This window comes from Hevea brasiliensis, chromosome 5, assembly GCF_030052815.1.
Source record: "Hevea brasiliensis isolate MT/VB/25A 57/8 chromosome 5, ASM3005281v1, whole genome shotgun sequence".
In the NCBI taxonomy this organism is placed as follows: domain Eukaryota; kingdom Viridiplantae; phylum Streptophyta; class Magnoliopsida; order Malpighiales; family Euphorbiaceae; genus Hevea; species Hevea brasiliensis.
Window position 1 is genome coordinate 13,126,800 of NC_079497.1, and position 72,089 is coordinate 13,198,888.

The 72,089-nt window shown below is 31.6% G+C and overlaps 3 protein-coding genes and 1 non-coding gene across 5 annotated transcripts; 1 reads left to right on the top strand and 3 right to left on the bottom strand.

The window, feature by feature from the left end:
- Nucleotides 1-18,552: 18,552 nt before the first annotated feature.
- On the bottom strand, nt 18,553-19,400 carry LOC110661945 (30S ribosomal protein S31, chloroplastic). The gene is made up of 3 exons (XM_021820785.2): nt 19,129-19,400; nt 18,965-19,029; nt 18,553-18,837 (listed from the first exon to the last, which is right to left on the bottom strand). The coding sequence occupies exons 1-3, from the start codon at nt 19,289-19,291 to the stop codon at nt 18,709-18,711; spliced, it is 357 nt and encodes a 118-aa protein (XP_021676477.1). The 5' UTR covers nt 19,292-19,400; the 3' UTR covers nt 18,553-18,708.
- Nucleotides 19,401-23,965: 4,565 nt separating this feature from the next.
- Nucleotides 23,966-28,370, bottom strand: LOC110661944 (auxin transporter-like protein 2). 2 transcript variants are annotated; one of them, XM_021820783.2, is made up of 9 exons: nt 27,519-28,370; nt 27,021-27,235; nt 26,736-26,921; nt 26,509-26,621; nt 26,226-26,409; nt 26,035-26,132; nt 25,434-25,641; nt 25,089-25,346; nt 23,966-24,467 (listed from the first exon to the last, which is right to left on the bottom strand). In XM_021820783.2, the coding sequence occupies exons 2-9, from the start codon at nt 27,189-27,191 to the stop codon at nt 24,225-24,227; spliced, it is 1,461 nt and encodes a 486-aa protein (XP_021676475.2). In that variant the 5' UTR covers nt 27,192-27,235; nt 27,519-28,370; the 3' UTR covers nt 23,966-24,224. The 2 variants fall into 2 exon arrangements, with proteins under 2 accessions (XP_021676475.2, XP_021676476.2); XM_021820784.2 differs by having other exon boundaries at nt 27,476-28,370.
- Nucleotides 28,371-38,523: 10,153 nt separating this feature from the next.
- On the bottom strand, nt 38,524-38,630 carry LOC131180548 (small nucleolar RNA R71). Its single transcript, XR_009149315.1, has one exon. It is a non-coding gene; the product is annotated as a small nucleolar RNA R71 (small nucleolar RNA).
- Nucleotides 38,631-39,369: 739 nt separating this feature from the next.
- On the top strand, nt 39,370-40,389 carry LOC110636458 (uncharacterized). The gene has a single exon (XM_058147682.1). The coding sequence runs from the start codon at nt 39,370-39,372 to the stop codon at nt 40,387-40,389; it is 1,020 nt and encodes a 339-aa protein (XP_058003665.1).
- Nucleotides 40,390-72,089: the final 31,700 nt, after the last annotated feature.

The following is a 72,089-nucleotide window of genomic DNA, read 5'->3' on the forward strand; positions in this document are numbered from 1 at the left end:
AGCATGCCATGTGTTAACATCATTCATAGACTTATCAGAAGATGTAAATAAGGAAAAACTAATATTATTATTAGAATTACTTATAATATCCAAAACAATAAAATCATCTAGAAAATATCTAGAAACATAAAAACTTGATCCTAAAAACAAGTGTACTCAATTCATAAATATTAAGGGTGAAACCCAGTTTAAATAAAAATAAAATAGAAACTAAATTTTGAGAAATTTCTAGAGCAAATAGGACATCATGCAGGAGTAGGAATGTATCATAATTTGTTGTGATAGAATTATAGGTTGCACATTCATTTAGTTGAGCTTGAATGCTCATTTTCAATGTAATTTCACCTTGGTATGCCAAGGGTACAAATTATAATTGGCATGGTGAGCTTGCAAGATGAAATGGAGCTTGACATTTTGATGGAGATCAATGGGAGGACCATCCTTCAAGAGTTGAAGAGTTGGGATCAAGTAAGACATGAGATGAATGTTGACCTAGGATGACTTAGAATTCAATTCTTGTGGCTAGGATTGAATTCTCTTTAGAATAGTTCATAATCATACCTTTTATATTTTCATTGTATGAACATATATATGTGATATATATTTTTATGATGTGTATGTGATAAGCATGAAAATGGATAATTTGCAAAGTGAGACCAAATAGTAATTAGGCAGGCCATGAAATCTTTCAACACAATGATTAAGTTGGTAATGGTGAATTTTGGTAATTGCACCATGGCCCTTAATTGAGGCAATTACTTTAAGGATTTTTAAACACTTGTATTGTTAGCAATGAAAACATGGGAATAATGCATTTGGTTTAAGAGATTTTTTTAAGAGTAATTGTTAAGCATGAGATGTTGTAAGTATGTGAATGCTTGGTGACCAATAATGGATGTGCCTGAGGTCACTAAAGTTAATTTGCATGCTCTACCTTCACACATGACTAACTTGTATATGCCAATCCCTTTCACCTCCACTTTGGAGTTGTGTCCAACATATATCCATCTTATCCCATGAGGTAGACGTCAAAATTCTATCAAGGCTTCTCTATCCTTCACTACATGGTTTGTGGCTCCTAAGTCTACAGTCCACAAAGGATAAGATTCGGTTAGTAAAACAGAACTAGAAACATTTATTACACTCATAAGTGCTAAAAGGCCATTTAACTTTTTAGGCTTAGTGTAATATGTCCATTATTGTCACAATTGAAACACTTCACTTTTGAAATGTTCTTCTTTTTCTTTTTAGGAGGAGCTTTCTCCTTCCCAGTTTTCTATTTCTTATTTGTTTCACCTTTCCTCTTACCTTGCTGGTTCCCACCTTGGTTTTTGTGTTTGCGTCATTTTCTCCCTTGGGAACTTGAACCAGCCATGTATACATTTGTACTTAGCTTGCTACAAAGGAGGCGTTATGCCTCCAATTCAAGGTGACGCATAACATCGTCCAAAGTCTTGATATGGGTGTTGTGGGTTAAGTGCATCTTCATATTCTCCCAGCTGTTTGGTAGAGAGCGTATGATAGCCTGGATTTGCTGTTCATCAGTCAAAATATGACCTACATCTTTGAGTTCATTGACCATGTTATTCATGACCCTTAGATGTTTCTTCATGTCATGATCAGGATGTTTCTTATAAATGTCAAGTTTGATGGTTAGAGCTATAAGTTTAGCGACTAAAATACCTCCAAACTTTTCCTTGAGAGCAGACCACATGTCTTTAGCCCTGTCATATTTCCTAAATTCTCACATCACATCATCATCCATACTACTTAGCAATGTAATGCGAGCAATAGAGTTTTTCTTTTTCAGGCTTCATACGCCTCACGTTCTCGCCTATGTTAGGCCACGTTGCCCTCTTCAGGTACTTCTATAGGTTGAGGACCTCTAAAGCTTTTTGTTCCTTAAGCACACACTAGATTTTCAAACTCCAGATTTCGTAATTGTTGTCGTTAAGCTTCTCACCCTTGTTTAGCTAGGCTATAATGTTCTTAACAACTAGTGACATTTTTCTATTTAGGATATTTTATGCACATTTATTAGCTCTTAATAATATAAATACATCTACCTTTACACTAACTAATTATGCTAATATTTATCTTATATTAGGTTTAGAATTGAAAGTTCACTATGTTACCAATCATCCTTTAAGATCCTAATATATGATAAAAATAATATAATTAATTATATAAGGTAATATTCTTAAATTACTTTTAATCTAAGAATTTAATAAATTTATACTATAATAAATTTATTAATCTTTTATTCTTAAATTACTCTTAATACAAGAATATAATAAATTTATAATATAATAAATTTATTATTTTTCTTTATCTAATATTTAAATCCCACAGGAAATGAATAAATAAATAAAAGAGTGAACAATGATATAATAAAATAAATGATAAATATTTAATTCAGATTTTCTTGGCTAGTGATTTTCTTTTTTCATCTTATATAGACAGACCAAATGAGAGACATGTTGTCTTCCTAACTATCCAGTTTTGGTATTCTTTAATAAATTCCTTCACTAGATGCCTATAATACCCAACAGTGTTTTTTATCTACCTTTTCCTAAGTGGAATCTAAAATTCTTCTTAGGTTAGGTTGGGTAAAACTACTCTTAGTGCCTTATATCTTTCACTCTCTCGTAAGAGACCTCCTGCCCATATAATTGGTTGCATCTTCGAATTCAACCTTACAATGTGATTAACAAGACGCTCTAAATTATTAGAAGTATCTTTAGGATCCATCTCTAGAGTGATTAGCTCTCTAATCATTCTATCTACTCTAGCCTTTTGTTGAGCAGTAAAGATCCTGATAGGGATTCTAACAAGATGAACCATATTTCTGTACACATTCAGAAAGAATTTAAGGTCCAAAAAAAATATTTATTTTCTCAAATATGAATAATATTAATAAAAATATTGATAAAAATATTCCAAATGAGTGAAAATAATTTAAAATAATATCTAAATAATTTTAGACATTTTAAAATGATTTTTAGATAATTAATTAAAGAAACAAACTTAAAATAATTATCAAAATATCCAAAAAAAATAAAATAAAAAATGTTCCAAAAATTAAAATTTTCATCACCAATATTTTCAAAATATTTTTAGAACCTTGTAGAAATTTTTTCACTGAAAAAACCCTTGGAAAACTATTTTTCCAAACAAATATCTATTTTATATTTTTCTATTTTTTTATTAAATAAGTAATAAAAAAATATGATATTTCCGACTTGTTTAGGTCGGGTATTTTTCAAAATAAATAAGGACTCTATTCTAAAGGTTTTGGGTACACATGCTATTACTGCGACTGAAAACTCACTAGACATTACAAGAAATTAAAAAAATAGCTACGAAAATTACTGACAAAAATATTTTAATGGTAATTACCTACTATTTACCGATAATTTACTGACAGAAAGTGATGCCAAAAGAATTAAAATCGATTACCGACGAAATTACCGACAAATTACCGATGAAAAATTTGCCGATGACCAAATTTCATAGGTAAATGTGGAGCCAAATTATGGTGGCAAAGTTAGTGACCAAACATAAGCATACCGATAGTAGTATTCGTTTCTAATTACCAACGAACAACAATTTCATAGCTAAAATTTAAGAGGAAACAACAAAAATAAAGTTTTAAAATGGCAAAAAATTACCAACCATAAGAAGTAGTCGGTAATCACCGACACAATATAATTTCGTAGCTAATTTGAAAGACTAAATCAAAATAAAGAAATTTTTAAGATGACAAAAACAATTACTGACGACAATATTCATTGGTAATTACCAACCAAATGTGATTTCATAGCTAAATTCAAAGAAAAAATAAAAAAATTAAATTTTAAAATGGCAAAAAAATTACCTATCAAAAAATGTAGTTAGTAATTACTGATGAAATGAACAATGATTTCGTAGCTAAATTTAAAGAGAAAATTAAAAAAAAAAAATTTAACGTAGGAAAAAAATTACCTACCAAAAAGTGTAGTAGGTAATTATTAACTCAATGTGATTTCGTAACTAAATTTTAAAAAGGAAATTAAAAAATAAAATTTTAAATTGGAAAATTTTACCTACAATAATGTGTTGTTGGCAATTACCAATGAAATGGATATCGTAGCTACATTTAAAAAGAAATAAAAAAATAAAATTTTAAAATAAAAAATTCTTGACAAAATTGACTTGTTGGTAATTACCAACCAACTGTAATTTCGTAGCTAAATTCAAAGAGAAAAATGAAAAATAAAATTTTAAAATGGTAAAAAAATTACCTACCAAAAATTATAGTTGGTAATCACTGACGAATAATGATTGTGTGGCTAAATTTAAAGAGGAAATAAAAAAAATAAAATTTTAACATGGGAAAAAAATTACCTACCAAAAAGTGTAGTACGTAATTACTGACACTATGATTTCATAGCTAAATTTTAGAAAGGAAATTAAAAAATAAAATTTTAAATTGGAAAAATTGACCTACGACAGTGTTGTTGGCAATTACCGACGAAATGGATTTCGTAGCTAAATTTAAAAAGAAAATAAAAAATAAAATTTTAAAATAAAAAAGTTACCGACAAAATTGACTTGTTGGTAATTACTGACCAACTGTGATTTCATAGCTAAATTCAAAGAGAAAATGAAAAATAAAATTTTAAAATGATAAAAAAATAACCTATCAAAAGATGTAGTTGGTAATTACCGATGAATAATGATTTCGTAGCTAAATTTAAAGAGAAAAAAAAATTTTTAACATAGCAAAGAAATTACCTACCAAAATGAGTAGTAGGTAATTACCGACACAATACGATTTCATAGATAAATTTTAAAAAATGATATTAAAAAATAAAATTTTAGAATAAAAAAATTTACTTACATTATGTTGTTGGTAATTACCGACTAATTGAATTTGATAGCTAAATTTTACATTTCCAATCTCGTTCCCTGTAAAAAAAAATTGAAATTCCCTCCTCCCCTCCCCCAATTTCATTCTGCTTCATTTTCACACTCCGCGATTATTTCTCTCTCTCTCCGACTAAAGGGGTGTTTAGCTCACCTGTTGAGTGTAGCTAATAGCTGATAGACACCCAAACAGGTGAACTAGATAGTTTAGTAAGTTTAAAAAAATAAAGTTGATAGCTGATGAGCAACTGATATGGTACCCATCAACTGCAGTTTGTATCAGCTCTATTTTTAAAGCTGTTTCTCATCAGCTGATAGCTGATTTAGTTTTATTTTTTATTTTCACCATATTATCCTTTTTTATTTAACTTGAAAATTAATATTATTAATACTTTTATCTTTTTTATTTATAATTTTAATATTTTAATTAACGTATTTCAACTTTGTTAAAATATTTTTTTATTAATAACATAAAATATAAAATATTTATTTATATCTAAATACTTAAAATTAATTATAAATTTTTTTATTAACAATAAAAATTACTTTATTATTTTATCTATATTTTTAAAGTTATTTAATTTTTTTAAATAATTATTTTTTAATTTTAATAATAAAATAAATAATATTATACGATAGATTAATAATTATATATTTATTTTAATAATATAATAAATGATACAATATATTAATTTAATAATTATATATTTAATTTAATAATAAAATAAATAATATAATATAATAAATTTATAATTTTATATTTATTTAAATAATAAAATAAATTATACGATATATACCCTTATTAGTCATTTCACATATCAACAGCAACAACTAAATATAGTTTTACCAAACACTTAACATAAATCAGCTATTATCAGCTATCAGCTACCAGCTATCAGCTAACAGTAACAGCTATCAACAGTTAAACCAAACAGACCCTAATTAAATTTGGTAGCTAAATTTTACATTTTCAATTTCGTTCCCCATAAAAAAAATTGAAATTCCCTCCTCTCCTCCCCCAATTTCATTCTGCTCCATTTTCACACTCCGCAATTATCTCTCTCTCTCTCTCTCTCTCTCTCTCTCTCTCCCCAATTTCGTTCATCATTCATCCCCAATTTTACTCTTTCTCTCTCTCTCTCACCCCAAATTCCTTTCCTGCTTTAACAACGTTCTTCCCAATTTCACAAAGATAGTAGATTTCTGTGATTTTCTTTCTCCTACACCAGAGGAATAAGGTAATTGATGTCTCTATCTACATTCTAATTTTATAGATATGTAAGCAAAAAGGTTTTGAGTTTAATTTAAGATTTTGATATTATGTTACAGGTAGAAGTTTTTGATTTGTACAAGACAGGACTTTCGAAATCACCTAACTATCTAATTCATGAAAGGCTGATTGAGGTTAGCAAGGAAGTGGAGCGAGCTTTAGCACAATTAGGCACTAGCAAACTTACTGGAAGGTAGGCTGTAACACCCTAGGCAAATCCCACATCGACAAAACACGGGAGAGATGCTGGGTTTATAAGTTGGTGGTTTGTAACCCCTAGTGACGCGTTTTAAAACCGTGAGGGCTTCGGCCCAGAGCGGATAATATCACTAGTGAGCCAGGCCATTACATTTGTGGTATCAGAGCTGCTCCGCGTGAAACCTTGAGCGATGATGGGGCAAACCTCAGCGAGAACGCTGAGTCCCATAAGGGGGGTGGATTGTAACACCCTAGGCAAATCCCACATCGGCAAAACACGGGAGAGATGCTGGGTTTATAAGTTGGTGGTTCGTAACCCCTAGTGACGCATTTTAAAATCGTGAGGGCTTCGGCCCAAAGCGGACAATATCACTAGTGGGCCGGGCCATTACATTTGTTATATTGTTAGTGGGCCGGGCCATTACATTTGTTACATTGTTAGTGGGCCGGGCCATCACATTTGTTACATTGTTACAAATGTAATGGCCCGGCCCACTAGTGATATTGTCCACTCTGGGCCGAAGCCCTCACGATTTTAAAATGCGTCACTAGGGGTTATGAACCACCAACTTATAAACCCAGCATCTCTCCCGTGTTTTGCCGATGTGGGATTTGCCTAGAGTGTTACAATCCACCCCCCTTATGGGACTCAACGTCCTCGCTGAGGTTTGCCCCACCATCGCTCAAGGTTACACGCGGAGCGGCTCTGATACCACAAATGTAATGGCCCAGCCCACTAGTGATATTGTCCACTCTGGGCCGAAGCCCTCACGGTTTTAAAACGCGTCACTAGGGGTTACGAACCACCAACTTATAAACCCAGCATCTCTCCCGTGTTTTGCCGATGTGGGATTTGCCTAGGGTGTTACATAGGCAGCGTCTTTCCTCTGCTCGTTAATATGATTTTGAAATGGCATTTTGTGCCTTTAATATACTTTATACACTGGTAAACTAGCATAATTTTGTTATCTTCGACTATCTGATGTAACTTGCATTTTTTTTTTCATGTTCAATCATTAGACATTTGGAGCATCTTAAGTTTTTTCAGCAACAGAATCTGATTGGGTGTTGATCTTCAGTCTGTATTATGGATGTCTTGACATCTTACCCCCTCATATTATTGCATACTGAGGACTAACATATTTTTCTGCAGTTCATTGTAGTTGAATTTCTTTATTTGACATTGTTTCTTTTGTATTTGGTGTGCTTCCGGTTGCATATTTGGAACATTTCATCCACTCACCTTTTAACCTGAACTTTATAAGCATTCTTTGCTTCCATAGCCTTGGACAGTTCATCCTCAGGCACCAAAAATTTTTGAGGGATCTGGTTTACTGTTGATTACTAGATGAATTAGCACAAGCACAAAAAAAAAAGAGGTTCAAATCCCTTGTGCTCAAACAAATGTTAGTAAATTTCCTCTATGTAAACTTCACTCACTCTAATTAACCCTATGAACTTACCAGCAACAGAAAGCCAGCACTTCATACAAAAATAGACATGCAGGCAACAGTTTTCTAACCTACATTAGTAAAGAATGGTGAATGATCTTTCAAAGAGAAATGCCTTCTCAATTAAAGGAAATTGAGCCTCAAGCTACAGAACATGAGCCACTAGGCCATGGCCTCTAGCAGCAGTTGCCATTATTTCTCCATGCAAATCATGAAATACCTCAGCAGCAAACTTGTAACAACCACAAGAAAAAGCAATTAAAATCCAATTCTAAATCCCTAATAATGAATAGAAGAGGATCAATTTCCGGGACATTGTGAACATGTGTTGAGCCATGGAGGAGAAAAAAAAAATCAATTTCATAAAATGCCAAGTGTAGTGTGAATGAGACTCTTCAATAGATGGCTCAATATTAGACAAACCTAGTTTATTGTATAACTAATAAAATCTAACCAAAACAAATGCTTGAATTTTTTTTCTTTAATTTGCATCAATCTAATACCATGATATTATACAAAACTTGAAATGAGTTTCAAATGCAACAAGATTCGAATAAGAAGCAACAAATATCAACTATCATTTCAAGAAGCATAGAAGAAGTGACACACACATAAAATTTCCATACTACAAATTGAAACATAAAATCCAATTTGCAGAAACAACAAACTTTTGATCTGAAAACTAGATTCATACCATGCTCCCCTGATTAAGAAGAACTAGATAAAAATTTCACCTCGAAATTTCAGTAAGCAAACCAACCTGCAGCAACCCACCACAAACACCATTTTTTTAACTTAATATTGTCTCTGTAACACAATTGACCAACTCAAACTTCAATTATCTAAAAGCTTTTCTAAATTTTGATAAATGAGTTTAGGAGATTAAGAAGCTATCTGAGCATAAATGTGCAAATTCAAATTCCAAAGAGAGAGAGAGAGAGAGAGGCCAAATTGAGAGCAGAAGAAGAGCCAAATTGAAACTCATAAAGCAGCAGTATTAGAATCCAAAACATATTCCTAAAGCAGTGCACACTTCATCATCTATCATTATTTTGGCAACAAATAAATTTAAAAACAAAATAGAAAAACAAATTTTAAGAAGCATACAATCCACACTTAAAGAAAATACAAACATACAATCCAAACTAGCACTCCAAACAAAATTAAAAAAACTCAAAGCGCAGTCCTATTGAACTAGGATTTCACGAAACAACCAAAATTCATACTCAAACCAAGCCAAATCTATAAAATAGAGAGGAAATGAAGAGATAGGGAAAGACTAACTCTGCAAGGTTACCGAGCTGGAAGAGGTACAAGAAGCAATTCCTTCTGCAGAACTGTTCTTCATTTTCTTAAACTTGAGTAATAGCTCAAATTTTTCATCTGTTAGCTCCTGGAAATCACTTTCTAGCTCCTGCAGTTTAACTTTCAATGATTTAATCTATCTTATCAGAATTCCCTCACCTCTTTCTATGGAGTCCATTTCTACTGAATGATGCCTTTGTTTCAAAGATTAAGACGACTTTACTTTCCAACTGATTATTTTTTTTTTTCATGAGCTTGCATTTATAATTATTATACTGGCATGTTACTTTGATTCTGGAACAAAATTGAAGAAAGAGAAAAGAAATGATGGTTGAATATTCATCTCCAAGAAGTAAATTAACAAGAAATTAACCACCTATTACCCATAAAGTTTATGGTTCAATGTGCCTCAATAATCTTCATATCTTTAATTATAGGATTTTTTTTTTGTCTAAACATAATTTAATGTGAAATCAAGGCACTACCAAAATTGAGGTCTCTTGTAGGCTATAGATTTGAAATAGTCAAAGAAAGCTCATTCGTACTGTTTCTTTGTTGTTTTCGTTTTGATGAAGTTGCATGTTCTGAAATTTTATTTTTCATTTTTTTTAATATTATTAATTTTGTAATTATTAGCCACATTCTAACTATATCATATATAACTCTTATTACTAAATTAGATAGCTATATATGTTTTGTTTTTTAGTTGTTATCTTTAAATTCCTTTGACATTACATACTTTTTTTTTAATTCATGTAAATTAATTTTGAGTCAACTTAAAAATTTTATTTTTTTTTAATTATGTACTAACAGTACCCTGTACTCTTGAATATTATGAAAATGGCATATACTTTCTCTTAAAATTATACTAAATATAACAAGTACTAATACGGAGTTCATTGCGTACTATCAAAGGAATATTTCAAATTGCATTGCTTCTCATTTCCTTTTATTTCAAATGAAAATTATTTTTTTTATAATAATTAATTTTTAATTTTGTAATAAATGGACAAATTACTAAGTTTTTTTTTTTTTTTGTCAATTACTTATTGTGAAGTTCTCCTAATGTTTCTTTTAAGAGTGTCAGATTTAAAAAAAAAAAAAACAAGTTGAAGGGGTTTATAAGAGTTAAGAGCCAACTAACTAATTGATTAGTTCTAATATTATTTAGTTTCCTAATGTTGTCGGTAGTGATGACTAGAATACCTGGGATGTTTCCTTTCATATTATGTGTTCTTTCTTTTGCAGTTTGAGCATGGCATGAATTTGTTGCTTTGATTGCATGGAATAAACTTATAATAAATGTTTGCATAACAACTTTTTTAAATATTTTTTTAGAACATGGATATCCCTAGGAGTTGGATGTATGCTAGGAAGCTTCCAAATGGACTATTGAACCCAGAGTTTCTTCGTGGGTTGGAAGCATTTATCAATTTTGCTTGTAGTAAGCCGGAATTCATGGACGAGAGTAAAATAAGATGTCCGTATACGAAGTACATAAATCGAAAGTACCTACCTGTGGATGATGTCAAATTTCATCTTGTTAGTAAAGGGTTTAGACCTAATTATGTAAAATGGACTGCACATAGTGAATCATTGAGTTCTTCAACGTATGCCATTCAGGACAATGTTCCAAGGCAAGAATGTTTCCAGGGTGACACTAACCCGTACCGTAATATGGTGTTTGGTGTTGCTGGTCCCCATTTTTAAAACATTGCAGCGGATGTTCCTTCACTAGATAATGAAGATGATAATATGGAAGAACCACCGAATCCAGAATCACAAAAATTTTATGATATGCTAAAAGCAACTGAAAAGGAACTTTGGCCTAGTTGTGAGAGGCATTCACAATTATCTGTCGTAGCTCAAATGTTGCATATTAAGTCGAAAAATCATTTGTCTGAGAAATGCTATGAACAAATTGTGAATTTCGTGAGGGAAGTATTACCAGATGAAAATAAGTTTGTTGATAGTTTTTACAAGACGAAGAAGCTTGTATGGGGATTAGGTCTACCTGTGGAGAAAATTGACTATTGCAAGCTTGGTTGCATGATATATTAGGGAGACGATAATATTTTAACTGAATGCAAATTTTGTGGACAGCCAAGATACAAGCCTCAAAGGGGATCAAGTAAGGCACATGTAGCATGCAAGAGGATGTATTATTTTCCTTTGACACCAAGGCTTCAGAGACTCATGTGTCATCCGTCTGATTCTGAGGCATGGAAGCACTTTAACCACACCCACCCAATGTTTGCAGCTGAAACTCAAAATGTCAGGCTGGGATTGTATACTGATGGATTTCAACCATTTGGACAATCAGGACAGTAATACTCTTGTTGGCCAGTAATAATTACCCCATACAACTTACCGCCTGGTATGTGTATGAAGGAGCTATATTTTTTTTTATAGATAATAGTACCTGGGCCACAAAATCCCAAGCACCGATTAGATGTCTATTTGCAACCACTAATTGGTGAATTAACTCAGTTATGGCATGTGGGGGTGCAGACGTATGATGTATCTAAGAAGTAGAATTTCCAAATGTATGCTGCTCTTATGTGGACAATTAGTGATTTTCCTGCTCATTCAATGTTGTCTGGGTGGAGCACTACTGGGAGATTAGCGTGTCCATACTGTATGGATTATTTAGATGCATTCTCATTGAGTTATGGAGGAAAAATTAGTTGGTTTGACAATCACCGTAAGTTTCTTCCACAAAACCATCCATTTAGATAAAACAGAGTAAATTCCCTTAAAGGAAAATCATGCACAAATGAGTCTCCTCCAATTCTAAGAAGCGAAGACACTTTTTTACAGATAGAAGATTTACGACTTAGGAGGATAACGGATATTGATGGTGAAGTGGTCAATGCTATCATAGTCAGAAACACTGGTTGGCGAAAAAGGAGCATATTTTGGGATTTACCATATTGGTCTTCCAATCTCATTTGAAATAACTTAGATGTCATGCACATCGAGAAAAATATATTTGAGAATACTTTTAACACAGTGATGAATATTGAAGGGAAGACAAAGGATAATGCAAAAGCAAGAGAAAATATTACACATTTATGTCATAGAAAAGAGTTAGAGAATGATGTGCGAACTGGCAAATACCCTAAGGCTTGCTATACTCTTAATAAACAGCAAAAGCACAAATTATGTGAATGGGTGAAAAGCCTTAAGTTTCCAAATGGCTATGTGTCCAACATGGGAAGGTGTGTTGACATGCAGAAGTATAAGCTTTTCGATATGAAGAGCCATGATTGTCATGTGTTTATGCAGAGATTATTACCAATTGCATTTCGTGAGTTCCTTCCAAATACAGTTTGGCAAGCATTGACTGAGTTGAGCTTGTTTTTCAAAAATCTTACTGCTACAAATATTAAGGTGCAAGATATGGAGCGTCTGGAAGCAGAAATTCCAATTATTATTTGTAAGTTAGAGCGTATATTTCCTCCTACCTTCTTTGACTCAATGGAACATATTCCCATCCATCTACCATATGAGGCAAAAATTGCAGGACCGGTACAATATCGATGGATGTATCCTTTTGGGAGGTAATAGAGAATCGTTATTTTCCTTTTATGTTGTAAAAGTCATCATAAGCTTTCCCTAACTCATTTGAATATGGTGTTTTGTATTTTCAGATTTCTAAGACACCTGAAGAAAAATGTAAAAAACAAAGCAAATGTAGAAGGTTCAATATGTAATGCGTACTTAGTTGAAGAAGCATCTAATTTTTGTGCACATTATTTTGAGCCTCATGTCATAACGCGGGATCGACAAGTTCCCCGTAATGATGATGGTGAGGACAATAATGAAATCAAAGGAAATTTATTAATATTCAAGTATCCTGGTCGACCGTATGGCAGAGCTAAAACAAGATGGTTAGGAGATGATGAATATAAGGCTGCCCATATATACGTCCTTCTAAATTGCCCTAAAATTAACATATATTTGAAGTAAGTTTATAAAAACCCTAAATATAAGTTAAATCTCTCGAAAGTCATTTGTGAATTTGCCTTTTCCACTAACAATCGCCCAATTTATTTATGTGTAGGATGTTTCAGACTGAACTGCAACAGACATCACGTAATATCAGTGATGCAGAAGTTAATGAATTAATAGAAAAAAGATTTTCAAATTGGTTCAAATCTTATGTAAATCTAGATTTATATAAACCATTCCATTATCTAAATATAATTAGTAACATTATTTGTGATAATAAGGATTTAATTCTCTTTAACTTATCAGGCAAGGAGTGCAAACATTGACAATAAATTCATTAAAGATTTAGCACAGGGACCATTCAAAAGGGTGATATCATATCCTATATATTTCATAAATGGATATAGATTTCACACAATCAATCATGGTGTTAATCAATCCATGATGAATAGTGGAGTTTGCATTAGGGGATCAACATATGGTGATGCCACTGAGGATTACTACGGTGCATTGAAAGAGGTAATTCAACTAGAGTACCCTGCATTACCAATAAAGAGAGTTGTTCTCTTCAAGTGTGAATGGTTTGATATAACTCCAAATGTGGGTATTAAGGTCCACAAACACTATAACTTAGTGGACATCAATCACAGAAAAAGATTGAATAAATATGAACCATTCATACTTGCTTTACAAGCTGAACAAGTGGTTTACATCCCTTATCTATGCTTGAGGCAAGACAAGGCCGACTGGTATGCAGTGTGTAAAGTGAAGCCTAGGGCCATTATTGTCATGCCTCAGATAAATGTAATAGAGCCAATACCTAACTAAGCATTCCAAAATGAGGCAGTACAAGTGTTACAAATTGATACAGAAATTGCAAATGAACATATTGGACCCCTAGATGATCCAAGCGGTGAACCACTAGAGCTTGCATCTATTGAAGAAGAGGAACAACCAAACGAAGAAGTTTTACTTTCATCATCAAAAAGTGAAGAAGAAGATGAAAATGAAATTCATGTTTATGACGATGATAGTGATAGTGAATAAATTGTATTGTACTATATAGATAAATTGTTGATGTAGTTAATATTTTGTCATACTATTTGGGTAATGCACTTTGATTTACTAATTTGTGTATTGTAGTATTCTTAATTATGTTATTGTTTTATTTCTTATGAACAGTGAATTTGTCATAAAGGAGATGCATATAATAATTGTGCAGGCCAATATGCCAATGTTTTTATTGCAGGTTGTGTTGTTGAAATTTGGAGAAATTCAAATTTGAAGGGAGACTCTACCTAATTTTTGGTGGAAAAGAGTTTTTTTTTTTTATTCTTTCAAATTAACATTATTCTCATGTTTATGCGTTGTATAGATATGGTGTGGGGCAGACATACTATTAGTGTTTCCCAAACACCATTTACTAATGAGGAAGCTGAACCTTTGACACCTCATTCACAATCGTCAGTCCAAGCTAACACACCTGGGGTTGGCCAAGAGGATACACCTACAAATAACCAAGAGCCTTTACCTGATAGTTCACAGGGTTCTCACCCTAAACCAGAATTAGAAATTGATTTAGCAGGGCAAATCCGCCTTCGAATTCAAGAAGGAAACAAGTGAGTTAAACAACTAAATTCTACTTGGTTTATAAATGAAATTGATACACGTGTTAACTCTCCATATCTTATTTTCATGTGTAGGTTTTTTGTCGGATCTGCAGCAACTCGAGTGATCTTGAATTCCTTTAAGCAACGGATACATCCTGCAGGTGTCATGTGGAAGACTGTTCCAAAAGAAACTAAGGGCTTTTACTGGGACGAATTTAAGGTAACATCTATTTCATTTTTTTTAATTATTATTTTTGATATTCTAAAATATAGAAATCACTAAAAATATGTACTATTACATATTGCAGAAAAATATTACTGGACTACTACTGAGGAACCAGGGGTAAAGGTTTGATGGCAAGTAAAGTTGCTGAATAGTACGACATGATATCTGATTTCAAGGAGAAGAGAAAAAGGCCCCAATATGTTAGTGAAGAAGCATGGGCTCAATTTGAGCAGCATTGGGAAGACCCTCTATCATTTGAAGATCTAAGACTAATTCGAGAAACCATTGTGGTGCCCTAGATAGTCTAGGGTCGTCCACCGACACAGGTGGATCTATATCATTTCAAGAATGGTCGGATAGAATGGTGAGTTTTTCATAAATAGATGTTAGATATTTAATTTTCATCTAAATTTAAATTTATTTTCCTATATACATATTTTGTTCATTAATTATTATATAATAAGCAAATATGATTATTGTTGATGGAATTGTCACTGAATAATTGTTTGGATTAATCTGAGATTGAGTTATTATATATTTGTTGATTTTTGACAAGACAAAATGTCAAAAATATAGGTAAAACTCTATCCCTTTTTTTTAGGGAAATAGATTCCTTAAATTTATTATAGTTTATTCCTGATAACTATTTATTTATATATTGCAGGAGAAAGATTTGGGTCGAAGGCCCAATTGGTATGAGTTGTTTATTCAAACTCATACTCGCAATCATGACAAAGAAAGATCTGTGGACGAAAAGTCTAGGCGAATAAATGTAGGTACTTAACTATTTATTTCAAATAAATTATTTTCTTTATTGTATCATATCATGGATTAATACAAATTTTTCTATTTCTTACATATAGGAAGCGATAGTAGCTAGAAGGGAAGAGCTCCAACAAACTACACCTAATGCCATTGATGAGAATCAAATTTATTTGGATGTTGTTGAGGCTGGCCATAAGAGATGAATGGTGTATAAGCTTGGATCAGAATCATTTGTCATTTATCCTTCATGTCGAGTATCTTTTTCTAGGGGGTCCTCATCACATGATCCTCAATCTGCTATCTTACAATAAGAAGTACAAATTTGAAGAAGCAATTTGAAGAAGAGAGGCAACCGAGACAAGCAAAGAAACAAGCTATTACAGAACAACTTGAAGAAGAGAGGCAACAAAGGCAAGCAAAGAAGCAAGCTATCACGGAGCAATTTGAGACGCGTTTGGAAGACATGAGACAATCAATGTTGGAGAAGATGATGAGATTAGTAAGAGGCTTACTAATACCTCTACCTCCAACTTCGCCTCCACTTCCACTTGATCAGGATTGATGGTTTTGTATCTTAACTTTAACTTATTAAACTTTAATATTTTTATAATCCTAGTTTATATTTATTTTATAACATGTATGGAGTATTATTATTAATAATATTATTGGATTTTATTATTATTATTATTTGCATTTGTTATGCATTATTGATTTTTAAGCCATTAATAATTAAAATTTAACTCGTAAAATTATTTAAAAAAATTTAAAAAATTTTACTGACGAAACAAAATGGTAGTTAAAAATTATTAAAATTATTAATAAAAAATTACCAATCAAAACTATTTGATAGGTAAATATTTTTTAAAAAATATTAAAAACTTAACTACCAAAAAAAGTAGTAGGTAAATATTTTTAAAAATCATTAAAAAATTTACCTACGAAATAAAGTGATAGGTAAAATTTTTTAAAAATTATTAAAAATTATTACCGACCAAAAAATTGGTTGGTAATTATTAGTCGCTAAATCTATTTTACCTATCATATCTTTTTTGTCGGTAATTAGCGACAAAAATTTTAATCGTTAAATGATCGGTGATTCATTTTTAGCCTACGACCCTCCCATGAAATTACCTACGAAAAAATATTAATTTCACTATGAAATTATTCGTCAGTAAAATTACCTACGAACGCTATTTCGTCGGTGAAAATCACCTACGCATGAATTTGTGAACAAAAAAATTTAGTCTGTAATTCGTTGGTAATCTTAATTACTTACGAAATATAAGCAAATTTAATCGGTAATTTTCGTCGCTATATTTTTAATTTCTTTTAGTGAGAAAGGGTATCTTTCAACCTTTAGGGCAACTTTTTGATAATTTTGAACAAATCTAACTCTCTCATTTTTTATCTAAAAAAAAAAATACAAATAATATTCCTATGAAAAGTTTATCATGTCTATTTTACAATGGTATAAAATCATGCATAATAGACAAAAACAGATATAATTGCTCAAAGTAAGCATATTGAATAGCATACTGAATATGTTTCAATAAGTTCAAATTTGCAAAATTAAATTCTAGATTTAATTCTAATCACCCTAGAAAACTATTTTTCCAAAAAAATATCTATTTTATATTTTTCTATTTTTTTATTAAATAAGTAATAAAAAATATGATATTTCCGACTTGTTTAAGTTGGGTATTTTTTAAAATAAATAAGGACTCTATTTTAAGGTTTTGGGTACACATGTCATCACTGTGACTGAAAACTCACTAGAAAATGTCTCCTTCAACCTTTAGAACAACTTTTTGATAACTTTGAACAAACCTAACTCTCTCATCTTTTATCAAAGAAAAAAAAATACAAATAATATTCCTATGAAAAGTTTATCATGTCTATTTTACAATGGTATAAAAATTATGCATAATGGATAAAAACAAATATAATTGCTCAAAGTAAGCATATTGGATATGTTTCAATAAATTTAAATTTGCAAAATTAAATTCTAGATTTAATTCTAATCACCCTAGCATATGTTTAACATATCACTTAGCATATTTAGACTAGGAAAACAAGAAAATAGCACTAATACCAATGTTAGAAAAATTAATATGGCCCTAACCATATTAAATCAAGCATATTAACCTATAACCAACCTTCTATCACTAGTTCATATGGAATCACGTATTATCCACGAATTAAACATAAAATTCACAGTTTAAATGTATATGAATTGCAGATAATTCTCAAAGAAATTATAAAGAATAAAGCACCTGAGGAAAGCACATTGATAAAACCAAAATCACACTAAGAAAAAATACCAATATAGAACCACTAAAAAGACTATTTATCTCTCCTTTGTGTTACCGAAATATTGCCAAAGAATGCAGATTTATTTTTTTTCTACTATTTTTCTTTGGTTTATACATGGTTCTATTCTCCTATTTAGCATCAACTTGTATTAGTATATTGTAATACTTTACGCAATAAAAATAGAGAAAATTATTTCATATAATTTTCATTCAAATAGAAAATTTACTCATAATAAACATCTACCTATAATGAGCTCCTGTAACAATAAAATTTTAAGTCTTATATTTTAACCTTGCTTAAATAGAGCCCATCATTGATGTTCATGCCTTCGTTATGTTTATCGAAGATGGAAGTGTCATGGGTCTCAGACCAGTGTATGGTTGGCCAACACATACAACTCATTCTTAATCTCCAACGAGATTGGATTCGCCCTGTGTATCCTGTTTTGGCCATTCAATTCCACCAGACATCTCAGGTCCAAAACTTGTAAAGCTGGCCAACACAGTAACCAGTTGAAATTTCTATTTTGGTATTCACTCTCAAGAGAGAAGCTTTGGATGAAAAGCATTCAAATGCAAAACACATAAGATTTATGATACAGTCCATAAACATACAAGGCAATTAATGGAAATTCCTAGAATAAGAAATAGAACAACTTAACACATACCATTAATACATAATCATAAAAGGAAAATCAAATTCAGAAATTTAACTCAGAGACTCGTCGATTTCAATCTTGACAACCGCATCATCTTCAAAGCTATATTTTTGCGGTGGAGAAGAAGGAACTGGTATCCTGGGTGGTCCTCTACCTTTCTTCTTGTTCCGTGGCCTCGCCTATTGGAAAATAACATTCGCCAACACAATCATGAGCTTCGAAGACATTAATTCTATGCTTAATTGGAGGATTAACAAGAATTTGCAAAAGCGTAATCATCTTAGCCCCAAAAAACAATATACCCACATTGCCAAATGAGTGATTGAATCGCTTCCCTTTCGCGGTCTTCTTGTCGCCTCTGCCACAATACACTGTACAGCAGCACCCAGAACATGAAATGAGAACTAAATAAACAACTTTATTGAATGAAATTTAAAGCGAGATCGAGAGAGAGATTGAGCGTTAGTCACCAAATGGGATTGGTGGAGAGGAAGTGGAGGCAGAAAGTGAAAGGGAAGTAGTTGAATAAGAGAGAGAAATGCCCAGGGCTTCAGATTGAGAAGACGAGAAGCTAGAATTAAGTTTGAGGGATTGGGGTGTCATTGGCAGTGCCCCTGCTATCAGCGACGCCATGGCTGAGCTTCAGCTTCTTCTTGGGGATAAGCCGATAAGGTCCTTGGAGATCGTTTGGTTGGGACTCTAATCCCCGACGGCACATGAAGCTACAACATGAAATTTTTGATCCAGTGGATCGTGGGCGAATGAACAAAAGCCCAATTTACAATGAATCAAACCCAGAGAAAACCCTTTTGTTGGTTTATATAGGATCCAATTAACAATTTACTATTAGCAATTTCTCATGTTAATTAAATTCATTAATCAAATTATTATATATACATATTTTCCAATAAAGAATATTGAATATTAACTAATGATCTTTAACTTACCAATATTAAAATTGTCTCTAAAACTATGAAATCTCAAATTTAATTGATTTATTTTATTTGTGCACTGGGTCATATACTTATATGGATGGATTTACATTAGGTTGAGTGGGTAAATTTATAAAAAAAAAAATTAATATATATATTAATAAATTTATTTCATTAAAGTTAAAAAAAATAGAGTTAGTTTTATATTTTGAATTAATAAATTTAAAGAGTTCAAACTTAGATATTTTGCAATTATAAGTTCATATGTAAAAATTTATTTTTAATCATTTAAATAATATATAATGGTTTGAGATATACATAAAAATATTTTATATTTAAATTCTATCAGATAGCATAGATAAAAAAAAGAGAACTCCTCTTAATATGCAATCATCATTTTAATAGTTTTGATTTACTAAAAAATCGTAAATTTTCTTTATTATTAAAATTTATTTATTTTTATATATAATTAAGTAATATATTTAAAATTTTAATTGTGGTTAAAAATTTAATATACGTATTATGTTTTTATAATTATTTTCATAGATATAATATTACAAAAGTTAAGCATTAATAGAAAGTCCATCATCCATTTTTTTTGAACACAAGCTAAAATTATTTACAATGATGTTAATAGGTGACGATAACACTAATGGTCATATAAATAATGGTGTTAAATTGTAAGGTGAATTATAATATTATGATGAGAATTTGTTAATTTTTTTGAAATTTTTTACTATAATATTTTTATATTGAGGATAATTGTAAATTTAAAATTATAATATTAATTTATTATTTTATGAAATTATTTTCTCTTCTACATTATTATTTTATTATATATTAAAAATTTACGTGTATTATTTTTTCCTTTCAATAGATAGTTTATTATTTTATAATATTTTTCTTATTAATTGAGCAAGATAAAATTTTTTCACCCCACATATGCCTGTGCTAATTCAAACAAGTTATTATGAGTTTAAACCTATATCTACTTGAAATATTTAAAAAATGTAAATAAAATAAAATGATACTATAAAAAATTGAAAAAAAAAAAAGAATCTGACTTGAGGTATAGTTTTAATAGTGTTTGAAGAACACAACTAATAGGATACTAAAGCCATGATAATATTAGCAATTTTAATAACTGTTAGTTATTTTATTAGTTGTAAGTAGTTAATTGCTTATACAGCTATTAAAACTACTCGGTAAAAATAGTTATTAACTATTAATTATAAAAATAGTGATATATAAAAATAGTGATATAATCTTATTGATTTTAGTTAAAACGCTCCCTTAACCTCTAAAAATTAGAAAGGTAGTTTTTCATGAACTACTCTCTCAATCTCTAAATATTAATATAAATATTGTGTCTTCAAACAGTATAAATAAAAAAAAAATAATAAAAAAATTAAATATTATTTTAAAACTATTATCAAAAAGGGCTTAAATATTCAAGAGTCTAATTGGTAGAGTAGAGGATAATAAAAATTAAGTGTTCAAAATATATTGCGTTGAGTGTGGGCCTATTGGGGAATCAAAAAGGGTCCCTCCTACTTGAAGTTGTTCAATTTGATCTTCTTCTATTTCTTAGTTGGGCCCAACATGCGTAATACTGCAATATGCTCTCCACTAAACACTTTAATCAGCTATAATGGGCTTGGAATAGGAAGTTCTCATTTGGTTTTGAATTCAATGTGGCTTCTTCATCATGGGCATCTACATTAGACCTAGAAAGGGGCCAGTTTTGGTCCGGTTCAGAAATCTGAATTAAGTTTTTTCAGTTTAAGGTCTTGGGAAATTAGAAATAGTTATTAAGATTCCTTTTAATTTTAGTTTAGTTTTGATTCTACTTCGATTTTGGCTTTAATTAAATTAAATAGTTGAAGGTTTTTTAATTATTTATTTTTTTAAATAGTTTATTTTGACTCAAAATCAAATCAACAAATTAGTTCGATTGAATATTAATTTTAATTAATTTAATTTCATTTAATTTTAATTTTAAATTAGATTGATTTAGTTCTAATCCCAAATCGGCCCGCAATCATATGTAATCTATATACACAAATACAATTTGATTTATTTGATGAAATTTTTAATCAAGTTGATTTTTTTATTATTTCTAAATAAAAAAAAAACACACAAATATCAAAAAATTTTCCTTATAATATTCAAATTTTAATTAATTTAAATAAAAAGATTGTAGTCCATTAGGGCTACAAGCCATTGAAACAACTGAAGTTCCAAGAATTAGATCATAAACATAATTACAAGTAACATGAGAGTATTTATGATTTCAAGATGCATATTTGCACATGCTTTTGCTTATGGTTATGGTTATGCATGTTCTTGTAAGAAAACAATTAAGTGTTTTTGGGTATCTACGAATCAAGTTGGTGTCTATTGTAGTTGGATATTGAGATTCGATGCAGATGCAACTTCCTATAACGGTAATTGTAAGAATCTTTGGGAACAATCAAATCTCCCTTTTTTATATCAATTCATTCAAGCCATCTTATCGAGGAAGATAGCTTCTCATCAACTCTCGAGTCCTAATAAAAATAAAAATAAAAAATTATGATTTTTTTTTTATTTCATCAAAATTTTTTGAAGAGATCAGAAGTTATCATCGTTTTTAATTTCTTATATTAAAATAATAAATTTTATGATAATAATTTATATTTGGATAACTTGGATTTATCATGGGAATTATCATTAAGTTTTATTTAATAATAAATTTGGAATAGAAATCATTCATATCTAATGTAAACCAAACAGATCCTTTAATGCTTTCAGATATAAAGTGACGGCTCCAATCAAGTCAAATGCAATTTTTTTTTTTTTAATGGAGGCGTCGACATAGTTAAATGGGCTATATAATAAAAAATAGCTCTATCCTTTCTCCACTAAAAAGATAAATAATTTTAAAAGAGATAAATAGAGATATTCGAACTTGAGACATCCTCGCTCCTTATATTTTAAATTAATATTTAGATATAATATAATTAAAATTATAATAAAATCGTAATTACATATTTGATTACGATATTTGGTAACACAAAAAAATTGATGTAACGAAATAATAATTACATTATGTAATCAATTATATTTAAAGTAACGTAATAATTTTTACATATAAAAAAAATATATAATCAATATTACTTGTTTTAATATTTTTTTATTTATTTTTAAAATTATCGTGGCCACCACTATTATTATTATTACTATTATCATAACCATAGTCACTATTTGACCATCCTTGTGGTATCATTTAGCCATTATCATTTCTATCATTATCATCACTACCTTACCTTGTTATTATAACTTAATCACTATTGTTGCTACCACCACCACCTAAATACCATTACCACTATCACTACCATCTCTATCATTATATTATAACTTAATCCATAGATGTGTAATTTGATCTAATTCACGATAAAAAAAAAATTGCATTTAATTTATTATAAATTTAAAATGTAAATATATGAATTTATAGATTCAAGACAAACCAAACAATTTAATATCGCATTTTCATCTTTATATGGCCTATAAGCAATGTGAAAGCTTGACAACCAACTAGCTATGAAAAGCATTGGTGTTCACCATGCGATTGTATCTATATTCCCTTTTTTTTTTCAAGTTATTTTTTGAATTTTGAAATGAAAGCAAAACCTTTAATTTAATAATAAGTAAATTTATATTTATTAATAAATTAAGACATTGTTATTTAATTATATCATAATTGTTCTTTTTTTTTATAAAAAATAGAAAATAAGGCAAGCTCTAATAAAGCTTTGATTACCCAATGAGTGGGCAACCATCAAATGGGACATTTACCCACTTTCTGCATAAAAATTAGAGGATTTAAAGGACACCCAATATAGGCTGCATGTGCAAGAGAGGAAAAAAAAAAAAAAAGAAACTGAAAGTGGGTCAAAGATCTTGTAAAGTAATGGAAATTCGATTACAGAATTGATTAATTAAGAAGACTAATTGAACAAATGTGAACAAGGTTCATGAATTAATTTGAGTTCCCATGTGAGTCGAGGAGAAGATCAGAGAATGTTTAGGGGCGAAGAGAGGCACGTGACAAACAGATGAGCCAACGGGCAGCCCGTGTGAATGTAGACACAGGCCCACAGCACGCTAGGGCGAAAACAGAATCTAAGGTCAAAAGGCCACTAAGCCACGTCCACACATGGCCTTTATAAGACCAACCCACGTTAATATGACTTTACCTTTAAATAAATATGGGGTAGAGAGGGAGACACCCCTATTCCCATACCCATTATTTTAAGGTCTTATGTGCTTTGGAAACATGCCTGCAATAACGCCACTGCAAGCTATCATTACTTAAGAGCAGCAAAGAGAGAAGAAGATTAAATATTTATATATTATATTATACTTCTGATTTAATTAGCCTATGCTTTGATAGCAAAGGAATCATCACAAATCAACACACTATTTTATCAACTAATTTAAGGAAGATGGGGAGAAAAAATAAATGGAAAAGAAAAAGAAAGAAGGAAAATCCAGCACACTTGACATGGAAGGGAGAGTATTGCTACTACTTCCCCATGTATGATACAAAATATGAAAGAAAGAGATTAATTTCAATTTGAAGCTTGTCGATCTCATGGATGATGGGTAGTATTAGAAGTTGGCGGTGCTGCTACTGCTGGTGGAGGTACTGGGGGCTTGCATTGGTAGCATTTGGCGAAGAGCCCAAATGTGTCAACTTGCTTGACAAAGTTGGTCATGCTGGCCCATCCACCGAACCCAAAACCAACAACCAAAACCCACACCACCACAAAGGTGTTTACAACATACATGGCAGTCCAGCTTGGTAAAAAGGACGGAGGCTTTTCTGCTGCGTTCTGCAAGAAAACAATAAAAAAAAAATAATTGAGCCAACTGAATCTGAACTAGGTTGAAGAATTTCTCGACAGGATCTATATATGTGGTGACTAATTAGTAGCTATCTAACTCTTGTTTTGGATGATTTTGGAAAGAGAAGAAGGAAGATAGCCAGCTCATTCAAAGACAGGGTACAACTCTCCCAACTGTAGCATATAACAAATTGAAAACGACAAGCCAACTCCCTCAATATTTCCAAATCCAAGCCTTAAATGCCCCATCTTGTACACTTGCCACCTCCCACTCAGCCCTTAAATGCCCCATCTTGAATACTTGCTACTTCCCACTCGGGCTCAGGCTCTCTGTTAGTGTTAGGATTTAGGACACACTGCCACTAGAATGTGGGGTTTCCCATCAAACGCGGAGCGTGCCCACTAACTCTGTTATCACCAACATACCCTTAACATATCAAGATAATTACAACACAACCTTTTTCATTATTTTCACTCGATGAATAAAGAAGTTAAAGTTAGTGGCCCTAGTGGGTCGACTATGGGAGTGAGCAAGAGCGAGCGACTATGTTCTTTTTTATATTCCTCAGAAGAAGAAGCAACATTTCTTTCTTTTTAATAAGTTTTTACCTGTCTAGCAGAGGCTTTTCTGTAGGTAAGCATGTGGGCCAAAGATGGGACGATGTAAACGGTGAAGCTGACCAGCAGTGCACCAACTGCAGAGTTAATAGGTCCAAAAAATGGGAAAATAATGGCCAAAAACCATATGGGTATCACCACCGGCAGCCTTGCAAGTGCCCTCAGGCATATGCTCTTGGTGTCATGCATTCCTATCACCTTCTCCCACACAAAGTACAGAGGTGTACATGCGAATCCAAATGTTATGAACTGCATCATCATTCCAATTTATTACTTGTGTCAGATTTCCACTTCAAAATTAATACAATCAAGAGTTTAATTATCTAGTAATCAGACCTGGTGAATAAGCATTAAGATAACAGCAGCATCACGGAATCCAGTTTTGGGGAGAAGAGAGAAGGCGTTAGAATGATTGAGTAGTTCATCGCCGAAAGCCCAGTAGACGGCGGTGGCAGACGGAATTGTTAGTGTAAAAACGTAGAGTGTAGCTAGTAAATATATGTACTTGAATTTTTGAGGCTTCCACATAGCGTGCATGATTTCCCTGTAACAAAATTTACACCAATTATTCAGACTAACGGGTAAAAGTTGCATTGATTAAATGACTAAATTGACCTTTATGCCATTGGATTCTCCCTAGTTAAGCTAACTACTACATCATCGCTATTGAGTCCATGATTAGGAATCAATAATAATCATGCAACAGTGCAAAGACAAAGGAGAATAGATTATAGTTTAGGAGCAAGCTGGAACACAGGGAAGAAGGCAGGGTCATTCACTGTTCAATTATCCTAGACCTAAATAAATAATCTTCCATGATTTTGTCTGTGGGTCTCGAACCCGAGGAGATGGCAAAAGCTGCAAACAGAAGCCGTGTAGAAACAAGTGAAAAGAAGAGAGAAAATAATACTAAGTGGATTAAAAAGTAAAAGCTTACACTGTAACAGCGTGTCCACCAAACGTATACAGGATGTTGGTTGCTCCGGTGAAGTAAAGCACTAGCTTTTTGGGACCAGTGTGCGTTACTCCTTCGACCTGCAGATAAAAAATCGACACAAGTGTAACTAGTAAATACCACAATTAAACATGGAGGTAACCGGGTAAAAGTGTTAATTTGGGGATTATTACCTGGCCATGAACAAGTGCTGCTATGGCTAGGTACCAGGCAGTGTACGTGGTCATACCAAGGCCAAGAAAAGCCCAAATCCGGTAGTTGTGAAAAGAGGGTATGAAAACTGTAGTAGCACAGCAAGCTCCAAAAATGTATGTCCATGTCCTCTTGTCCAAATGGTCGTTGATGTAGTATATGTTACTGTGTTATCGTCAATGAAACAACAGTTTAAAATCAATGGAACAAAACCTAGATCAGATTTTTACTAATTAAAGAATAGAAAATGAAAAATGGTCTTACCTTGCACAAGCAATAAGTTGAATGACAGATCCAAAGAGAAGGAAAGTACAATTGAACGCAAGTCCTACTGCCTTCCAGTACGGACCCAGTAACCCATCAAGCACTTCAAACCACTGTAATCCATAAATAGTGTGCTTTTTTAGTATAGTGGAGAATTAGGTAGTTTATAGCCTGGAAGATTGGTGGGACTTGAGACTTGAGAGTAGTTTTTAGAAGCAAGAACGAACCTGTATAACATGGTTCTTGAAGCTCACGTTCTCTTTCTCCTTTCGGCTTCTGTACTCTATGTACAGCACACTGATAAGATAAGCAGTCCAGCTTCCTACAAGCCCATAGAATATTTGAAACAAAATCCCTGACAGCATACCCAGTTGAGAGAAGGAGTAAGGCAGTGTCAATAGTACTTGCGCTACCTGCAACACAAATCACCAGAATTGGTCCCTCTTTCTAAAGAAAACAAGAAAAGGAATTTTTTCCCCCTTTTGTTAAAAATGGGTAATTGTTGTATGTACTTGATTGGAAGCACAACTGAACCAAGCATCCCAGGCAGAGCCACCGTGCCAGAGAAAATTCTTAACGCTAAACATGGAGTTTTCTTCTTCTTTCTCTTCCTCTTTGCCCTCATGCTCTGTCTCGCTGAAGTTGGAGACTATTGCTTCTTCTGCTTGCTTCTGAGGCAACATTGTCTTCGTTTTGCTCTAAAGGCAACTACTAAATCCTGGTAGATCTGAAACATATACAAGACAGTAAATGAGACAAAAACTATAATCTAAACGAAGCCCCAGAAAACGAAAGCCAATATATATGTAAGAGCCCCCACACAAAGATCCAAGCAAATCACCGGAATCCCCTTGTAAACTTTATAAATAGTAGTTAACTTCCACAAAATTCAAAGAAAAGCCAAAAAGAAAAACAGAAAATAATGTTGAAAACAAAAAGAGCAGAGTTTCAATATGTTTTCACGAACCAGACTAAAGAAGAGAAACCCAATACACCACTATAAAACCAACCTCGTTCTGAGAGGTCTCTTTCGCGTAAAAAGATTGATCAAGAAACCGATCGCAGATCCTTCTCTATGACCCAAAATGACGAAGTTTTCAAAGCCTGACTTTTGCTTGACTTAATTTATTTCCTTTTCTTCAGAACGGAAAACAGGTAAGCTGGCTATCAATTAGATATAGTTAGGAGGGAAAGCAGAGGCGATATATATAGAGAGAGAGAGTGTGTGTTTAAGAATTCTCAATTCCAAGATTCTGCAGAGATATAGCCATAAATGTCTTCAAACAGCAGCGAACAAAAAATGAAAAATAATAATAATAAAAAGAAGAAGAAGAGAAGAAATCTTTGAGCTACGGATCTCTTTAGTAAAAGCTTCTCTTTAATGCGCCACCAATCTCTATAGACAAAAGGCAGTTCCTAAGCCCAAAGACGGCGAGACCTCAAAAGCAGGAAAAGAGAGAAGCTAAAAATCTGGGCGTTTCAATGGACTGAATAGATGTTTGAAGGAAAAGAAAAAGACCCTTTTTTCACTGCTATTCAGCTACTTAACAAGTAATACTACTACTTAAAAACAAACCATATAGAAAGAGAGAGACCACTACTGCTGCTGCTATTAATATGCAATAGTGTTTGCGTATAATACTATATTTGCTTTGGTTTGTATTATCTTTGGCTTTGAAATTCCTCGCTTTCACTATCGTCTTTTTAAAGTGGGAGTTGAAAGGGAAAGACCAAACCCAAGCTCTCTGTATTCCACTTCCGATTCGATTCCCTTTGGGTCTTTCGTTTTTGCTCTGTTACTTGCAACTTCGAAAAAGAGAACTTAGAGATCTAAGAGACAGAGACTTCGTTCTCATCACTAGAACTCATCAAACTAACCATGGACCTTCCTTTTTATAGCCCAAGAAAACTCCCGCAACGGCTTCTATTTTAATTCAATTTTACCTTTTCTTTTCCGTTGATAATGTTTAGGTGGGGAGAGCTTTTGGTTAGTCTCACTCAAAAATTTTGGCGTGTAATTTTGAAAGTATGAATTTTATAGTATTTCACTTCTAATATTTTAATTTTAATTTTTTATTAAAAATTTTTAAATTTTAACTTTATTTTATAAAATTTTTTTCTAAATTTACCTAATATTTAAATTAATTTTTATTAATTAATATATTTAATAAAATATTCGTATTCTTCAAGAGAAAGGGGCTGCAAGAAGCTCAGATCCAAATCCCAGTCAATAATTCCATGAATTTAAGTTCCCAATTAATTCCCTCTCTCAATTTTTAATTTTTTTAATACTATTGATGAAAAATTGTCCATTTCTCTCACTAAAAATTTTAATTCATCGAGGCTCCATCAAACTGTCCCCCAATCAATACGTAGATTCTATTTCCACGCATGTCTAATCTCACGTGCTTCACACTCTCCTCAAAGTAGCCCATTTTCAATCCACCATTTACATGAGCGAGTGGCCGTGACCATCACTGTTTTAAAGATGCGATAGGATTTCTCAATCACGGGCCGCCCGACCCAACAGACATGTGAAAATGGAGGCCCATTATTATTATTTATCATTTTCATTTTCACTATTGTGAGATCAGCGCAGACGGACACGTTTCCTTTTTTTTTAATAGATTTGGCTCGAGCCGAGCCATGATGGCCCCAGCTGAAAGATTTCTCGCACGCTTGAAAAAGAAACACGCGCGTAATCAAATCCCCACTTGCCGCCGGCTCGTAGGAACATATACCCTTTTTATGGCTCAGTGTGGCCCATTATCGGCGGTCCTAATCCCAAATCCAATTCACCACTAGATAAAAGAGGCTTCACCTGGAGACAAATCCAAGTGGTGGTGGTGATGGTAAACATAATGCTTGCAAAACGCAGTGGCTGTCGAGTTGAAACGGGTGGGTGATGGCTCCCAGCAAGAGAAGGCAGAGTTGCAGTTTGACCAAACAGTGAGGTGGTAAGATAGGAGGCAATGAAAGATTAAAAAGATTAAACAATGTGGGGTTAGTGGAAGATGTAATGATTAGTGAATAGATTTTGACGCCACTCTCTGCTATTTTCCACGAGATTAAAATTTGGCATGTGGTACGTCCATGTCCCTCACATGGGCCCCGCGATTTCCGTGGCCCACTTTCACTGTACCTCAAATCTAATTATGAATTGATTTTTATTTTTTATATTAAATTAAAAGTATTTTTTATTTTTATTAATTAAAAATTAATAAGCTAATAAAGAAGAAAATTAATTTTATAATCATTAAAATTTTTTAAAATAATTTAAACTAAATAAATACATTTTAGATGGGATAAATTATTTAAACATAACTTTTAAATAATTTATAAATTTAATTAAAAGGTGTTTAAAAGTTAAAATTATGAAAAGATATATATAATTAAGTATTATAATTATTAAAATAAAATAATAATAATAATTTTTAAAAATTATTATTATATAATATTTTACTTAATTAAAGAATAATTTTAAAATAAATAAATTTTTTATTTATAACTTTTTATTTATTTTAAATAATTTTTTAATTAATAAATTAAATCAAATATTAACTTATCTATTACTTTTTATTTATAAATAAATTTAATTGACTTATAAATTAAATTAAATATTTTTTTATATTTATAACAATATATATTATTGGTAATATGATATGTATAAGCATCAAAATAATTTTATAAGTATCCATATAATTTCAACTGTTATTATAAAAGTAATTAATATTTTTGACACCAAATAATTAAGAAAAATGTTTTGATAAACTTTGAAATAAATAGGTAGAAGGATGTAATCAGATTGATAACAAGCAGGCAATCATTCTATTTTAATCGGAATTTTATTTTAATTAATATATTTAAATTTATTTTAAATTTAAAATTAATTTTAAATTATTCACATTTGTCTTTAGTCTGATTGTCATTATCTAAGAATTCATTTAATTTATATATACAATTAATAATTATATTAAAATATATTTTTTTTTGTTAAAACCTGTATTTTAAAATTTAATAATCTTATAAAATTATTTAAATTTTCTTTTTAAAATATAATATTCTAACATGTTTAACTAATATTTTATATAAATAGATTCATATAATGAATATTTCACCCTTTTGATAATTTTATGGAAGAGGAAGGAAAACAACATAAAGAAAATTTTTATTTATTTTGTTTTCTTTATTTTTCTCCTTGTGTTTGGATAAGTGGAAAAAAAAAGTAAAAGCAAAATAAATTTATTTTTCTTTAATTGAAAAGAGGAGGCATAGAAAAGAAAAATAATTAAAATTACGATTTTACCTTAATAAGAACACAATAAAAAAATTAAAATTAAAATTATATATATATAATATAATTATTATATGTACAAAGACTATATTATAATTATTAATTATGATAAATTTCATATGGATCTCATCATACACACAATAATTATATTTAGGAAATTCTTTCACTTTTTAAGAGATTAAAGTATAAAATATTTATAAAAAAAATAAATATTTATACATCAATAATTAGATTGAGCTGTTGAAAAAAAAAATCTAACTCCAAAATATCTAAGCATAGTTTTATTATAATTAAAAAAAAAATCCAACAATATAATGAAATTTGATTATTAATTTTGATATTGATTTTTCAATTTTTAGTTTGGTGACTTAAAAAATTATACTGACTGAATTAATCAGTTAACATTGTTCCCAAAAGCAATTATTGAATATAAAATGATTGATCCTCAAAGACATTTCCACATGGCTATTAATGCAAATTAATAATATAATAATAAAGAATAGTGAATAAATTTGATAAAAAAAAAGGTTTTATACTGTGAAATTGACATTGTGTTTGGAGCCACATGCACTCGTTCTGGGTTTTGATGGGGACATTGCTTCGCGTCGTATTAACCAATTACTTAATTCATAATTGATAATGTAAATCTTTGTTTTTTTTCACAATATAATATTTTTGATTAAAAAATAATATTATTAAAAAATATTGATATTATAATCGATTATAAAAAAATAAAATCACTGTCAATGTTAGGTTCAGAGTCCTAATTATAATAAAAAAAAATGTTGGACTAATCCTACCAAAACGCAATTGAAATCATGAGATACTTTGGAGAATAGCAGTGTTGGGAGGCAAGCTTTTATGGATGAAACGCATTAGCAAAACACTGGAATCTTTAAATTAGGCAGATAAAATAGAAGGGTTGGGTGTGGATGGGGCCATTAATTCCATAAAATCCAAAGGCGAAAAATACCTTTTGATTGTGAGATTTTGATGCACTTGGGAGGGTACTCGATGCCTCCACTTTCACTTAACCTTTCACTTTTCTGGATGGCCAGGGCCAGCCATTTGTGTCTCTCCAGAGAGTTGGTGCTGCTCAGCCTGGTGAAGGTAAACGTAAACGTAAACGTAAACGTAATCTGGGATTCTGGGTTATTAACAGCATTAAATTTTAATATATCATATTACTGCAGTGTCAATGTTCCAAAATAATTACAAAATTATTGGTGAATGGATGGAGTTATGTAGACATCAAAGCTAGACAATGCAGTAATGAATTTTGCAGGACCATTTGCTGATCCACATGGGGTTAACCCCCCCTATGAGTTAACACTGGAATAGCCTATAGAAAGGTGGCTGCTAGTGGTCTGTGGTCCAGCAAATGGCAACACCTGATGTGGTGGGTGGTCAAATGGATCAGAATAATAATCGTGTCAATTAGGCTACCCCAAGCTTTGCAACTGCAATTCATGGTGGGAGAGTGATGGTCCTTCTACCTCTGCATCCCAATCAAAGTCCATGTATAGCGGTTATGCAATACATACATATATAATTATACATATTGAGATTAAAATTTCTTTCTTCAATATAATATAAAAGGAAAATTATGTGTGGAGGATTATGGGATGTTTGGGAAATGATTAGAACAAGTATTTATTGCCCCAAATAAATATTTATAAGTATTGGTTGTGAATGAAGAATAATAAGACAGGACATTCATAGTTGATGTTGTAGCATTACCCATATGTAGCTTATCAATCCCTTTCAATATCTCCAATAATTCCCATATCTCTGTCTCCTTGCTAATACATTCCATGCAAATTAAGGTCACTATACTATTGTTGTTTACCTCAAATATCAGCCAAATTAAGTTTGGTACCATAAACCTTTCATATACACTTTTCTTTCTACTACTTTTAATTTCTAATATATTAGTATTTCAACAATTAAATATCGGATTCATTACTTCAAAATTCTAACAAGACACTCATTCTTGATTAATTTTATTTCATTTTTTCATTTTTTTTAATTAAAAAAGTTTAGAAGTAAAAAGAATATTTATATAAACAGTTGTGTATTATAAGTTATTGAAATTAAATCATGTGAGTAATATATCATCTAGATAGAACTCACCTTTAAAAATTAACTTGTAATGAAAAGATACTTTGAAATTTATTAAGTTCTTACTAAATTTATCCCTTAACCACGTGTGAGTAACAAATAATTTATCTCAGGACTAGAGAGAGCTTACAAATTACTAGAGATTTACTGTAGAATTTATGCATCGCTTACTTAGAAAGAATTTTAATAGTAATTAGTGGAATTTAAATTCAAAATAAACTGTTGAATTTATTTTTCGTGGGAGATTAATAAGGTAAAACACCAATTAAGCATAATATATAGTTGATATTGGATAAAAAGTGGTAGCTTATTAAATTTTAATAATTGGTGAAAAATGACGAGACTTGCAAAGGGAATTGGGATAAGAGAGGAAACAATTGACTAATGGAGGGTATGGACCCCAAAAAAAAGAAAAAGGAGTGATGAGGCCCACGGATATTATTTCTAGCAAAGTGTCAACAGTTGGTCCTTATCCTTGGGAGAGTGAGAGACTCACAACATCAATGCCTTAAATGGCTACTGACCAAAGATATCTGCGCTAAATTTCGGACCAATCATGGACTGTCCATTTTTTAATTTTTAATTTTTACTTTCTCCATTTATTTTTATATTTATTTTTTAAAATTATTTTATTTAAAATTATTTAATATTTTAAAAAATTAATATATATTAATTATTTTTTTTCAATTTACTCTTTATATTTATAAAGCATAATAATTATTTATATAATTTTTTTTTTATAATTCATTTTATCACCTCTCCCCTGTATCTCTCTCTATATTAATTAAGTGAGATAAATAATAATTTTATTATCATTTAAATAATTTAATTTTTTTAATAACTATATAAAAATCTTAAATAATAAATAAAAATTTATTATTTGTTTCCTCAAGTTTCACCCTCTCTTTTTCTCCTTTTTAATGTTCAAAACTTCAAATTGCTGCGTCTTCATGATTTTGGCTTCAAACTATACAGACTTATTGCATTTGTCTTTTTAATTCTTTTCCCTTTAATCTTCTTTTCTTGAATTGATTTTTTTTTTGTTATTTTTCTGTGAATTTAATTAATCAAATACACAATTTTTAAATTTTTTTATGTATAAAAAATAATGGACAAATTTTAGATTTCAACTTTTTTTATATATATAGTAAATGTGATCCTATTAAGCTTTTGACAAGAAGAGATAAATGCTTGGAATGAAAGACCTTATAACAATTGAAATCTACATTTTTCCTTTGGTAATAGCAGAAACAACAACTGAATTATCAACCTCTACAGTTATAACTTGAAAAATCAAGATTCTAAGTATACTACTTCAAGTCATGTATTAAAGACATTACAAGAACCTTATAAATTCCCTAATCAATGTGTTATAACAAGTACGCAAATATAAGGTACACACACACATCGCACAATCACATAGTATTGAAAAGAGAAGAATAATAACACATGATTTAACGTGGTTCAATTGTAAGGTCTACGTCCACGGGCAAGAGAAGAGAAAAAATGTTCCACTATGATAAAAAGAGTGAGATACAATTAATCAGAACTCTCAAACCCTAACCCCAGTACATTTCTCCAATATCTCACAACTTTTTACCGCAAAGGGTAGAATATTATAATATTTATACTGGTCGATACCGCGGGGGCGTTGCCCTCTACTACCACCACAGATCTCACTTTTTATTCCAATCGGATCGCAGCGTGAAAACTTTTGGGTTGGGTCACAATTCGGATCCATGAAAAAATATATCCAAAATTCTAGCCACAAAATATAACAATTCTTCCCCTTGGCTTGAATTCCTTTTATCATCAACAAAATAACCACAAAGTACTCTGTCTTGCCATATGCCCTCGCAAGAGCATTACTGAGCACTACAAACACCAACCAAGTCTAGGCAATGTCTAAACTTGCTGACTGGGACTCTCTTAGTCATCATATCTGCTGGATTATCATGTGTAGAGACTTTCTATACAACTATAGTCCCCTGAGATACAATGTCCCAAATGAAGTGATATCTGACATCAATGTGCTTAGTTCGCTCATGGTACATTTGATTCTTTGTAAGATGTATTGCACTCTGGCTGTCACAAAACACTGTTGCCTTGTTCTGTATCAACCCAAGATCACCCACCAAATCTTGTAACCATAAAACTTCATTTACTGCCTCTGCTAAGGCCATATATTCAGCCTTTATGGTAGACAAAACAACTATAGCTTGCAATGTTGCCTTCCAATTGATAGCACTTCCAGAAAGAGTAAACAAATAACCTGTCAAAGATCTCCTCTTGTCTAAATCCCCTGCAAAATCTGAATCCACATAGCCAACAACTGAATCACTCATCTTGGCCCAGTCAAATGTCAAACAAACATCTGTAGTACCCTTCAAATACCTCAAAATCCATTTCACTGCCTGCCAATGCACTTTCCCAGGACACGCCATGTATCTACTCACAACACTAACTGCATGTAAATTGTCAGGTCGGGTGCATACCATAGTATACATAATGCCACCAGCAGCACTCGAATAGGGAACACTGGATATGTGCTCCATCTCCTCATCTGTTTTGGGTGACATGTCTGCAGATAACTTGAAATGGGCAGCAAACGGAACAGTCACAGGCTTAGCATTATTCATGTTGAAACGCTTAAGCACTTTCTCAATATAGACCTGTTGAGACAAGAAAAGCTTCCCAACACTTCTTTGCAGCACCCAAATCTTTCATCTCAAACTCATCACTCAACTGCTTTTTTAGAATGTTAATTTGTGACATGCTTTTAGTAGCAACAAATATGTCATCCACATACAACAGTAAATAAATAAAGGAATCATCTGAAAGCTTCTTATGATACACACAACTATCATATGAACTACAATTAAAGCTATTACGAACCATAAATGTATCAAATCTTTTGTACCACTGCCTAGGAGACTGTTTCAGACCATATAAAGATTTCTTAAGTAAGCAAACACGGTTTTCCATACCTCGAATCAGAAATCCCTCAGGCTGACTTATATAAATTTGCTCCTCCAACTCACTATGCAAAAATGTTGTCTTCACATCTAGTTGCTCAAGCTCTAGATCATGAAGAGCAACTATAGCAAGTAAGACTCTGATAGAACTGTGCTTTACAACTGGAGAAAACACTTTATTAAAGTCAATCCCCTCCCTCTAAGTAAAGCCTTTTGCTACCAACTGTGCCTTATATCGAGGTTGTTACACTCATTTCATATAGGCATTTTAGGATAGTTTTGCATCCATTTTGCCCTTATATTTTAGTATATTTTATATTTTTAGTTTTATTTTAGCTTATTTGTTAACTTTAGGTACTTTATATTTGATTTTTGTAATTTTGTTGTTTTTGATAGGATTTTGTGGCAAATCAAAGATCAATGAGTGCATTAGGAACTGATTTGAAGAAATTTGAAATTCTTTAAGCATGGAGGAAAGTTGAAAAAATCAAGCTTTGAAAGAGCAAGTTAGCCAAAATTTGCTTAAGACTTTACTTATGATGTTGCTTAGGGTATATCATATAAGCTTAACCTTAAGCTTGTTCAAGCTGAAAGTCAAGCACGGCTTAAATCCTACATATTCAAGCTTTTACTCCACAACCTGCTGAGAATTGCTTAAGATCTTGCTTAGGGTAAAGCGGCAGTGCTTAAGGTGTAGCACAAGTCAAGCATGAGCAGAAAAGTCCATTTTACTCCAAGTCTTCTGAGATTTGCTGAGGGTCTGCTTAACCTTAAGCAGACAGTGCAACCAGAGGCTGAAATTTGCTAAGAAGCTGCTTAGGGTTAAGCAAAGACCCTAAGCATCGCGAACGTGAATAATGCTGCTGACTTGGATAATTTTATACCTCATTTCCTATCCACTCCTTGGCCCCTATTCACTTGTAGGGCAACTTTTTGGGACCATATAAATTCATCATTTCCTAGTTTTTGCCATAAGAAGAAACAGGAGAAAACACCAAAGGAAAGAAATATAAATAGAGAGAGGAGGAGAACGCCATTTTTGGGGAAAGGAGCTGCTGCAACCATCTTTTGGAGCTCCAGAAACTAGAGTTTTGGGTTCTTCTACCTGGGTTTTTCTATTTTAGTCCTCTTATCATGTTTTTCTTTGCTTTTCCATCAATCTTTCTTGTAAATACCATTATGAGTGAGTAAACTCTTTAGATTTCAAAGTTGGGAAATATGTTTTAGATTAATTTATGGATTTGGACTGGGTATTTCCTTATTTTACATAAATATTAGTTTTGATTCCTTCCTTGCGTGCTTGATTTACTTGCCTAATGTTGGTACCCATAGGGTATTGTGTTAATCTTTGATTGAAGGACCGAAAGGTGAAATTCATTGATAGATAATCAAGGATTGGAACTTCAAATCACCTAGATTTAGAAATAAACTAGAATTTTAAGAGGAATTAATGATTGGTTACAAAACTTAATGGGTTTTAAAGTAATCAAATAACATACGAAAGTAGGTTTGGTTATTTTAGAACACACTTTGGTTTGCTTGAAAAAGATATCAAAGGAATTTAGAATCAATTTCCTTCAAATTCTATTTTTCCCTTAAAATTGGAATACCCAAGACAAATCTCAATTAATTTATGCATAAGCCCCCAACTCTGGAATTACTTTTAACATAATTAGACTTTGATTTGAATTACCCATTGTTAATTTAGTTTAATAGCAAACTAGATTTAGAATTTATTTGTTTGCTCTTTACCCATTCCAATTAGATTAATCAATTTACCTTGTTCATTTATATTTACCATTTATTCATTAATCATTAGCCCAAATAATCGCTTCATTCATAGTTTGGTACTCAAACGGCAAATCCTCGTGGGAACGATACTTGATTCATCACTCTATTACTTGAAACGACCCGTATACTTGCGAATACTCCCATCAAGTTTTTAGCGTCGTTGCCGGGGATTTAATTTTTGTTTGATATTGAACGATTATTTTTTTGGTTAATTTGGGCATTTTATTTTATTTTCTTTTTACCATTTTACTTTGAGAATTTTTTTATTTTGTTTTTCAGGTGCTTTATTTTATGAGCAGGACAAAAAGTGAAGAAATCAATTTATTCTTCGATCCGAAAATAGAAAAGACAACAAGAGCTTTAAGAGCAGAATCTAAGAGGAGAAAAACTGAATTTAAAGCTCAACAACAACAAGAAAGAGCACAAGAGCAAGAGCAATTACAAGAAGAAATGGCCAACAACAATAACAACCGCTCTGTGAAGGATCATGCCTATACTAACATTGGGAATTTCATGCCAAGTATCACAAGACCAAGAGTAGAAGCTAATAATTTTGAATTGAAGCCTGCACTTTGTCAGATGGTACAATAATCACAATTTGGGGCAAGTCCAAGTGAAAGTTTGCATGTGCATCTAGCACACTTTCTTGAGATCAGTGATATGTTGAAGATAAATGGAGTTTCTGATGAAGCAATTCGACTCAGATTATTTCCTTTTTCTTTGAAGGACCGAGCTAGAGAGTGGTTACATTCTTTGCCACCGAGTTCTATCACAACATGGGATGAACTTTCTCAAGCGTTTTTAGCTCAATATTTTCCACCAAGCAAGACAGCTAAGCTAAGAAATGAGCTAACTTCTTTCAAACCTAGAGATGATGAGAGGTTGTATGAAGTATGGGAACGGTATAAGGATTTGCAAAGAAGATGTCCACATCATGGGATTCCTAAGTGGATGCTTGTTCAACACTTTTACAATGGAGTTTCTCCAGCTATTACAAGTACAATTGATGCATCTTCTGGAGGTGATCTTATGGAGAAATCTGAAGATAAAGCTTTTTTTGCTATTGATAAAATTGCTTATAACAACTACCAATGGAGTTGTGAGAGGAATGAGATCAAGAAACCAGCTGGTATGTTTGAGCTTGATGCCATGAATATGATTAATGCTAAGTTTGATGCTTTGACAAGGAAAATGGACAAGCTAAGCATGAAAGTAAATTCTTCAGCTGGAGGTTCTAATAATTTAGTAGAAGTTGGAGCTGCAAATGTCAATTGTGCAGCTGATTTTTCTGCACTTAGTCAAGATTTTTCAAGTGAACAAGTGGATTATGTGGGGAGCTACAATCAAAGACCAGGTGCTAACCCATTTTCTGCAACTTATGATCCAGCGTGGAGAAACCACCCAAATTTCTCTTGGGGAGGTAGACAAGGACAACACCAAAATTTTCAGCAACCTTCTGAGTATCAACAACATCAAAATTTTTAGCAGAATAGAGGTCCTCCTCCTGGAATTCCTAAACCTCAAAATGCACCTGCTCCACCTCCACCACAACAAGCACAACCAGACAAGACAGCTAGATTAGAAGCTATGATTGAGACTTTACTTGTGAGCCATCAAAGTCAACAAGATATGATTTCTCAATTAGCATCTAAAGTAAATCAAATGGCAACACACAACAAGATGTTAGAGAATCAAATAGCTCAACAGGCTAGCTCTTTAAATAGTAAAGCTTTTGGGAAGCTTCCTAGCCAACCTGAGAATCCAAGGGAGCAGTGCAATGCTGTTACTTTAAGAAGTGGAAAGGTAATGGGGGAAGAACACGAAATTGAAGTAAAGTTGAAAGAAAAGAAAGATGAGTGTGAGAGTGAATCCACTTCAACTAAAGCTAAAGCTAGCAAGGAAGCAAATGAAGAGAAAGAAGATCAAAAGAAAATAGAAGAGAAATATGTGCCTCCTGCACCATACAAGCCACCATTGCCCTTTCTTCAGAGGTTTCAGAAAGCACAATTAGATAAGCAGTTTGGGAAATTCCTTGAAGTTTTGAAGAAGTTGTATATCAACATTCCATTCACCGATGTTATTTCTCAAATGCCTTCTTATGTTAAGTTTTTGAGGGAGATTTTATCAAATAAAAGAAGGTTGGAAGATTATGAAACTGTTGCACTTACTGAGGAGTGTAGTGCTTTATTACAGAATAAGCTCCCACCTAAGCTAAAAGATCCTGGAAGTTTTTCCATATCATGTCACATTAGAGAAATAAGTATTGAGAGAGCATTATGTGACTTAGGGGCTAGTGTTAGCTTAATGCCGCTTTCCATATGTGAGAAGTTAAAGGTTGGAGATCTAAAGCCCATAACTATTTCTTTGCAGTTAGCTAACAAATCTATAAAGTATCCAGTTGGGATTTTAGAGAATGTGCCATTAAAAGTTGGAAAGTTTTTCATTCCAATGGATTTTATTGTACTAGAGAAGGAGGAGGATGTAAGAACGCCCATCATACTTGGAAGGCCATTTTTAGCCACTGCAGGAGCTAATATAGATGTAAAGAATGGGAAATTGAAGTTGACAGTGGGGGAGGAGGAAATAGAGTTTAATTTATTCCAACATTCCAAGGAACCAACTGTGATGAATTCTTGTTATAAGGTAGATGTTATAGAGCATGATGATAAAACTAAAGTTACTAAACTAGAGGAAAATTAAGCTATTCCAATGCAATGCAATCAGCATAAAGTGCGAAAAAAAAAGCCAGCTTCACCACCTCATTTGATTAACAATGAAGCTTCGAAAGTTAAGCTCAGGCCTCCATCAAAATCACTCAAAAGAGGAGATTCATCTAAAGTTTGTAAGAATAATCTTCTAGATATAGTTGGGATTCTGAACAAAGCAACATGTATTTTCACATATAATGGGAAAAAGTTAAAGTATAATTCATTTCAGCACCTATTGTGAAGGGAGGTAATATTTTCCAATTCCAACCACCATGAGCTTTGAAAAGAAGGTCAAGCTTAAGACCTTAAACAAGCGCTTCTTGGGAGACAACCCAAGCGTATCCTTTTATAGTTTATTAATTTTTCATTTCATTTCATTTTCAGTTTTTACCCTCATTAAACTCAAAAGTGACATTTGTTTATCTTTTGTAGGTCATTCATGAAGATTGGGCAAATTGACACTTGTAGCAAAAAGAAAGAAAAGAAAGGAATCAAGTATAAAGTAAAATTCTGCACTTTATCCAGTACCTGTAAACAGTAACACTTTTAAATTCGTGCTAAATTACTAATATTGCAATCTACTTGATAGCACATGTTTGATTTTGTGTCTTGTGTAAATTCTGTGAAATGCAACTTAAATGAAGATCAATTTTGATATTTAGGACTGATGTGAACTTTATTAAAGTGCAAAAATAGTGTTTGTTAAGTTTTGCCTTTTAGTGTATGTATAGTTTTTGTGGTCTGTTAGAATTTGCATGTTTTTTATTGAGTTACTGCTAGTTTTTGTAGTCTGTTAGTTTTTATTACTGTTCACGCTACTGTTCACACTGCTTAAGAAGTCAATTTCTATGTCTTTTCTGCAATTTTTGAATGCTTGGAACTTGTCTCAAATGCTACTGAAAATGTGCTTTGGGTATAAGCTTAGGAATAAGACCATTTCGTTGGATTTGTAGAAAGGTAATCACAATCCATGCCTAATTTGAGCTATTTGCCTTTCAATTCCTTCATGGTTGTATTATGTTTGATAAGTTTATGAGAGATGATGAGCTAAAATTCTTTAATTTTATGGTGTTTATGTGTATTTGAGATTTGCTGAGGGTCATGATAGCATTCCATAGCATTTGGACTGTTTTTGGTAAGTAAAATCACAATTTTTTTCAAAACCTACCGAAACTTGCTGATGATGTTGCTTACCCTAAGCTGTACTCTATGCAAATTCTGCTTAACCCTAAGCAAATTTTTGCTTAACCCTAAGCAACACCAGAATCATTAGTTCAGCAATTGCTGCATGCTTATCCTAAGCTGTACCCTATGTAAATTCTGCTTAACCCTAAGCAAATTTGTGCAGACCCTAAGCATTACCTAGAATCTTTAATTTCAGCAATTGCTACATGCTGAACCTAAGCAAATACCCTATGCAAGTCATGCTTAACCTTAAGTAATTTTGTGCTTACCCCAGCAAAATGCCTTGTGCCACTAATAGACCCAGGCTGAACAACAGTAAAGCCTTGACAGCAGAGCTTGAACAGTAGCAGTAGTTTAGTACTAGTTTTAGTTCTTCAATTCAGTTTTAGTTTCTGTTTTATGTTTATTTTGTAATCTGTTTATTTTAATCTTCAAACTTTAGTAATAGTTCCAATACTTTGGTAATTAGTTTTTATGATTATATTTGCATTCATTTCCTTTAGTTTAGTTTATTTTATTTTCTTTTCTGATATGGATATAGTTATTCTATGAATGATTTTTGGTTTAATTCTTGATTTAACTGTTAGATCTTATTTCATTACACTTTTTCATCTTCTTGCACATTATTTTTGTACTTTATCTTTTATTCAGTCCTAATTTTGTTGATATTGATGAGTTGCACAATTTACTTTGAGCTGCATATGTTTAACATCATTTTGAGGTAACAGCTTACCCTTCTACTATTTATGCTTATGGTATGTTGCCAATGCTTATGCTTTTGCTTACCCTACGCAACGGGTTAAGCAACATCTTAAGCAGTGTAAATTCATACATTTAGGATACTTTTTTACATTTTTCTCTCTAAAGCTTCATTGTTAATATCATTTTGAGCTAATTTTGGAATTCTTGAGCTTATATTGATTTAATCCCCATTTGTATATATTTCATTAATTGATTAGTTCACACAATTTTGCCCATCTTTGTATTCATTTTAGACATTGAGGACAATGTTTCATTTGAGTTTGGGGGTGAAGGCAAAATTTTTGCAAAATTTTTAAAATTTTCTTTAAAATTTTCATTCATTCATTTATTGCATTTCATTCATTTATATATAGATAATCCATACACTTATACATATACCACACACATGTCTATACTCATACACATACATTTGCATATAGTTTTCATATAAATTACACTTAGTTTTTATTTTATTTATGCATTCATTTTAGGATCATGCATATCATAAAAATAATTTTTTACCTTGTCTTTAAAGGATTGAGAGTTGCTTTGAAGAGCAATTAAGCTTACTTTTAGAAGGGTTTGATGGATTGAAAGTTCTAGATAGGTGCAAAGTTATTAGATTCTTGCTTTAGTTTATATCTTATTAGCCAAGGGCCACCCAATCAATTGCGTTGACTTTGAGTGCCTAGAGAAAACTCTAGGGTGAGAAGTAGCTAATTGATGTTTCACAAATTCTAGAACAATCTTTCTAAACCTTTTAAGGCAAAATCATAGCATGCACTTAGAAAGAAATGATCTAGGCATTCTTTGAATTTTAAACTCATATTTTCGCTTTAGCCAACCTCACTTTAAAATTTACCTTTGGAACCAATTTGAGCCTACATTTATCTCTTTTACTCCTTTGGAACCTACATTAATGCCTAGCCATAAACCCAAACACTTACCTACCCTCCATGAGAATAATTCTTTGAGTGATAAATACACTTAAAATAATAATAATAATAATAATAATAATAATAATAATAATAATAATAATAATAATAATAATAATAAATATATAAAAATAAAAAAATATAATAATTAGTTGGGAGAAGTGACTAAAGTAAAAATGCTAGCAAATTTAATTATGCGATGTAAAGTAATTCACCACTCAAGTATACAAAGAAATGAGTTTAGAGGTGAATTGAAAGGGACAATTGTAATTCAAAATCAATGTTATTTATGTAGTCCCTCCAAAAGCTTCAAAATTAGATGCTAGCATTGGTAAATAGTTGTAAAGTTCCTTCTCCCATTTGATTCAAAAAAAAATGTGTGTCTTGATCTTTTAATAATTTGATTATTCTCATTTTTTTTTTTGACTTTTATCCTTTTCTTGTTAGCTACATTATCACCCCCTTAGCCCCATTACAACCCTTGAAAGTCCTTTAGATCTTTTGATGGTATTTTGCTACATTAGTGGAGATTGGAATAGGAGAATTGCCTATGGGATTGGGATATCATAAATCCATTCATTTACTTCCATCATTATTTGAGACACTTTAGTTTATGGATTACTCTATAGTCTATTTAGGCATGATTATTCTTTGTGATTGATTGGTTTAGGCTTGATGATATGGATAATTAACCCAAGGCTAAGCGGTGATAACTTTGGTAAGGATTGAATTCTTTGCATCTTGAAAGCGGGAATATGGTTTGTTGGTGGCTAAAAGTAAGCTTGAGAGTTTGGATAAGTAATTTTCATAAATTTAAGGTAAGGTACCCCAAATTTCATTAATTGTTTTTAATTTGCTTGAGGACAAGCAAAAGTATGAGTTTGGGGGAATTTGTTACACTCATTTCATATAGGTATTTTAGAATAGTTTTGCATCCATTTTGCCCTTATATTTTAGTATATTTTATATTTTTAGCTTTATTTTAGCTTATTTGTTAACTTTAGATACTTTATATTTGATTTTTGTAATTTTGTTGTTTTTGATAGGATTTTGTGGCAAATCGAAGATCAATGAGTGCATTAGGAAGTGATTTGAAGAAATTTGGAATTCTTTAAGCATGGAGGAAAGTTGAAGAAATCAAGTTTTGAAAGAGCAAGTTAGCCGAAATTTGCTTAAGACTTTACTTATGATGTTGCTTAGGGTATGTCATACAAGCTTAACCTTAAGCCTGTTCAAGCTGAAAGTCAAGCACGGCTTAAATCCTACATATTCAAGCTTTTACTCCACAACCTGCTGAGAATTGCTTAAGATCCTGCTTAGGGTAAAGCGGTAGTGCTTAAGGTGTAGCACAAGTCAAGCATGAGTAGAAAAGTCCATTTTACTCCAAGTCTGCTGAGATTTGCTGAGGGTCTACTTAACCTTAAGCAGACAGTGCAACCAGAGGCTGAAATTTGCTAAGAAGCTGCTTAGGGTTAAGCAGTACCCTAAGCAGACTGCCAGAACGTGAATAATGCTGCTGACTTGGATAATTTTACACCTCATTTTCTATCCACTCCTTGGCCCCTATTCACTTTTAGGGCAACTTTTTGGGACCATATAAATTCATCATTTCCTAGTTTTTGCCATAAGAAGAAACAGGAGAAAACACCAAAGGAAAGAAATATAAATAGAGAGAGGAGGAGAACGCCATTTTTGGGGAAAGGAGCTGCTGCAACCATCTTTTGGAACTCCAGAAACTAGAGTTTTGGGTTCTTCTACCTGGGTTTTTCTATTTTAGTCCTCTTATCATGTTTTTCTTTACTTTTCCATCCATCTTTCTTGTAAATACCATTATGAGTGAGTAAACTCTTTAGATTTCAGAGTTGGGAAATATGTTTTAGATTAATTTGTGGATTTGGACTGGGTATTTCCTTATTTTACATAAATATGAGTTTTGATTCCTTCCTTGCGTGCTTGATTTACTTATCTAATAGTGGCACCTATTGGGTATTGTGTTAATCTTTGATTGAAAGACCGAAAGATGAATGTCATTGATAGATAATCAAGGACTGAAACTTAAAATCACCTAAATTTAGAAATAAACTAGAATTTTAAGAGAAATTAATGATTGGTTACAAAACTTAATGGGTTTTAAAGTAATCAAATAACATACGAAAGTAGGTTTGGTTATTTTAGAACACACTTTGGTTTGCTTGAAAAAGATATCAAAGGAATTTAGAATCAATTTCCTTCAAACTCTATTTTTCCCTTAAAATTGGAATACCCAAGGCAAATCCCAATTAATTTATGCATAAACCCCCAACTCTGGAATCACTTTTAACATAATTAGACTTTGATTTGAATGACCCATTGTTAATTTAGTTTAATTGCAAACTAGATTTAGAATTTATTTGTTTGCTCTTTACCCATTCCAATTAGATTATTCAATTTACTTTGCTCATTTACATTTACCATTTATTTATTGATCATTAGCCCAAACAATCGCTTCATTCATAGTTTGGTACTCAAACGGTAAATCCTCATGGGAACAATACTTGATTCATCACTCTATTACTTGAGATGACCCGTATACTTGCGGATACTCCCATCAGAGGTGCTTCAACCCCTGGAGTGCCTTCCTTTTTCTTGAACACCCATTTGTAACTACCACATTTTGTCCCTTAGGCAATGTTACAAGCTCCCAAGTCTGATTCTTGTGAAGAGATTCAATTTCTTCACTCATAGCACCAACCCACTGATCTGCATCTGAATAAGAAATAGCTTCTCCATAATTGCTGGGTTCATGCACATCAATCGTCTTAGCAACTAACAAGGCAAACGCAACTAGATTTACATATGCATATCTCTGCGGTGGTCCAATCTATCTTCCCTCTCTACCAGTTGTAATGCTATATGATTCCTGTTGCTGTTGCTCAGGTGCATCCTGTTGTTGATAAGGATCTTGCACCTCATCCTGTGAATCACTAGACTGAACATCAAGCTCCATCTATTCTCTAACACCGTGATCTGATTCTGCTATTGACTTCTCCCTCTGACTATCCAATGAAGCAGACTCATTAAATGTCACATCCCTGCTGATAATTAATTCTGGAGACTTTGCATCATTGCACCACAATCTGTAGCCTTTCACTCCAGATGCATACCCTAGAAATATGCATTTTCTTGCCCTCGGCTCAAGCTTACCATCTCTCACATGAGCATAAGTAGGGCAACCAAATACTCTCAGCTGAGAGTAATCAGCAGGTGAATCGGACTAGATCTCAAAAGGAGTTTTGCACTCAATAGCTGTAGATGGAGACCTATTAACCAAGAAACGGGCTGTATTAATTGCTTCAGCCCAGAAATCCTTTTTCAATCCTGAATGTGAGAGCATGCTTCGTGCTTTGTCACAAAGCATTCTGTTCATGCGTTCTGCAATACCATTCTATTGTGGTGTCCTTGTACAAGTGCAATGTCTCACTATACATTCATTGCTGCAGAATGCATCGAACTTGCGATTGCAAAATTTCAACCCGTAATCAGTTCTAAGACGCTTAACCTTCTTTTCTTTCTGTTTCTCAATCATCGTTTTCCACTTTACAAAGGTTGAAAATGCCTCATCTTTTGTTTTCAGAAAATACACCACACCATCTGAGAGTAATCATCAATCAAAGTCATGAAGTACTTGGCACCGCTCTTGGAAGGGATTCTGTTAGGACCCCATAGATCTGAGTGGATATAATCCATCGTTTCTCTGGTCTTGCACACTGCCTTTTTGTCAACTTCACCCTGGTCTGTTTGCCAAACACACAGTGTTCACAAAAGTCCACAGATTTTATTTTCTGCCCATCCAACAAATCCCACTTACTTAACACAGATAATCCTCTTTCACTCATATGACCAAGACGCATATGCCACAATTGAGTCTAATTCTGATTATTGCCTCCGGATGCTACTGCAGCTTCCCCTGAAACTGTACTGTACTGAAGAAAATACAATCTTGAAACTAAACTACTCTTCATGAGTACCATAGAGCCCTTGCACACTTTGAGAACTCCATTCTCTGCATGGTATCTGAATCCATGAGAGTCAAGTGTCCTAAGAGAAATCAGGTTCCTCTTTAGTCCTGGAACATGCCAACGCTCTATAGTTCTGACAACGCCATCAAACATCCTCAATCTGATGTTACCAATTCCTTCAATAGACAATGCACGATCATTGCCCAGAAACACCTTGCCACTCATCTGCTTGTAAGTGACAAACCAGTTCTGTGTGGACACATGTTATAAGAAGCACCAGTATCAAGAATCCAGGAATTTTGTCCATGATCTGAACTTACGGATAAAATTTCTCCAGCACTGTCATCACCATCAGAATTAATAAAACTATCAACCACATTCACAGAACTTTCTGGTTGCTTTTCCTTTTATTTATCAAATTGGGACAGTCTTGTCACGACCCAACCTATAGGCCAGACCGGCACTAGGACCTGGGCCGGCATAAAGCCCCCGAGGCCCGTAGTAAGCCTTACTGTTCTCAAATCCATAACCAAGCCCACAATTTAGGCCCAATATGCGTATAAAATAATTTAAATCAAACTGTTATAATTTCATTTTGGGCCAACTTAATCCAGTAATTATCAGAAACTGAAATTAGGGGAGCCCAGCTCAACCCTGTTACATCATTTACAATCTATTTAAAACTCATAAAAATTTTTCATTTATTAATACAAAAACTTAAATTCACACAGTCCCTGACAGGATTAATACTACTACTAGTACATGCGCAGTCCTAAATTACAAATTTGGAGAATAATAATACAATTAAGTAATCTTTTCATAACCTGAGAGGAAAGAGACAAATTATTCTGAAAAATGTCTACTCCTGTAGCCTGGAAAAATATGGTGAACAGGAGTAAGCGTTTGACTCGGAGAGTAAAATATCAATTTTAACCATAATCTCTATAACTATCTAAAGCTAATACACCCTGTAGAGTGAAATGCAACATCAGCAATATTTTCACATCATAACAGCAAAAAGATAATTTGGAGCACTCACGCACCCAGTAATGTCAAATCATAAATATATGGGAGCTGATCCCCTATACAGCTCTCTTAAATCCAACCTGTGCCAGCGAAGAACTCAGCTCGGACTTCCACTTAATAACCAAATCAGGGTCTCAGCGAAGAACTCAAGCCGTGTCTACCCCGAAGGACCGGGTCCCAGCGAAGATCTCAAGCCGTGTCTACCCGTCCTATCCATAGCCAACACCACATCACACGCATGCCAACGCACGCACACTGCTCCAAATTACCACAACAACATCCATGGCACTTTAACAGTTATGAATGCAACATAAATCGTGCCTAGAGTTTAACTACAGAGATATATGCATATAAGTGATGCATGGGCATGCTTGAACATATAATAATATCGAAATTACAATTAAAATTAATATTTTACTCACAGTACACCGATGACTATTATGGCTGCTGGATGCAGAAAAATAGCTAACCTCGATCACCTAATAATTAAATTATAAATTTATTAGTACTAAGTTAATATAAAACTCTAAAGAGGTAATAGACAGTCTAATTCATGCCAAAAATTCGGCATAGTTTTCCCTATACCTGGGACCTACCCAACCTGTAAAAAGGCTCAAATAATACTTCTAAATTCAACTCATATCTCATTATCATTATATGGCCCCCTCCTGGGCCCTCCAAACCAAGCAATACTCAAAACCTTAAAAATTATGCTTTAGTCCCTCTAATTGACATTTTGTAAAAATCTACTCAAACAAGCTCTAAAAATTCTAAAATTTTACCCCGCGGTCCTTAATAATATTATAAGGCTATTGCAAAATGAATTGTAATTTTCTAATCACCCATGAATATTTTATTCAAGAATATTACTCAATTTCATAAGTTTTCAACAGCTAACATATTCTTAATTCAACCCCATTCAATATTCACATATTTAAACCTCCATCCTCAAGCTTCAACCAATCATATAAAATTTAAATATCTTAATTTCAAATAATCTTATATGCCCATATGCTAAAAATCTAACTAAAATCCATCTATATTTTTCAAAAATATTCTACAATCACTCAAAAATTCAACAAACACCATAGAATATCTCCAAATAATTTTAATTTCATCATATATTTTTCTTAGAATTTTTCTTAAATTTTTCCTGTTTAAGAAACACTGTATTTATGCTTCGCAGACAGAGAAATAATGAAAATAGTCTTACCCGAAGTTTATCTATGTCTCAAAAATTTCAAAAATTTATGAGGAAGCCTCTGGAAGTTGAATCATCTTCAAAGCCCACCGAGCCATCACGGAACCACACAAGACGGCGGTGGCGTCGCCGGTGACATTTGCCGAATCTGATCATACCATCATGTTCCTCCCCTCTTCCTCAGTCCATAAGTGGTCTCGGATCGTCGATCCAACGGTCGGATCGTCCTAGATCTGACGAAAAAGGTTGAAAAACCCGAAACTTCTCCCCTCCATATCTAACTCATCCGACCTCCATTTGCTGCAAAATTGGTATCAAAAGAAAGCTCTCGGAACAAGCTTTCCAACGCCACCTGAATCGCCTTGATCGGACGTCGGATGAAGCCGGAATCGCACCGGAAAGTTGCTGCCTACTGTGCGCGCGTTTTCTCTCTCTTCTCCCTCTCTTACTGCCGTTTCTGGTGGTTCTTGCCTTCGCTGGAGGGTCGTCGGCAGGGTGGGGAGCCCTTGGGAGGTCGCCGGCTAGTCACTGGAGAAAGAAAGAAGAAGAAGAGAGGGAAGGAGAGGAGAGAAGAGAAAATTGGGGGGGGGGGGGGGGGTCCTCCTCCCGATTTTTTTTTAACCTTTTTTTTTTTTTAAGTTGGCAGTGACAGTGAAATCTACTGTCACACGCCAAAGTGCCATCTTTTTTTTTTTTTTTCTATTTGTTACATTCTTCCCCCCTTAAGAAAAATTCGTCCTCGAATTTTCGAATAAACAAAGAAATAAGGAAAAGAAGATTATTAGAACAAGTGCAATCATTACTCCTCCAGCTATGCAGAGATTGGTAAAACATTTATTTTTCAAACTCTTCGTATATTATATATGACATTCTACCGCTCTCTGATTCTACTATAGTGTCCTATTTGTCATCATCTCTTTCTAGAGGGCTTTTATCTTGTAACTATTCATTGACCATTTTTCTGACATTTCAAGTATTCGCTATACCTCACTATTCTTGACTTGATGTCTCATAACTTCAATCAACTTTGGTGCTTACCTCACTTTTATTATGCCCCAACATATCTCTTGGTGATTTCAGTCCTCATTCCTTTGTTTCAATAATCTCTGTTTCTACAATGACATAACTTATGTTCCTTATTCCATGGTATCCTATGAGTAGCTTTCCTGTAGCACCTAATTTAGGCATCTTGTTCGAGATCTTCACTCTTCTTATGACCTCAGTGGTCAATACCTATAAATCTTCTCACTCCCATGATACTTCAAATTTTTAATCTCTTTTGTGTCATTACTAAGGTACTTAGACCAACCTCTATCCATCTTATGTAACTAGTCAGGTAGAGTCTCCTCCAAGGGCCAAGTGTATCATTTATCAACATTGGAAAGTAAACTGGGTCTCTCCTTCTAGGTAACAAAAGTGTTTATATTCCCTGACAACTCAATCTAATGCGACTTTATCAATTCTCACTCCTTCTCTGGAATGGAAATATCTAGACTTCTTCCTATAGCTTCTTAGTATGTGGCCTACTTCTGACACATTGGCACTCAGATCGAGGCTCTACTACTCCTTTAATCTATTATCTCATAATAACTTGTTTTAAACATCTCTTAGTGTGTTCCTAGCATACCTATTCCTCCTTATCCTCATCATTATAACTAGCTCTACCGAGATTTCTTCCTATCCTTTGGATCTTATCCACTTCCTTTTCCTATTTCTGCTATTATTGATATCTTTTCAACCTGCTGCACTTATTCCTAAATCTTAATCCTATTTCACCCTTACACCTTTTCCTTCAAGAATGTCCATCCCATCATCAACTTTAACTTTCACTTTATTTCTTAGTCTTATCTTGATTACTAGTTCCATTACTTCGGGAATTCTAACCTTACGATTTACTCCTACCAGCACATTCTTCACCTTTTGTAACACTTATAATTAACCATAGAAAATTCTTTTTGTATCCCCTTTCCCAACTTAACTATCAGAACATTATCATTCCCTACCAGCCTTAGTAGGAAATTGCTCATCCTGGATGGATAGGAGCCCCATAAACTATAAGTTTCATCTGAACTAACACGGCTGTGAGAAATACGTGTCATGCCTTAATTCCAAACAAGATACTTCACGTGTTCATTCTCCTTAATATAATCACATATACTGCCCATAGCTTTCTAAACTTCAACCTCAAATTACCCATCAGCAACAATTTCATCTATTGAAACTCATCCATAAATAGTACTTCATCTAGCTCATAGTTTAAAACAGTCGCAAGCCTTAGTAGCTAACTCAATTTAACTCCTGTCATTACTCTGATCGTCCTTTCATACTTAACACTAGGTATGCACTTACTGTCATTCTCATATCAGGAAATTGTATACGAATTGGTGTCTATCAAAATCTCAAATAACTAGGTCTCCTTGCCTCAGTCTCTGTTCCTTATATAATGCTCTAGAATCAAAAACACGAGCTAAACTTGAAAAGAAAGAAAAATATTCTCTTATATTCAACTACGCTCGATTGTCCATATAATAATGTTTAACCTATGTTTCTTGGTTTTTCTCTCCAACTTTCATTATCTCCTAGCACAATTGTGCTCTACCTATCAGGTATCATCTGCATGAACCCTTTACCGTACCATTGTCCTTCCTGACATAATATTTTATAATTTATTAACTTTACTTATACTCGACCTATGATTCATATCTATCATCGTTTATATTGTGCCCTTAACTTTTGTTGATTCTTGAAAGATTTCTCTCACTAATAAATTCTTCCAACACTAATTCCACCCTTATCTATGGTCATTAATTTGATCCTTGAACTTTCTAGTGATTTATAAGCAACCAGACTTGTCACTTTTCGTTCTACCCCTACTATTGTCCTGTCGTTATTGCTTCACTACAAAGTGATTCTGTTGATTACACTAAAAATGTTTGCCTGACATTTATAACGAACCTCTAACTACCTTATCACTATCTCAAAAGTGTAACCTAAAGCCTATGTGTCATTATCTATAATTCTTTCCACTCATCATACGTATTTGATCCCTTAGACTGACTTTTATTCAACTTACTGCTTACTAACTTCTCTTTCTCTACCTAATTAGGTAGTCCGCAATACCATCGCACACCTTCTAGCATTTACTCATTATTATTGTATTCCATACCTCCATCACTGTTCTCACTAATGTGGTCCCATTTTGGGTTTTCCATCCTTGTCATTCTCCTTGCCAAGAATAACACTTAGCCTACCCTATATCTTAACTTTGTTCCTTTTGTTACGCGCCCTTCAGGTTGTCATTTCATTTATTTCCTTTGTCCTACCCCAAAATAGAACTTGACTATTCTATCCCTGGTTCCATGCCTCTTCCTAACATGACAGTTGTACTTGCTGACTATATCTTTTAGAGTCTCTACTGCGTTATCACATATCTGTGCTACTCAGATTTGGTCCTTTGACCACTCTAGCTAGTACTTCCACTGGCATTTAGATTATATTGCATCTGCAATCAATTGTCCAAACTTTCATTCTGCACTTTCTCTATCCATTGGCCTTTCTGTGATTTATCTTCGCTAATTTATTACTCTTAACACTATTATAATTAGATTATACTATTGTTTTGAACAATATGAAGTTAGAAAGGAACTCAGGAAATTACAGTTATACCTTTATCGTATGACTTCTATTCTTATCCTTTAGCTTACATAATACCCTTACTACCTCGAGAACTGATTCTGCAGTAATTTTATTAATTTATTATTATTATTATTTTCCATGTTTACTCAATTAGCCAAAACTTAAGATTCCGGGCACCCAAACCCGTCATCCAATTCAAAGGATTTACATCCATCGTGATCTGATTATATATGATTCCTATAATAGAACTTGTATCCTCTGTAGGATACCAGAGCCAACTACTCTCTACCACACTCTATAGTCCCATCTGGGGCACTATTTTGTTGGTCACCATTATTAGTAATAACCTTCGATCCCTTCTGAAAATATAGGACTATACCCTAACTTGCTGCAACAAAGGTACTACATTTACCACCTTGCCCAAACCATGTCAAATTAATGACTCTCCTATCATATTATAGCTCTGTGAATCATCAATTCATAGTTTCGACCTTCTCTAGGTAGTAGAGTTGTACTTTACACCTTGCTAATACACACAAGGTATTCTATTCTCACTAAGTTCTAAGCAAAACGTCTATCGTTCTGCAAAAACCATCCAAAATTCCATACCGAAGACTAGATGGTCTCACTCTATAGGTGTCACCTTTACTTTGCAACTAGTCCGAAACCTCTGGTCTGATGGCAACTCTTGATGTAACTCTAGCTCATGCTAGGGTAACTGAGTCACTAACTCTAGTTACCACCCAACTGTGACCTTTCGATATTCTAGCTCTAGATCCCTAACCAGGAGTTCCCAACTCCTTTGCAGATATAAAACTCTATTCTGGCATAACTGTACCAAAACAGAGGCCATCCGTAAACACCCTCATTAGGGAGCACCACGGGGATGCACATAGCTCTACACAATAATCTCATGTCGGTACTGTAATCTGCAGCTTACAGAGCAGACATCGAGAACATTGTATAGTTACTACGATACGTCCTGACAGACTAGGTCTCCTAATTTCTTATCTCTCCTGAATCTTCTATTATCACAAACTTATTCTGACTGGGTCATCTACTGATGACTGCCAGCAGTGGTATCCTCATCCTCATCTAGGGCGACTGTACTTTCAAGACTCATTTTTATATACTTGTGCCTTGCATAAAATGGGCACACCATTTAAACCCATACTGACAAAAATATAGTATTTATTGGAGTACGTGTTTCCATGGTAGACCTCAATAAGTTTGCTAAATCTATTTCATGTTTCTATGTACTCCACGAAAATCAAGACACTAACTGAGGTACTCTTATATTTCCCGAGGTATAATGCAGAATCTAGAAACAAAGAATTAAAGAAAAGACAAAACGGAATCCTATACTCCGCATGTAACATCCTAACAAGACTCCTTTTTACACTCCCTATTATATTATTTCCCATGAATCTAGAGCTTAAGCTCTGATACCAACTTTGTCACGACCCAACCTCCTGGGCCCTCCAAACCAAGCAATACTCAAAATCTTAAAAATTACGTTTTAGTCCCTATAATTGACATTTTGTAAAAATCTACTCAAACAAGCTCTAAAAATTATAAAATTTTGCCCCGCGGTCCTTAATAATATTATAAGGCTATTGCAAAATAAATTGTAATTTTCTAACCACCCATGAATATTTTATTCAAGAATATTACTCAATTTTATAAGTTTCCAACAGCTAACATATTCTTAATTCAACCCCATTCAATATTCACATATTTAAACCTCCATCCTCAAGCTTCAACCAATCATATAAAATTTAAATATCTTAATTTCAAATAATCTTATATGCCCATATGCTAAAAATCTAACTAAAATCTATCTATATTTTTCAAAAATATTCTACAATCACTCAAAAATTCAACAAACACCATAGAATATCTCCAAATAATTTTACTTTCATCATATATTTTTCTTAGAATTTTTCTCTAATTTTTCCTATTTAAGAAACACTGTATTTATGCTCCACAGACAGAGAAATAATGAAAATAGTCTTACCCAAAGTTTATCTGTGTCTCAAAAATTCCAAAAATTTATGAGGAAGCCTCTGGAAGTTGAATCATCTCCAAAGCCCACCGGAGCCACCGCCGGAACCACCGCGCACGGTAGCCAGCCGCCGGTCGCCGGTGAAATTTGCCGAATCTGATCATACCATCATGTTCCTCCCCTCTTCCTCAGTCCATAAGTGGTCTCGGATCGTCGATCCAACGGTCGAATTGTCTTAGATCTGACGAAAAAGCTTGAAAAACCCGAAACTTCTCTCCTCCATATCTCACTCATCCGACCTCCATTTGCTGCAAAATTGGTATCAAAAGAAAGCTCTTGGAACAAGCTTTCCAACGCCACCTAAATCGCCTCGATCGGACGTCGGATGAAGCCGGAATCACACCGAAAAGCCGCTGCCCACTGGCGCGCATTTTCTCTCTCTTCTCTCTCTCTTGCCGCCGTTTCTGGTGGTTCTTGCTATCGCTGGAGGGTCGCTGGCCGGGTGGGGAGCCGCTTGGGAGGTCGCCGGCCGGTCACCCGGAGAAAGAAAGAAGAAGAAGAAAGGGAAGGAGAGGAGAGAAGAGAAAATGGGGGGGGGGGGGGGGGGGCCTCCGCCCGATTTTTTTTGACCTTTTTTTTTTTTTTTTTTAAAAAGTTGGCAGTGATAGTGGAAATCCACTGTCACACGCCAAAGTCCCATTTTTTTTTTCTGTTTGTTTCAAGTCTCTCATGTAGTGACCTTGCTCTTCGCACTCAAAACAGTTGGCCTTTTTCATTCTTAACTTGGATCTAGCCTTAGATTTCTTCCTGCTAGAAGAACCCTCCCTTAAATGTGTTCTTCCCCTGCTCACCAAACCTTTCCCCTCAAATCTTTCTTTATTATTTGGAAATTTCTTTTTCAACTCCTTCGATTTTAAAGAATTACTAACTTCTTCTAGTGAAATACTATCTTTCCCATACAATAGAGTATCAACAAAAGTTTCATAGGAGGGTGGTAAAGAATATAACACAATAAGGGCCTGATCCTTACTATCAATTTCAATATCAATATTTTTCAGATCCATAATGATTGAATTGAATTCATCCAGATGTTCTTTAATGGGTGTACCTTCGCTCATTCTCAGATTATACAGTTTTTTCTTCAGATACAGGTGGTTGGTCAGCGATTTGGTAGAGTATAACTCCTCTAATTTCTTTCATGCCGTAGATGCTGAGCTTTCACCAGCAATCTCGCATAGGACATTATCAGTTATGCTCATGAAAATCGCACTCAAGGCTCTCTCCTTTAGATCAGCCTTCTCCGCCTCCTTCATACCTTCTAGAAAGTTATCCTCGATTGCCTTCTATAGACCTTGTAGTATCAAGAAAGATTTAATTTTAATCTTTCACAGACTGAAACTCGATCCACCTTCAAACTTCTCCATCTCATACTTCGTTGAAGACGACGCCATCTATAAACTCTAGGTTTTGCGCACAAAGCTCTGATACCAGTTTGTTATAATAAGCACGTAAATTTAAGGCACACAAATAAATCGCACAATCACACAGTATTGAAAAGAGAAGAATAAAAACACATGATTTAACGTGGTTCAATCGTAAGGTCTACGTCCACGAGCAAGAGAAGAGAAAAAAGTCCAACTATGATGAAAAGAGCAAGATACAATCAATCAGAACTCTCAAACCCTAACTCCAGTGTGTTTTCCAAATATCTCACAACGCTATCACAAAGAGTAGAATATTACAATATTTACACTGGTCTATACCGCGAGGCCGTTGCCCCCGCACCCCCAAGGAGATCAGTAGTGGGCTTCGAGCCCGGGCCTATCGGCTCGTGCCCTCCACAATCACCACGTATCTCACTTTTTATCCCAATCCAATAGCAACACAAAATTTTTGAATCGCAACGTGAAATTTGGGTCCATGAAAAAATATATCTAAAATTCAAGCAATAAAAATAACACAATGCTCCTTTGTGTCCCAAGAATACTTGAAGAGGCAACTTTATGAGATGTACGAAGAACACTCTCATCAATATTTAACTAAAACCTGCCACAAAAAGAAAGATGTCACCCAATAAAAATAACAACATGAGATCAATAGGGCATTGAGAAAGTTGTACGTTAAAGTAAGTCTTCGAAATATTATTTTAATCCACTTTTATTTTCTTGTTTTAGATTTTTATATGGTGATTGAAAAAATAATTAAATCATTTAAATTATTATAAAATTTTCATAATTTGATTAAATTATTAATTATTTTACTTAATTAAGAGATAAGAGAAATAATAAGATAAGTTACATAAAATTATAAAAATTAATATTATGCTTAATAAAAATAAAAATAAAAATAAAAATAAAAATAAAATAAAAAAATAATTACTGTATCTTAATTTTTAAAATAATAAATAATTTTTAAAAATTGATAGATAAAAGTGAACGGATATAATATAAAATACCATCTTATGAATTTGATAGTTTTGTAAAGAAAAAAATCCCTTTAAAATTGACTCTAAATTGCAGTAAATGACTTTAAACTTTTGAAATTAACGAGTGTTGATTTCAAGAAGCAGTTAGGTAATTTTTATTTAAGTCATGAATTAGGTAATTTTCTTGACGAGTAGCATTTGCCTAACCTAAAATTTATATTTAGATAATAGGTAGGGAGTAGGCTATCACCTCCCACAATCATGTTTTTGCCATCTCATTTATGGCCTACAAATGTGGCTACCCTTTAATTAACACAAATTCTGGTTTAATTTACATATTTTCTTAATAGGCTATTGATGGGTCTTTTTTTTCAAAAAAAGAAAAAAAAAAATTCACAGTTTCATGGCTTCTTTAATTTCAACACCTAATAACATGTGAAATGATTAGCATTAGCCATGTGAAAACTGGCTAATTAATTTTCTTAGGAGTCAAGAAGAATCTACTTGAATACACTATTCTACTTAATTATTATTATTATTATTATTTAATCAATTTTAAGTCTACCATGTCAAATCCCATGTTCACATGGAAACTACACATTATTTAATTTATAATCCCTTATGAATTGTGATTTCCCAACCAATTTGCATGCATATGCCAAGTATTTTGAGGTTGAATTAATTTTTTTCTTTAAAAAAAATAAATTATTAATGCTAAATAAACTCTTTTACTTTTAAAAATAAATAAAAAAAATTGAACTATAAATTATTTTTAATATAAATATAGTAAAAATTGTGTACAAGGATCTTTTAGCCCCCGCTAAGTTCTCGTTAGTAATTTTTTATATGTGATTTATAATATTCAATGGATATTTACTGCATCTTATAATAAATTAATAAGTTATTTTTTACCAAATTTTTCAAAAGACTTATCTATATAAATTATGACAAAGATGATGAATCAATAAATAAAATTTTTGAATCTTTCAGCAAAGAATAACTTATTAATCTACTCTAGAATATAGTAGATACTTAACAAAATATTATAAATTAGATATACAAGATTGCTGATGAGGAGCCTATATACTAGAAGACTTTTGTGCATGGCATTAATTGGATTTACATTAGAGGTAAATTAATATTTTTTTTATCTTTTTTTAAAAATTAAAGGGTTATTTACCCTAAAAATAATAAAATGACTTATTTGATTTATTTTTAAAATTTTAAAAACTTATTTAATTTTTTAAAAAATTTGAATGACTTATTTAAATGTCAAAACACTTTAAAAATTTATATAATTATTAATCATATTTTTAGGGCAAATAGGTCTTTTATCTAAAAAAAAATTTTGCTATTAGACTAAATTTACTTGTTTTGTACTTATATTAATCATTTTATTTAGGAAGCCAGCACATGATAAATTATGAACCTCATGCAGCTAGAAGGTAGCTTGATTGGCCTATGTATACTTGATTGCAGATGTAATTAGAAAGATTAATTATGCAACCTACATATTTAAGTATTGAACAATAGACCTGTTTCCTCATATCAATGACAAAACGAATCCATTAACATTATTTTTTTAATTGGATGAAATTGTTGAGATTTAAATTCTTAAATTTTCTATTATAATGAGTTAGATAATTATTAGATTAAAGAAATTTATATTCAATAAATTTAGAATTTGTATATCTGATCATTTTGTCATGAAAAATAATTAAGGACATAATTTGCTGATTTAAAAAAAAAAACTCTCATAAGTTTTAATAAAAATCATTAAATGGTGAAATTTTTCAAAAATTTCCATTATCATTAGGCTTTAATTTAATTTAATGGTACTGTAATATCTCAAATTTACATTTTAATTAAGTGTGTGTATATATATATATATATATATATTATTAGCATTAGATACTGCAAAAATTTCTTTTTGTTCAAAAAAGTTTAGGTAAGGGGAGACTCTCCTAGTTAATTAATTACAATGAAGTTTATAAATTACATATCAAGAAAGATGGTCGGTAAGGTTTATGTCATATTCAACAATATTAGCTGTTTTAATAACTGTTAGTTATTTTAGTAATTATCAACTGTTTTACTGCTGTCAGCTAACTGTTTGTTGTTTGATAAAACAATAATTAATTATTTATATAGTAATTTAAAGTAGAAATATTTAATAAAAATAACTGTTAGTTGTTTATTAATATAGTCAAAATGTTTTCTCAACATCTAAATACTAGCATAAATATTATGCTATCAAATAAGAGAATATTTTAACAAAAAGTTATATTAAAAGTTATCGTTAAACATGACTATTTTTTTTTTCTCAAAGATAGATACACACGGGATTCAGAAACCTTAAACTTATTAAATCTTGGAACCAAATTCTCGTTGAGAAAATAACTAGTTATTGCAATAGAAACAAAAACCTCAAAAATTGAAATGGAAATATGGGAAAAGAATTATTTCCCACTAACAAAGAAGGATTGAAAAAGGAAAGGAAGTCATGAAAATAGAAGGTGCAAATTAAAATTCCTGTGGCACAAATTGCATATGATGCGTAGACATCAGCATGGGAATTAAGGAAAGGGTTCCAAATTCTCAAAAGCACATGTCAATGCCTAGCCACAAATTAAAGTGGCATCTCTCCACTTCTTAGGAAATTCCATGTTACTTCTCATTTCACATGATATGTGATCAATCACCCATCAGCATGACGATTCATTGGGGACCATACATCCGATTAATTTTCTATTTTTGACTCTTTCTATAGTAATTAATTAAGCTGTGAAATCATTGATACTATTTCAAATTCATGTTTAATTTATTAATTTGTCCAAGAACAATTTGATAGATCATAAATACTATGCCAATAAGTGGATAGATCATAACTACTTTGCCAATAAGTGGAACCTAAAAGGTGAAACTTGTGGGTTTCTAAATTACATAAAGTTGTTCAAAGGAACAAGTTTTATATTTTGCCACCATTTGTCATATGATGGTTTCCCTATGCAAACAAATAAAGTTAAAAGTTTTTGTTTTCTCATTTTTTTTATCATAATTAATGATGACATAATGACTCAATTTTACTAATCCTATTATTTTTAAGATTTTTTCAAAAAAAATTAAAAATAAAATACTCGAAAATTTAATTAATTTCTTAAATATGATATATCAAAGTGATCTTTACTACCTTCACAATTTTATAAATTAACTGATTTTTTAAATAAATTTAAGATTAAGACTCCATTTGTTTCACAGAAAATAACTTATATATGAAAAATATATTTTCCATAAATGTTAAATTAATTATATGTACTTATTTCATATATGTATAAATGTGTTCACATTTCAATAAGATTATCAAAATTTAAAAAATGAAAAATGGCTTTTTCTTTTGAAAAATAAAAGTCATTTTCTTTAAAATGAAAGTCATTTTCTTTAAAAATGACTTAATTTTTCCTTTAATGAAAAAAATATTTTTTACATTTTTTAGCGTTTGGACACTCAAAAAAATAAGTTAACATAAAATATTTTCTTGATTAAAGAGAAAATTAATTCATTTTTAAGAAAAATAACTTACTCTTTTTAAAAGAGAAAATCATTTTTTATTTTTTAAATTTTGATAATTTTATTAAAATACGAAAATACTTACATTTATATTATATAAATAAATACTATTAATTTAATATTATAACTAAACAATAAAAAATATATTCATGAAAATTATTTTTTTTAAAAATATTTTCTATAAAAAATACTTTTCATATATAAATTATTTTCTATTAAATAAATGAAATCTAATTATTATTTTTTATTTTTTAGTTTGTACACGCGGTGTTCCTAGCTGCTCATGCAAATGATGCTAATATGGTGTGATTAGGTAAAGCACCCTTAATAACATTCTAGATAAAGTTTATCTGAAACTACAGTCTGCTTCCGCTGTTCTAACCACTTGTTGGTTCTTTTTCAATATTTTGTCTTCTTTCTCCTTCTTTAGAATTTTGTTTTAATGGTGGGGGCAAAGAAGAGGCCTAGGATATGATGCTCTCCTCAAGTCTTTCACCATTGAAGAACAACTTTCAAAAGTAGCTCAACAACAAAAGTATATGCAAATAATTATTAAAAAGAAAAAGGAAAGAAAGAAGAAGAATAACAATTTAAAAAGTATGACTTTCTCATGTAGCTAGGAACATGCGTGTTAGTTTTATCTCCTGCATCACACGAGAGGCCTTCTTTTCTTTGCTGATTAATGCTAAGCAATCATGATTTGAAACAACACAAGTACATGTTTTTTTTTTCCCACTACTTTTTTATAATTTTGCATATATAATTGGGAAGGGCCTCTCCCTCTGTTTATATATATATATATATATATATATAAAAGAAATAAATAAATTTATATACTTTTAATCGAGGGTTAAAAAAGAAACTTTAGACTAAACAAATTTTTATGCCTTTTAATTGAGGTCAAATAAGACCTAATTTAATAAGATATTATTTTTTAATAATAAATTTTTTTCTTAATTTTTGAATATTAAAAATTATTTATTATTTTTAATTAAAATAAAATTTAAAAGAAATTGAAAAAAGTGATAAAAAATTATTTTATATTAAAATTATTATTTTGATAAAAAAAATATTTTAATATTAAAAAAAATATTTTATTGGATAATAACTTATTTAGTCTTAATTAAAAAGTATAAGAATTTTTTTTTCATATAAACCATCAATTCCCTAAAATGACTATTTAGTTTCCCAATTTAAGTTGTTATTGAAAAAAATTATTTGAAATGTTTAAAATTTAATTTTAATTTAAAATTCACAAATTTGTATAAAAAAATACCAAAATAATTTTTTTTCTTAACTCTTAGTGTAATTTAATCATCTCCAAGCAACCATTGTTTTTTTTTAATTACATTTAAATTAATTATGGCATAGTCAATTAATTTTGAGTAAAATCCTTTTACTTTGACTAAAATTTCCATCTTCCAGTAATGTTCCTTGTACTTGCTCTCATATTGAACATTGTAATTATGCATAGAGAGTGGGTTATGCAAATGTGATGGTTAAAAAGATTAAAAAAAAGGAGTTGACAATCATCTACAAAATAATAAAATTTTAGAGTACTAGTTTATTAACTATATATATGATCAAATGCAAATATTAATAAAATAAATATTTTTTATTATTTTACTATGCAATTGAACTTATTTTAATTTAGAATCACACAGTAATTTAAATCTGAGTGTCATATAGATTATAAATCCATAAATAAATCTTAAAAGGTTAATTGTTATAATTTTCTTGTAAACAGTTTTTATCTACTTAATTTTAATAAAATTTACATTAAAAATTATAATTTTTAAATATTATTATAAAAGTAATATTTTTTTATATAAATAACTCTAATTAAATTTTGAATAGGTAAATCATAATTTAATCGCTAAAGTTTGCTTAAATCTATAATTTAGTTCTTGTGGATTTAAAACCAATCAATTTAAATTTTAATAAACCTATAAGTTAGTCCATACCATTGGAATTTTAATTAAATTACTATTAATTCTAACAAAATACTAAAATGCTCTTAACTTTATTTTCAATTTAAAAATAATTTACTCTCTGATATTTTAATAAAATATTTTATTTTATTAACAAATTAGTTCTTGAGATCTAAATTATGAGTGGGTTAGCACAATTCAATAACAACACATAACCCCTCTAAACCAGGCAAGTCTCACACAAACTAACAACTCAATTATAAGACTTAAAATAGACATTTTACAAAAGTCATTCAAACTATCTCTAAAAATTCTAAAATTTTGCCTCGCGGTCTTTAACAATGCTATAAGGCTATTGCAAAAGGAATTATAATTTTCTAAGCACCCATGAATATTTTACTGATTTTTATTGTATTCTTGGTACTAAGTAAATAAGGAAACTTAGGGTTTGGGTTTACCTATGCCGATTTTGATGCCTGGAACGTGTTCGGAGCGTCTGAAAATGGTGAGGAGGACTGCGATTTTGACCATATTCCTAAACGGCTCCAGTAGATTGTTTGCTCGGCCCCAAAATGCAAATTCGGGCACCGATTAAATTTTCTTGAAATGAATACACCTACGTGAAACTCACAACATTAGGAGTTATGATAAAATATTTATGAAATTAAGTAAGCTTATTTAAAGCTCAAAAAATCACTACGAAGTTCGTGCGATCCACTGAATTTTTAGAGTTAGAAATTTTTGAAATTTATATTGTCGCGAAACTCTCGTCGAGTGAAGCATGCCAGTACTCTCAGAATCTCCATAGGGTTCCTAGTTTGGGAAAAATTTAACTTAAAAATCGAAATGAGCTAAAATTTTTCGGGCTAAAATTTGACAAACCATTCGATGAAAATTTGTGATCTTAGAAAACTCTTGAAGTGTAGATATTGTTTGGGATAAGACTCGGTCCGATTAGTAGCCGAATGGGCCAGATTTTGGCCGAGAAGCTCAAGAGTTGCGCTGCACAAAGGGGGCACTTTGGCACTTTTTTTTGGCCAGCTGGGACATTGGCGAGCGGTAGGGAGGGCTCTTGTAAGTGCGTCGGTGAGCTAAGAAGGGAGGGGTTGCAGTTGGTCAGCAAGGGGAGGAGAGAGGAGAGAGGAGAGAGAAAAGAGAGAAGGAAGGGGAGGTGCTGATATCGCTATGTGAGGGGGAGAAAAAGAGTTGGGCCGATTCGATTCGATTGATTAGATTCGATCCGGTTCGATTCAGAATACCAAAAATTAAATTTTTACTCTGTCCTGAAATCCAAAACGAGGCCAAAAATATCAAAAATTTTACTAAAATCTTAGAAAAATTTTTGGAGTCCAAATATATTTTTGGTTTTGTTACGTGATCTTTACATTAATTTTTAAAAATCGACAAAGTTTATTGTTTTTGAAAAATTAAACCCGATTTTAAAAATTCAAAAAATTTCAAATGAATTTTCAAAATATTTAACAAAATAAAATATTAATATTTACATATAAAATAATTATATTAAAAATTCATAGTATTACACATATATTTTGCAAGTTGATTCTTAAATACTATAACTACTTACAAATAAGTCCTTATAATTTTGTAAAATTCTATTTGTTATTATAATTATATTTATCAATTTGTAATATTTTCATAAATTATGTTATATATATATATATAAGAAAAATGAATACGAATTTAGATGCAAATTGTTAATAAAATAAACATTAGGGGGCTAAATTGTGTTTGGATTGAAAATAAAGTTAAAAATATTTTGATTATTCTTGCTAAATTTATTGGAAAATTAATAATGATTATAACAAAAGAAAATAACTTTTAAGTTTATTAAAATGTCAAGAACTAATTAAAACTATAAGTTTTAAATTGTAAGTCTAAACTAAATATGAGAGTCTAAATTATTTATAAAATAAAATTTCATGAATTAAATTATTTTTAAATTAAAAATAAAATTAAAAATATTTTAATCACTTTTAGTAGAATCAATAATAATTTAGCTAAAATTTTAATGATATGGATTAATTTATAAATTTATTAAAATATTAAAAATTAAATTACTTAATTCTAAACCTATAAAAATTAAATTATAAATTTAAATAAATTTTAAAGACTAAATTAAAATCCCTCTTAAACAAACATACAGAAAAATAAATAGCATGATCCAATGGTCAAAAACCTTATTATTATTTTTCTTATAGATTTAACAGCGTAGTGATTGATTGGACTGAAAGAGTTTGGTGCTCCTCGTAACTGAAAGCCGCCGAAATGGTGGAAATTAATACTCAAAGACTTATATTTTCGTCTCTAACCCCTTCTTTTTTTTTTTTTTTTAATTTTATTTTCCCTTAAAAAAATATAAAAAAGGAAAGAAAGAAATTTAGAAGATTTACTATTTATTTATTTATTTATTTCTCCGAATGGAAGATTTACTAATTGAAAACAACACAAAGTTGTTGATGGACTTTTCTTTTTCAAAGGGAGCAGCTGGCTCACACCACTAGCCCTGCCCAAAATCTCATCTCTATCCGCTAATCTTGTATAATGAGTAGGGTGACCTATAAAATATTAGTTAAAAAAGAACACAAAAATAATTTAATTTTATTGAAAGAATGAAATGTCCTTCCTTTCAATCTCAGTCGTTTGATTAATTTCTCTCCTTGGAATCCCTCTTTCTAGCAACCTTGCATGTTTGATAGAATTAAATGTCTTATTTAGTTTAAATGGCTTACCTCTTCACTTCCCAATGAATAACTTAATTAGGTTGAGGTAAATAACTTATTTCTTAGAAAGTGGAGGAATTAAAAATCTTAATTTTTTAAGGAGTTAAAGATAATGGTCAACCAAATAAATTAAAATTTAACGGTAAGCTCTTGAATCTACTTATTGCTAATCAAATAAGGCCGAAATAAAAGATCTTGGAGAGGAAGTCTATGGAGGCGCTCCTGCGCCTTTAGGCTTCATTATTTCCTCAAATTGGAGGAGGAAAGGTAACTAAAGTGAATTTTTAGAGAAGAAGATGACAACGGAGGAAGATTACTTTTTTAATTTTCTAATGTAAGCTTTTGTTTTTAAAATTGAATTAAATTGAATTTAGTGTGATATATAAATAATTTATTAGGTATTTTTATTAGATTAATAAAGAGTAATTATAATTTTAACATATAATTAATATCATTTGAATACTTAAATAGATTAAATTATATTTTTTACCTCATTAATATTTATATCCTTTTAAGGGTTAAAGGCTAATCTTGAGAAATTGGGTTAATAAATATATTTTTTAAAAATTAAAATTTATAAGAGTAATATTTAACTCTTATGATGTACCGACAAAAAGTTAAAAAATTAATATTTAAATGTTACACTAATAAATTTTAATCTTTAAAAATAATAATTATTAATTTAAGTTCCACATTTGACTCTTCAAGAAAGTATAAAATATTAATGAGGTCAAAAGTTAATTTAATATTTAAATAATATTAATAAGAGGTTAAAAGTTATAACAATAATAATTATTCTTTATTAATTTCATATTAAATATTACATATTTAAAAAATTAATAGTTAAAAAATTAAAATAGAATTTTATTGATATATATAATTTTTAAAAACATTTCTAATCTTGCTCATGGGCTTGAGCCCAATTTGTTTGTAAAAAATTGAGGATGTAGGTAAAAATTTTTTCAGTGCTGGCTTCAATCTAATCTACTTTTATACTACAATACCTATAAATTATTCAATAGATAAATTTTTATCATTAATTATGATGAAATCATCATAATTAATAATTATATTTTAAAAATTATATTTTAGAATTTAATAAAATACAAATACTTGAGTATTTGATCTTTAAATTACTAACTAGTCATTTTTACCTACATTTTATGCGAATTGAGGTTTTTTTTTTCAATTTCATTAAATTATAAAATTTATTATATTTGCATGTCTATATATATATATATATATATATATATATATATATAATTTATATTTTTTACTTTTCTAAAGAATTTGTGATTTTTATTTTCATTTATTTTCATATTCTCATAATTATTTAAAGTCTATCTCAAATTGGGTTATTAGAATAAAATTTCTTTCAGGTATTTATAATGAAGTAAATGAAATAGTGTATAAATCTAATGTCGCATAAAAAATAAAAAGAGAATGAAAAATTAAAATTAACATATATAAAATTTGCTTTGGAATAATACATGGAAAATTGTAATAAATATATTAAAACTGAAATTAATTATGAAAATTAAAATAACTAAATTAAATTAGAATTTCATGAAAAAGTATGCATTTTTTTTTAATATTATGGCTTATAATTTTGGAAGAAATGAACCAATTAGATTATTTTGTGAAGATAAGAATTAACTATTGTTTGGGCATGGATGATGCAATGAAAATGACCGAGTATGGCCGCATGAAAGGTGATTAAGGAAGACCTTTCTGTGCAGTGTATGCGGGTGGTGAAAGCAGCTGGGAAGCATTGAGATGGAAATGGTGCTGTTAGTCAAACCACGAAGCATTGCTTGCAGAAAATCTCCGTGCATGGGCCAAGCGTTCCACTGTGAGATTTCATGAACATCGCAGTGATTAAGGCAGATGTGGCAATCTCAACTACCAAAATTTTACGTACTAAAAACGTTGGTATGCACAACCTGGTGTGATTAAAACCATGCGGTGTATTTGTTATACTGTGCAAGGTGCAAACTCGCAAATAGCAATTCTTGCCCACTCTACTCATTCCAGATTTTTCACTCTGTGGGCCTTCTTCTAACCTGTTGGAAATATTTCAACTCGCTTGGCTCAAATTTCAAGAAGGGATCCTCAGGATTTAAATCAATGTCCTGTATTGCTAGCTCGACCAAGGAAATGGTCCCCAACATCGAGCCAGTTGGCTAACTTGAAGATGGTTGCTTATTAATTTTCAAAAAAATCAACTCCTTGTCTGAAACAATTAATCATGTTTATGGTTTCTTATAGTTGATGACAGAGGTGCTTTGAGTGTAGAGATGAAGATTTTTTTTTTTCAAAGAAAGGTCATGTAATACCAAGGCATTGGATTAGGAGAGTTGATAGATGCCTGGCTTTATAGTTACATAGCCATGTGAGTCCTGTTTGAGAAGCCACTGCCATTATCCGGAAATTGTCAATTTCACAATTTCGTTTATATATATATATATATATATATCTAGAGATCGATATAGCTATAAATCCTCCATCACCCATGTGGAAATCAAATGCTGATCAGGAGTGAGAAGGCTAGCTAGCTGGGCCTCGCTCGTCGCACGCCCAAAACGAAGCTAGCTGCAGCACACTCCTGGCCGAGCCTCGAGTATTTTGCTAGGTACTTCGTATTCACATAAACCTTTAGAAACCATGGAGTCATATGATTATTTTTTTTTTCTTTAAGTGGAGAGTCTGATCAGTTCTAGTTTCCCATTAAAGTGTTTTATTAAATTTAAGAAATGGAAATTTAAGGGGGAAATTTATAATTTAGTATTTTAAATTGTGTTCTACGTTACACTTTAATCTCTGAATTTTAAAAAATTATTTATTTAATTTTTAGGTTCTGCACTATAATATATTTTAATTTCTAAATTTTTAAAAATTAATTATTTAATTTTTAAAATTTATACTATATCACGTTTCAGTCTCTATAATTTTAATATATTAAATAATTTAATATTTTATCAATAAATGAAATTATTATAAATATTAAAATTATATAAATTAAATTACTTTATATATTAAAATAAAAGAGGCTAAATACTTTATTTTTTAAAATTTAAGAATTATAATATAATATAAAATTTAAAGATTAAAAAATTAATTTTTTAAAACTTAGAGGTTAAAATATAATATAAAGAAAAAATTGAAGACCAAATTAAAAATTTTCCTTGTATGGAAGTACTCTGTACTCTAACCTGCCAGTATAACACAAAGTACAGTGTCTGTATTTTAAAATTGAACCTGGAGATTGGAATATTTATGTAATGTTATATTAATGATGAGCTAGTCACTAGCTAGCTATAACTAGAGTATACTGCTATGCAAAGTAAAAACTGTTATTAATTCATAATTAGAAAGCTTAATTATGTCACTAACATGGGTAAAGTTTATTATATTAATTAATGAACTGCACCAAACATTTGCCAGGAGCTTCTGCATCATATGTGAGTTGGCAGTTTGAATCTCTGAATCAATCACATGTAACTCAGTGCTTAATGCACAAATTAATTGAATTAATTGGAAATTAATCTCCACCTTTCAAGCATTTAGGCATTCAATTATGAGAATGTTAAAGGACTAGGATGAGTATCATGATGCTTGATCATGGAAAGTTCAAGTAGTACTACATGTTCATCTTCAAATCATGCAGAGGTACACTTCCACCCGCCAAAGTGCATTAAAAATGATATAATAATTGTGCGCATATATAATTATATATTATGTTCTTGTATTTCTATGGATATATAGGCCTCTTGTTGTCCATGTGGTCATGTCCTCCTTCAGTGATATGGTGCCCATAATTGTGACCCAAATTTGCTGCTTTGTAGCTTGATCGATCATTCCTCAGCTTTTACAGTGCATATGCCAACATTTTCTAGATAGAATAGCTAAGCTAGCCAACCCCACAATTCTTCTTTGTCTAAAAATTCCACAGCCTTGTTCGGTGCTTCTAGCAGGATCCCATGAATGTTGTTAGCATATCAAAAATCATAGTACAAGTTATTAACATTGTAGGGAATAGGGATGGAAATCAAGCGTCTAAAATCTTGAAGAATTATTGCATATGTTCGATGTATTAAGCATATGCTATGATTATCTTAAATCTTTATATTGTCCTAAAGTAATTTTTTTTAAAAAGAAAAAAAGAAGGATAGAGTTTACATTGACACATGCTATCGTGAGCCTTACATTAGCTGCTCTTTAAATAGAGGGAGCCCCCACATGAAAGAGGGGCTTGCTATAGCTGCTCCTTTCATATTAATGCGAAGCTTGAACCCTCATCCACTTTCTTCTTGCAATCGCAAGAGCAATGAGGTCTGTCTCTCACCTGTCTGCTTAAAGGATAATTCAATGTACATCGTTGTCCATTGAAGAAACCACCAATGGTCGTTAGACGATCGCATTCTCCAGTCTTATTTGGTGAAAAAAACAAAAATAATAATAAAGAAAAAAAAAAAACAAAAGGGAAAATGAATGCCTGGATTAGGTATTTCAATTTCCAATTTCCCGTCAATCTTTTCAACGTTAATATCGTCTCCTATCTTCTCTTTTCATTCATGGTGGGCTATGAGGACATTTCGATTTTCTTTTTGGACTTATATCATGTGGCTATGAAAAATTCCTTTAAAGACCAATTTTTCATACTTCATAATCCACAATTGGACCTTTAACTTCCAAGTTCAAGTTGTTAAATTCAATGATATCATAATTTGAGGAGGGGCAAAATTCCATTTACATTTGTTGCCTGATAATAAAGGGTATTTTTCTTTGGATATGCAATAATAAAGGGTATTTGAAATCAAGTTAAAATTGAAATGGCTAGCTTTTGATCGGTCTACTAAAGAGGGTTTTACTCTGACACCCAAATTAAAAATAATAAAATGAGAGAAGATACAAGTCAGATTATGACATTAAGTTGTGATCTCATACTTATTAAAGGTGTAATTGTAGTTAAAAAGTCATAATCTTCAGAGGACTTTCACTTTTAATCGGAGCATATGGCATTATCCGTTAAATAGTTTACAAACCAGCTTAAACATGAAGGAGATTTACATGCATTGAAGAATTTTAGTCTGTCAACCTGCTAGAATTGAGATCGATTCGAGATCACTCAAAATAAGTATTCGAAAGAGCATCTCAGTCAGAAATTTTTTTATCTAAACTCGTTTGATTATGAATTTAAGACAAAATGTATGATAAAATCTACTTATTAAATATATGAATCTCATATATTTATATTTTAAATTCATAATAAATCAAATTTAGATAAAAATTTCTCTCTCAACTGGATCATCCAATGAAATTACGCTCTATTATCAAACGTCTCAAGCAATATCAATTTCCAAATCACTGTCAATCCTCCTTTTGTGATTGACCAAGCAACGGATTATTGAAAATACATGCGTAACACATTGTTAAAAAGGACAAAATTTTGGCATATTTATTTTTTGCAAAAATATATTGAAGTGATCAATGTGATAAAAATTATAAGGCTGTATTCTCTCCCTTGTTGCTCAATCGGGCCCAATTCTTATTCAATACAAAGATAGACTAATAAAGTGACTCGTTTAGTTTGCTCCACACGTGTTGAGACATGTATAAATTGCTATTACAAAAGTAACGGTTCAATTACTTATTTGATGTTTGTGCTGATTGTAAGCAAAGGAAGGCTAGAGTATGGTCCTCACTTTTCTTACAAAATTAGGGTTTCGTTTTTGTAAATGTATGTTTTAATTCAAAATTTTCAATTTTTTTACATAATAGTCCAATTATTGAAAAGAGAGAGAAAGAGAGATAGTAACAAATGGAAGCAAAATGAATTGAGAAAGAATAATGGAAAGTTGTTCTTACTGATTTTGTTCTTCTATGGTGGATTCTTGAGATTGTGGGGTTTGAAGACTGAGATTTTTTTTTTTAATGTAATAGTCCAATTATTTAAAATTCATGAAAATTTGATTCAATTTTTGAATTGAATTTGGGGAGAACGTGCCAGATATCACATGATACTTCAGCTAAATATTTTACGTTTTTATGTGATAAAGGAGGAGAGTTGTAGTAGATGACAATCAGCGTAAAAATTTCGTCACACCTTATGATATAAATTCAAATGATATAAATATTGGGGCGTTCTCTACTTAATATTTTTGAGAATTTAATCCAAAATCATTTAGAGTGGAGAAAGAGAATTCATATAGCCGATCATAAATTTTTTGAGATAAAAATTGTATGTGAGACTCACATGCCACATAATCATTAACCCAACACACACCAACAGAGAGAGAGA

Excerpts from the sequence above, each read along its gene's own strand:
- LOC110661944 (XM_021820783.2), bottom strand. The coding sequence starts at position 27,191 with ATGTTGCCTCAGAAGCAAGCAGAAGAAGCAATAGTCTCCAACTTCAGC. Across the intron at positions 26,922-27,020 it reads TCAGTTGTGCTTCCAATCAA|GTAGCGCAAGTACTATTGAC; the intron begins GTACATACAACA and ends TTTGTGTTGCAG. Across the intron at positions 26,622-26,735 it reads TCAAGAACCATGTTATACAG|TGGTTTGAAGTGCTTGATGG; the intron begins GTTCGTTCTTGC and ends TATGGATTACAG.
- LOC110636458 (XM_058147682.1), top strand. The coding sequence starts at position 39,370 with ATGTTAGAGAATCAAATAGCTCAACAGGCTAGCTCTTTAAATAGTAAA.
- LOC110661945 (XM_021820785.2), bottom strand. The coding sequence starts at position 19,291 with ATGGCGTCGCTGATAGCAGGGGCACTGCCAATGACACCCCAATCCCTC. Across the intron at positions 19,030-19,128 it reads CTCTCCACCAATCCCATTTG|TGTATTGTGGCAGAGGCGAC; the intron begins GTGACTAACGCT and ends GCTGCTGTACAG. Across the intron at positions 18,838-18,964 it reads TCAATCACTCATTTGGCAAT|GCGAGGCCACGGAACAAGAA; the intron begins GTGGGTATATTG and ends ATTTTCCAATAG.